General features: G+C 40.5%; 1 protein-coding gene and 1 long non-coding RNA gene across 3 annotated transcripts; one reads left to right on the top strand and one right to left on the bottom strand.

Moving 5' to 3' along the window:
• Positions 1–33953: 33953 nt before the first annotated feature.
• On the bottom strand, positions 33954–55251 carry HSPH1 (heat shock protein family H (Hsp110) member 1). 2 transcript variants are annotated; one of them, XM_079298402.1, is made up of 18 exons: positions 54955–55251; positions 54117–54174; positions 50212–50352; positions 48347–48469; positions 46992–47091; positions 46118–46251; positions 45402–45646; positions 44294–44522; positions 43322–43428; positions 41960–42093; positions 39709–39914; positions 38794–38925; positions 37918–38055; positions 37381–37506; positions 36731–36838; positions 36502–36621; positions 35275–35436; positions 33954–34816 (listed from the first exon to the last, which is right to left on the bottom strand). In XM_079298402.1, the coding sequence occupies exons 1-18, from the start codon at positions 55059–55061 to the stop codon at positions 34616–34618; spliced, it is 2571 nt and encodes an 856-aa protein (XP_079154528.1). In that variant the 5' UTR covers positions 55062–55251; the 3' UTR covers positions 33954–34615. The 2 variants fall into 2 exon arrangements, with proteins under 2 accessions (XP_079154528.1, XP_079154529.1); XM_079298403.1 differs by lacking the exon at positions 38794–38925.
• A 4120-nt stretch (positions 55252–59371) lies between these two features.
• On the top strand, positions 59372–64612 carry LOC306807231. The gene is made up of 2 exons (XR_013775669.1): positions 59372–59484; positions 64250–64612. It is a non-coding gene; the product is annotated as an uncharacterized lncRNA (long non-coding RNA).
• Positions 64613–65123: the final 511 nt, after the last annotated feature.

Here is a 65123-nt window from a genome sequence, read left to right as displayed (position 1 = left end):
AGTAGTTTAGGTCCAATAGCAAGCCATAAAATAGAATAAGAGTTTCACCCTACCCTTCATGATGGAAGAGACCTTCAAGTTCTTTGGCACAAAATTCCTTCATTTGGTTCATGTTATGGTTCTACTGTTACTGACAAATGGAGAGTATTAGCTCTTACCTGTTTTCTCCCCATTAGCACCAAGCACCTCACAGACAGGGTAAGGTGATCCTGCTTTACTCCAGACACAGAAATACAGACAACAGTTACATGGAAAATCAGTGCAAAACTGAGAGCAAGACCACATGACTTGTCATATCCACCCACCAAGACTTGCTGTCCTGTGACAAATTTTAACTGTAAATTGTCTTTTTCCTTTTCTAATAGAAATGTGCATAATTTAATGGAAGCACTGGGAACCAAAACACAGAAGCAATAAAGAGAAAGGGGTGGAGCAAAAGAAAAACTTGTAAACTACTGCACGTGTATTCAAAGCACCATTCTCTCACTTCTCATCACAGATTCCTGCTCTGGATACTTTCTTAGGCATGTTTGGGATCAGATCATGCTCAATAGAAAAACTCAATGTCTCCTTTCCCCCTTTTGTTACTTAGGGCTTGATCCCACAAATGTGCAAATGTTTGACCCCCAAAAGGAGAAGATTCAGACAAGAAGATAACAGTCCTTCTGCCATTATTAAAGCATTCATGTTCATTAACATCACAGTGGGGGAAAAGCACAAAAATGGAGGCTTCCAGCCAAGCAAAATATATTATAGAATACTGAGAATTTGTAAGTAATGAAATGTATGATCCAGCATCACTCAGCTTTCTCATTTCCAAATTGCAATGAGATCTGAAATTGCCCATTTTCCCCTCATTTACCGAGGGTTAACAAAAAGAACCATTCTTCCTCACACTGTGTTCCCTAGACAATTTCTAAATCATGTGATTTTGCCATTGTGGCCCTTTCTGCTCTCAGAAGTGTCTCTGGAAAAATGTCTATTGTCCCCAAATGCCTGTTAATTGTGCTCAGTTTACTATGAAATCATTGTTTTTTCTTCTAATGGCTTCTCCTGCAAATCAAACCGAGATCAGCTCATCAGTCTGAGCTCACGCTTCCTTGCACATTAACAACAGTGCAGAAGGAAGCTAAATTATGCCCACAGTTATTGCAGGCAGTCATGATCTTCCAGCTAATCTCAGAGTAATGTCACTGGAATCCCATTATCTTCAGCAGTAGAGATTAAGCAGTTATTTTCCATCAAGTTCCTTCTCTACCACACACTGAAGTTGCAGGGCTAATGGACAGTGTTTACAGCTTTCCAACACAGTTTGGATTCAGTGCTTCACTGCTTTGCTTTCCTGGCTACACTGACAGTGCATGTGTGTGCTCAGGAGTGGGGTGTTGACAGCAGTGCAAACAGAAAAAATTAATTTTCAATGAACTTCAGCAGTGCAGAAGCACCTGGTTAAAATGATCAATACAAGCCATCACTGAACAGGTCAAAACTGACCATGATCAAGGCCAAAAACTGGAGCTCTTACAGTTACATCAGTGAGATCTTACGTAGGTTTTTTTAAAAGAAAAATCAGGTGCTGAAGTGGGAGTAGATCAGATGTAACCCTGCTCCTTCATAAGGGCTGCAAGAATGCAGTGCTCCAGCAACAAACAACCTCCAAAAGGGACTGCAGATAGGAAAAATGCCTGTGCATGCATGGAGACAGCAGGTGCCCACCCCAGCACCACCTGCCTGCACCTCCCAGCCCTCAGCTGCAGGACTCCTAGGACAGTGCTGGAGCAGAGAAGTGTACTCTGCTCACCACTGAATACTTTCCTTTTTTTGATTAAATGCTGTCTCATCTGAGCTGGTAATTTGCACTCCTAAATTATATATCCCAATTAAATTAAAAAGAAAATTAAAGTAGCTACAAATTGATGTGAAAAATAGAAGAGTCAGTGGAACCTAAAACCTATGATATATTTTTAACATTTCAGTGTGCACACAAAAGCTAAAAATGTATCTCCAAAAAACCTCCAACTGCTGCTGTAACAGAAACGTGGTCATAAAGGAAAGATGAAGAAAGTTGTAATTGGGTATTTAGGCATTTGCAGACTAATTTTGCCCCAGAGCTCTCAATTTCCTCTCCTTCTCCCATAATTTTCTTCAAGTGTAATTTAAATTCCTACTCCCTGCAAGACCCACAAGGTGGTATGTTGTTAGCTATGGTTTGACTCAAGACACCTGCCAGTTTGCCAAACCAAAGCTGGTTAAAACATACTGCCAAGACAGATCCAATAGCTCAATCAGTCTATCAGTCACATTAAATTGTAGTACTTGAGCATGAATGGTTGCATGTTCCAAGAATGGCATTGTCACTTCTGTATCTGGGTAAATTTAGCCATAAGTCATTTTTTCTGGAGTAAAAATTCTGCATTTGCACTTGTAACAAACTGAAGTTTGCATAGGAAGTGTATTCTCAGTTTAAAACATCACCCTTGCTGCTGCTACCACAGACCAAAATTGCACTTGCTTAGATAGCACATGGGAAACCTCAGGAATCAGGGAGATTGTGTGGAAGAGAAGGAAAAATCCTGGAAGTCTGCAAGGCAGCAGAAGTTTGTAAGAGGAGAAACTCGCATCACTTTAAGATGCTTTCTGTGAAAGCTCAAAAAACTCCTTCTCAAATTAATTTTGCACACTTCCAGAGGCCACTAATGGATGTGAACACTGATGTTTTCTCTGGCAGCTGAAAATAGGGGATCATGCATGAAGTGTTACTGGAGCCAGCTGCAGGCCATGTGGTTTAGCTGAGCCATTGAAATACCTGGATAATGCACTCAGTGTACAATTACTGCATCTTCTTACCACCTCATAATCTTGAGCCTTTCCAACAACAGAACCTCTGTTCTGGCTTCTGAACACAACCAAAGAGCAGCAATTCATTAAAAGACTTATTAACTTGACTCGAATATTTTCAGTGTTGTGGAATGGCTTTCAAGCTAAGAAATCAATGAAGCCTTTCCAAATATCCATAAATCACCTTGAAATATTTCTCAGTAATTTGAACTCCTGCCCAACACTGTTGAAGCCAACAACATTAAACAGGCATGGTTGTACAACAGAGCTCAGCAAAGGACACCAGCCAAGGGGGAATTTTAGGAAGAACAACAGAACTCTGAGTAAGGCTCACAAGAAAAACAGTCCATGGTGGCCCTGGGACACTTCCAGCAGAAAACCTCCTGTAGAAATAATTTTTAAAAGATCACTTGAAATTTTACCAGTAGAGGGAAACAGAGCACCTCTGCTGCAACCTGCTCAGAGAGCCAGCTCTGTCACTGTTTCTCTGATGATGAGCTGTTCTTCTGTTCTTTCTCCTGGCTGCCCACTCACATCCCACATCTGCACACTTGCATGCAGGCAGCCCCATGCATGGGGGCAGCCAAGAGCCCTGCCCTGTCCATGCCATCTGCTCAGGTCAGGGGATGAGCAACACCTTAAATATTTTGCTGCCCAGGCTTTTCTCTTCCTGAAACTGGGATCATTTGCCCTTGGTATGTAAATGAAACCTTCAAAGTCTGTTTCATGGAGTTAGGTTGCTAAATATCCATTAAAGCATTTAAATACAAGCAGCTTAATCTTCAAAGCAGTTACATACCTCTGACTTAATGGAATTTGTGGCTTCTTAGTACTTCTGAAAATCTGGCCCCTAATGTGTGCTTCATCACTCATGCTTGGCATTAGGATCCTGCCTAGAGAGACAGAGTTGTTTGGAGCAGGGCAGGTTGATTTGTTTTCTTCCATCTGTCATAAAATATTCAAATGCTTTTATATTAAACCTATAATTGCTATTTTCACTTGCTCTTCAGACTCTGCTTTTTTCATAGATGTGATTTGTGGTGTACAAGTTTAGATAAAGAGGTATTATATCTGTATGGTTACGAGCACAGCAGCAGTTCCTCGCAATCAATGATATCATGACATCTCAAAGTGAAAAATAATTCCTTGCCTTCCTGTCTTTGGCAGCTGGATAGAAGTAGCATGGTCAGAGGGATTTTCTACTTGTGCAAATGTACGTGCAATTTGTGCTTCATCACCCATCCCAGCTTCCTCTTCTATGTTCCATGTTCTGCAGTGGCACTTTCATGTCCTGAAAAATTGCTTCTGCTAGCAGGGGTAAAGAAGGGAAGCTGGCAGGCTTTGAAATGTGCTGCAATTGCACAGAGCTACATCAGGCCAGTTGTTTTAATCCACAGCAAGCTGTAAATATTTAAATGGGTTTAATTTCCTGAAGTCACACAGTGGAGTGGAAGAGCAGGAGGTCGGGGGTTTGGGTCTCTCATCACCAAAGTCAGGTGAGGTTCTGCCTTTGGCCAGAACATGTCAGGCAGCACAACTCACTCCAGGTTGGAGCCAGGATGTGACTGTGATGGGCACTCAGCCCTTAAAAAGGCACTTCTGGATCCTGAAACTTAGGGCTCTCCTTGAAGGGACCTAAACATGCAACCACTTATCTGCACACACAGAGGCAACAGCCCAAAGCAATACTTCAATTCCTGAAAGCCACAGTCTCACAGCAAAGTGGTCAAGAGGTGTGAATCATCATTAGTGGACCTTTTACAGGTTCAATTTCACTGTTAAGTAGCTTCATGCTCATTATTATGTTCTTCTTCTTAAAGGAGTCAATATTCTACAACCATGCACCAGCAATTTAAAGAAAAAAAAAAGTGTCTCATTAAGAGGATTATCCTTCCTTAGGTGATTTTTCCAAGAATCTAGATTATTTTGGGGTTTAGTCTTGCCACTAAAATTTCCTTGCATTGAAAAATTGGTCTTACAGAAAACCATTGAGGAATTACTGGAAATGAGGGAATCTGAAAGTGTTGCACAGGAAATGTATGTTTTTTCAGTTGTGCTTTTACAGGTTTGTCAGTGAAAGGTGTAAATGTAACACAACATGAGCATTTTATGGGCAAGAATCTTTATTTTTACTCTTTCTTATAAACCATACCATTATAATAATCACTGCTTATCATGATAAGTTGTACATTGCTGGGAAAATGATGAACAAATGATACAGCACATGAAATTTGTTGCAAAGTAAGAGTAGCAGACTGTTTTAGTATAGGCATTTTTAGAGGCTTTTTTCTGCAGTTTTGTTCTGTTTGAATTTAATAAATCTGTGCAGGAGTGATGGAGAGAAATAGTTACAAACTTTTTTGCAGAGTGAACTATAAGTTACAAGTAAAATACAACAGATAGGATTACATTAAATTGCCTCATCATCAAGCCTTTTCTTCTGCCTGTTACCTTTTACATTTAAAGCATTGCTTATTTGATTCATTTTTGCATCTTGTTTGTTGTGAGGGGCAAAGGAGAAAGTTTTCTTACACTTCACCCATTTCAGCTGATCTTCTTTTTTGTAAAGAATTTTTGGATTATCTAAAAACAAATTTGATATTGACAATGACAACTGTTCTACAGCATGAGCTAAGCAACAGAAATCATAATATTGGATCAAAAATTATTTATTTCAAATCGCTTAGTCTGAAAATCTATTTCCTTTCTAAGTAATTGAGATCATGCTTTAAGTTTTTTTCCTTCTAGGTACAAGGACAAGGAACTTGCTTTCTAATGGAAGAAGTGGAGGTATTTTCCATTTTCCTTTGACATTAAAGGACAAATATCCATTAATAACAAGAACATCCTGAGAGCTGAAAACAAAAATTAACAGTATTGTCAACATTTTCAAGGGCTGGTGGATAAAGCTGGAAAACAACTTCATCAAAAGCCTTTAATTCATCTATTTAGCTCTAGTAGTGACAATTTGGAAGAATAATTTTGTAACTTTAAATGATCTTTAAGCCTCTCCATTTCTGTATGAGTTTTGTTGAGGGATGCTTTAGGTAACAGAAACTTAATTATTTTTTTTTCTTTTTCATAAAATATGTACCCCTTAAAAAAAACCCAACCAAACAAAAAAAACAACCAAACAAAAAAAACCACACTCAAACCCAGAAAATCTGTTTCTCTTTCAAAGCAATAGCTGGTAGCAGTACTGATGATGTTTTGCTTAACTGAGCTCTATTGCCTGCTTCCCATGGTATGAAGTCTACAGAGAAAATTACTTTAAGCAAGACATTAGTATTCCTTAAAAATGTCTAAATAAATAAAAAAAAGTATCCTAAACCCATATGTACTGCCTGTCTTTTTTTCTCCTTGCATTTAAAATTGTTACTATAAAACAAAAAGAAAACCAACAAAAAACCCAAACATACAAACAAAAAAACAACCAAACAACCCCAAAAAACCACAACCAACCAATTAAAAAAGAGTCCATCTAGTGCAACCTGTCCTAGTAACAGTGTGTTTTGTTGATCATTTGGGGAGCTGCAGTTTCTCCTCCTAGTTCCCCTAATTCTATTGCCATTTGCTGGAAGTTATCATGAATGCTGACTGCTTGATCTGAAGTTATTTCACATTTTGCCACCTATTTCTCCCATGTCCTGAAGATTTAAGCAAATAGCAAGGCAGATATGGAGATCCAAACAAAGCATAAAATACACTCCATATTTCACTAAACTGATCTACATTCAAAGTAGTTATTCATTGGAAGACGTACCTACCCATGCCAATAAGTTCCAAAAAAAAGTACTTTCCAATGGCCAGGTGAAAATCATCTTTGCATCTGTATCTCTGCAAATGTTGTCATACCTTTCTTAAGTGATTTTAGCTTGTAAATTATTCAGATGGAAGCATTATGCTGTGTATGATCACACTGAAGAGCTGTGAAATGAAGAGTGGTGCACAGGGACAGAAGGAAAGTATGGAGAGACTTTTCAAGTAGCTTTTTCTGTTCCTCAAAATCTCAAATCTGCAAGGATTTCTGATGTGTAAAGGACAAGAAATTGCTCTCCAGTGCTTGATAGGGAGTGTTCTCCTCACCCTGCCATGCCATTATTCTTGCTGAAGCACTGGAGCAGCAGACAAATGCAGTTCACAGCAGATGCTTTTGGGGTTTATGCTATTTGGGTAATTTCATAACACTAACAAGTTTAATACTGGATCAGCTTTCTTCTCCCTTACCTTGTCCCTGCTGTCTTGCCTTGTTTTTATTTCATAAGCTCTTTGTAACACCTCAGGCAGTGGAGCAATACAGACTGTCAAAGACAAAATAAAGCTCCTGGTACCACTCAGTTGTGCTTACAGCAGTTTCTGGCTTCTGTATGGACATGACACAAATTCCAGCCTATGTGACAACAGCTTAGGACTCCAGGATTTTTAGCCTGCTTGTAGCCTTATGCATGAATTTCATGCTAACAACTCAATGTGGCAGTCACGTACAGCCTTCCTCCTCCTCCTCCCCCACTGCTGGCATGTTAGGAGAAATAATTCTCACTCTGTGGCTGCAAAAGATAACAGAAAAATCCCTGTAATGCATGAACCCCTCACTGATTCAAGCTCAGCTGTGCTGACCAGCTGTGACATTGTGCTACAGGATGGCCCCACATGTGACCTGGTATATGACCACAGTTCCATCAAATAATTTTGTAAGGATGCTCACAGGCATGATTTACAGGAGGCAGGGATTGTAAGTGTGCTGCTAGTTGTAATCTCTGCTCAAGTGTATATCAGGGGTGTTTGGGTTTTCTTTTTCTGCATGCTGGAGCCTGGATGAGACAAGCTGTTTTTTGATTATAGGGATTGGAGCTACATGCATATTGTTCTCAGCTGCACAGCATGTTTGATTACTAACATTTTAGAAATCACCAACTCTTTTTCTGACAAAACTGATTCTTTTCTGCAGCCTCACAGCATGAGCATTGTTGTCACCTGAAAATTAATGTTTCAGGATTGTTTTTATATCACAGTTCTCTTCTTCCCCTAATTTAGTTTCCACCTGTGCTTTTCATAGATGAAGATAGCGTACATGCTGGAAAACACCAAGCAGGGCGCCATTCTTTTGCTTTCACTATGAACATGTTCCTGCTGATAGTAGCTGCTGTGACAGGTGGGAGCCCTGAATCTGGAGCAGGTTCCCACTGAGCTAGTGACTCCATAAACCTAGGAATGGTGAGCTACACCATGGGAGTTTACACCAGAAGTGTGTGAAATAGGTACATATCAAATACATGAGTACAAGAAAATTATGTAATATGGTAAAGGACGGGATAGAAATAAAACAAGCTTAGTGAACATAGAATGGCTTGGTTGGGCAGGGGCCTTAAAAATCATCAGTTTCCAACCCCCACCATGGACAGAGACACTTTATACTAGATCAGGTTGCTCAGAGCACCATCCAGCCTGGTCTTAAACACTTCCAGGAATGGGGCATCTACAGTTTCTCTAGGAAACCTGTTCTGGTGCCTCACTACCCTCGCAGTAAATATTTTTTTCCTGGTATCTAATCTGAACCTGCTCTCTTTCAGTTTGAAACCACTATCTTGTCACTACATGCTTCTTGTCTCTCATGGTAAATGCATCAGAGAGTACCAGTGCTCAGCCTCACTTCAAGCCTGCAAAGAGCTTCTGGAAAGGAAATGTGTGATGAATGCTGCACTGTGCATCCCTCAACTCCTAAATGCCTCTTCTGTGAATAGGACTTGGCACAGAGAAGCCAGACAGCCAGACACAAAGCTGTCACAGGCATTTTGGGAGAACCTAATTACCAGTAATGTGTGAAAAAAACATGGGCTTGGCGTGCTGAATTACATGGCTGGCTATTCAGATGGAAGATGGAGTACAAGCCAAAAACATATCCAAATGGCTCTGCAATTCTAACTCCATGTAGTCCTAGATATTGGCTCTGCAATGAGCAGTTCTGACCTGACAGAGGAATCAAACCTCTCATTCTCACAGTATGAACTTCCCAAAATTGGGGTTGCTGCTCAGGCAAGCTGTTCCCAGACACTTGCCTCTGTCAGTCAGGCCACAAGCCAAGAGTGAACACATTAACTGTGGAGCTGTGGTGAAGCTCTGTTTTTCCTGGCTGAGCTCAGTCTGCAAGTCTTGGAGAAGAAAGTAAAAGAATGTGTGGATGGGCAGGAGGTAACCCTTCCTCTTAAGAAAGGGAAGCTAGGATGCTGGAGCCTACAGAATTGTCTGAAGAAAAGAAAGCTACTGAAGGTGTGAATCCTTTGACAGCAGACACAGCTAGACAGGCTTAGGAGAAACTACTGAATGGAGGAAATTTCTGTCCATGAATGTGGGCTCACTTAGCCTGACTTTTTGAGAGGACACAGTGACATGAGCTGCTTCTTGGGAAATGACAGTGCTGAGGCTGTATGTAGGACCTGAGTGTGCATGACATGAATAACAGACTTGCACAAGCCAAATATCTCTGAATAAATTCCATCTCTGTCTTGAGCCAATTACTTATTCATTTTCAAGAAAGCAGGATGGGGTGGGAGAAAGAATAGCAGCAGGCATTGATATTCAAGGGTAGAATTATAATTTTAATCTGCCTGTTACTCATGAAGCAAAATTCTTAATATAAACATTAGGTATTGCTTGCTCTGATTACAATGGCTGCATGAAGAGGCATTGCTGCTGCTGGTGTGGGGCCCTGCCTTGTCAATAACTGGTTTTGATGCAGTCAGGGTGTGCAAGAAAAAGAGGTAAAGGGACCAGGAAGCAACTCTACCTCAGGGCATCAGCAAAAGAAGGAGCCAAGGTGGGATGGATACAACCTGGGTTTAAATGAAAGTCAAGTCTGGCTGGGACCTTCTGCTGCAGGGGAGATAGAGGTACCACCAACAGGAGCAGCAGCTGGGGCTGTCAGATCTGGGCTTGCAGTCACTTGGAGATGCCTATACAATCCTCCTTTGGAAGGGGAAGAGATCTGACCAAGTTTGCATCACTTTCAATATTGCCCCTCTTACCTCCTGCTCTCCTCAAATCCCTTCCCAAAGGCTTCATGTGCAGAATACAGAGATGTGTGCTGTGGCCAGCCCTTTCATCCTACTGCCTCTCCTGCAGGATCTCTGCAGTTCCTTGTTCAGCAGCTGGATCCTGGCTCCAGGCTGTTTGCACAACATTTTTAACATGACAGCGTGGCTCTGGATCAATCCCTGCTGATGCCACCTGCAGTGTGTGCACTGATAATGATGCAAAGTGCTGCTCTGCCCCATCACTTGCCATCTCAGGGTCTTGTTAACTACTACTGCTCAAGGAGCTTATTTGGGCAGTAAATTATTGATGAGAGCAGCTCTGCGAAAATTTGAAATTTTTGTTTGTCACTCTCCTGAATGGAGACAGTGCATGGAACACTTGCAGCAAACACCATGCCTCCCTCATCCAAAGAAAGGGAGGGGAAAATAGACAAAAGCACTCTCCTTGGGTGACTGCAAAGGTACAAGAAATATTTTGCTTTTCTGTAATCATATTTGATTTTACTAGGAGCTATACACATATTAAAGACTGACTGAGCACTGGAACAGATTTCCCAGAGGGGTTGTGGATTCTCCTTCACTGGAGATATTCAAGAACCATCTGGATGCAATTCTGTGCCATGTGCTCTGGGATGGCCCTGCTTGAGCAGGCAGGCTGGACCAGATGATCTACTGAGGTCCCTTCCAGCCATTCTGTGTTTCTGGGAGTGCGGTGAACTCCCAGCAGCTACCAGGAGACACTTAGAATGAGGAGACAGCAGTGGATTAAATATAGGATGCTTCCTTCAAACTGTTGTATCCTCATTGTCTTATTTTGGGAGTATGTATAAATGGGATCTCACTGGCATAAGTATAGTAAATATAGTTTAAGAAACTAATCTGAAAGGAAAAGAAATGTCTGCTGATTAATCCAGAGCTGCCTCTTCTAGAAGCACTAACTCCTGGTGCTGGGGCAAAGTACTGCACAGTGTCACTGTGAGTGTGACTAACAGCACCATGTCTTTAACACTTGCTTTCTTCTGTTATTTTACAGCCTTGGACAAAAACATTGACTCTTGAAGAATTTCAGAGGCTGAATTCTGTATTTCAGGTGTGGGTTTGCCAGCAAAATTATTATCCCTATTAGAGCATGAGAACAAATGCCTAGAGTGGGCCAAGGAGGGAAGGAGACAACACTGCCAAAAGGGAAAAAAAATCGAAGGAGGAAACCTGGTGCTTGCCTAGCAAGGCAATTGTAGGTTGGGCAGCCTACACAAAGCAGGCTGCAATGCTGCAAAAGAGGCAGTGCTATTCCTTTGCTCACCCTCCAAACTGTTTATAAGTAGGTAACTAAATACATCCCTTTTCCTGCTGCTGCTCAGGAGAGGAAAGGCTGGAGCAGTGCTGGGAGATTCCCACACGGCTGTGGATGGGGGGAGCAGGAGTTATTGGAACCTCTGCCTGTGCTCCCAGCTATGTCCAAGCTTGGGATGCTGATCCAGCATGGGAATTTTGGCAAAAATGAAAAAGTTCTAGTTTGGCAAACTGCTTGCTGTGCAGTCCTGGGGATAGTGCTGTGACCCTTTAAATAATAGGCAGCCCTCTCTGTTTTCTGGATGACCTGACATCATCACCTCTCAAAAGTGGCACATGGAGTGGTGACTCAGGCTGCCCTGATGGCCACGGGGGACAGCAAGGACAGGAGGAGACAAGGGCTGCAGGAGTGGGTGACTTGGCCTGGGCTGGGGGAAGAGGATGCAGCTCTCACCCAGTTTCTCCACTTTTTTCATGGAAATTGCTCTGTGGACTGGACTCTACAACAGGCTGAGCCTCAGGTAGGAGAAAAGAGTGGAAATGAGGACTTGAATGGGGAAAACGTGGAACAGAGAGATGAGGTAAAGGAGCAAGCCCAAGGAGCCAGGGAAGAGTCAGAAGCCAGACAGGTAAAGACAGGTAAAAAGGGAGAAAATCAGCCCAAATCAGAAAATAAGCTTCAGAGGTGGCAGAAGGTGGGAAAAAGTGTGAACAAGTTGGCCACTTTCAGATTACAGTATCCTGGCAAGGACATTTACACATTTCAAAGGGGTGTGCTCTGCATTCCCAGGTGCCTGGGGTCATGGCCAATCTGCCAACCACTTCCCAAAAGCTGCTCTTCACCTCACAAGTCCCAGGAGGAGCTTTTTGGGATATCCAGAAGGAATTGTCCCTGTGTACACAAGATCCATAACTTAACCTGATCCATGACACCTTTAAAGCACTTTACCATACTTACATAGACTTTTCACCAGATGCAAGATGTGCTTCTCTCAACAATGTATTGCTGAGGAGCCTGAAACTACCATAATTTTTTCGTGCTGCAGAAAAAGCCCTGGCTTCTTCCCTGGCTTTTGTTTACCTTCATTTTTTAAACAATAATTATACCACTGTATCCAGATGTCTAAAAAGTAGCCAAACAAGTTTTCATTTTATTCAATAGTATAGCCAGGCTAAAAGAAGAAGGGAATTAAGCTCAATTGCCATGATCTGCTGGAGTCAGGTGAGAGGATCCCTCTCAAGGTCCTAAGATGATACAAAGCTGGAATTTATCAACTACTGGAATAATGAGCTCATGATGGATTTAATAAAATCATTGTATTTCTAGACAGAATTGTTCAGAAATGGAAGCTCACATTAGCACACTCAATTATGAATGATCCTTAAGCCCAAAATAACCTTTCTGTGTCTTCCACTCCCAAGAGTTGGGGAAAAAAGGCTGTAGGTCAATGTCTGTGGAGAAGTTCAAGTGGATAATAAAGAAGTGCATGAGCCCACATAGAATTGTCCATGATCTACAATTTTTCAAAGCCTGAATAGCAGGACTGTTTTTTGCTGAAGTGTAGCTCTGTTCTGTGGACCTAATCCTGAGGACAGGAGACCCTTCAACAGCTGTATAATGTTGTAGATTCTGAATTGCCCAGAATACTCTGAAACCAGAATATTTGCAGTATAAAGACATGGAAAAGCTGAATTTAAGCATATATTTTCTCTCCATATCCAAAGTGGTTACTTGCTTATGGTTATGGAAAAAAGTCTGCATTGCAACAGGAAGAATTCAGTGTGTGTGTGTGTTTGTGCATGTGGAACAGCTTCAAGGTCTTGTAATTTGGTTTTTCTCCCTTGGAGGACTAGTCTTTTAAGCAAAAACAGGAATAAGAACTGCAGCCTCAGAAGTTCATAAACAGGATTTTAGAAAAGGTTTGCAGTATATTAAAGAGAGGAACTATTATATGAGATTCAAATTCCACATTAAGATTCTCCTGTAATATGCAATTTTGCATTCTATTTTAGATAAGAGTTTGCTTGGGTTTTGTACAAATCAAGAAATATATTTGGAATAATATCCTAATTTCATGTTCCAGCTCAAACTGGCCCAAAGGCAGGATCCACATCAGCATCCTGCTTCTTTTCCTGTGCAGCAATAATCACTTGCTGGACACTTTTCTAATAACCACAGCAGCCTTACCATGACACTCCCAAACGCAGCCATGTGTTGAGAACACCTGAGGCAAGGGTCAGCCCCACTGCCAGAAAAGGGGTTTGTGGAATAGCTGGTTTGTCTGTGCCATAAGTGACGAGCAGGATGCTGATCCCAGGTGGATTTGATGACTCTTCATGGTGTTTAACAGGATGCTGCTATGCTGCACTCAGCCAGGTGAGGGTCACATACTGTTTGCCATCCTTCTCTGCAAGGTGTTTGGAGTGTCCCCTGGGCTGCATGAGAGGACAGCCACACAGAGAGACCTGACAGCACCTTGTGTGCTCATGGAGAATGGGGGTGGCAACTCCTCGTGTGTTTTTTTAGAAGAATGTCAAGGAGAAACCAAAGTGGGTGTTGCATCCCACTGCTGCACAATACGGCAAACTCCTTCTGAGAAGAGAGCAAGTGTTTTATGTTTGCACTGTTGGATCCCTCTGGCCTTGATATCAATTCAAGTCTTATGTGATGTTCCTCCACAATATGCTGCTGGATGTAAGGAGCTGTTAAATAGGTCACTTTGTCTCTCCTCATTACAACCTTAATTTTATCACTCTACCCACATTATGTGCTTGGGTGTTTATAGACCTTGAAGTCAGACACAAATGGTGCATCCTGCCCTTGATGTGAGTGAATGTGCAACACAGCTAATGCCTTTTGAGGGCCTGCCTCCAAAACATTTGGCACTAAGGCATGTTCAGTACAATTGAGAGGTGACACCGATTGACAATACAGTTTCCTCATGCCTAGCCATTCCCTGCTTTACACTGGGGATGGAGGAAATTAAGTTACCTCTCCCAAAGAAAGGCATTTTACCTTTCAAATAGTTGGAGGCTATTTGCCTGAGGAGAGCACTGAGTAAGTGGGTTTTCTTTTAAATGACAAAAAGCAGAGTTGGACCCAATGCAAGAAAACATCACTGTTAACTACTGTGTGGTATACCAAGGAGCATGCTGCTGCAATAAAATATTTATAACTAATCATTTTGTTAAATGAAACATGCATTTATGACACCTTTTATAATTAACAAGCCATGTTCCAGCTAATTTTGCACACAGTGTTTCATAGTTCATTACCAGGTATTACAAGGAGACATAATAAGTACCTACAAATAACTGCCCATGGTAAGATGTAGTATTGCAAAGAGAAGCAATTAAGCTCTTGGGAAGCTTAGTGTTGTTTGTTTGTAAACAAGTGTAGGGGTAGGACCTGTGCCAAACCAAAGATTGGGTTAGTGGGATGACAAAGCAATAAACTTCACAATGCTTGAACACTTTATCGTGGAGCTACAGTAAAGGAGTAATGAGGAAGCTTTAGCAGAGGCTTTAATGAAGCTGGCTTTTGCTGACAAATAGAACTTAAAGATACTGGTATGGCTAAGCTGTATTTAATGATGCATTAGATGTCCTGAGTGCTGGGATTAAAACTGAAATAATGATCTCAATAATGCATTCTCAGTGGACTTTGGTCACACAAGCATATTCAACATTCACCATTAAATTCTCTAATTCACAGATTAAAGACTAAAGTAAGAGGCTTGAGGATGTGCTGAAAAGAAACTTCAAACACCTGTCATTCACATTGTCCTCAACAAGTCAGAGTTGTAGATACAAGGAACTCTGAGAGATTAATTTTAATCAAACCAGACAGCGGCAATGTTGCAGAGATCACTGACTTGACCACAACAATGTAGACAGCTAAGTCATCTCCTAAATTTTCCTTCTGTGCAAGCACAGGACAGCCACTGCCACCATTTTCCATGGCTGTCTCTCAGGACAAACCTAGTCCAGATGGGATTACTCACCGTGCTTCATCTTGTAGGCAAAAGCTAGAGTAGGGTTAAAACAATTAAAACTCAACATTTTCATATTGCAGATGTGGTCTGAGGAGACAGCTCCAAATGCTAATTGAAGCATCTTCTGAGAAAGAATTATCCCTTGATTAGAGTCAACAAAATAAGTGTCGTGCTCCTGTTATCCCTGCCTGGCAGAACAAACTGGGTGTGCAGAGCTCAGGCTGAGCACGGTGGGATGCTGCACCTGAGCAAGCCTTCCTCCATCAGTGCTTCCCCCAAAGCCCAGCACTCCCTGGGCAGGGGTGGAGTGGGGAACACCCCTCTGATACACACAGGTGCCCTTCATCCCTCCTGTGCTGCTGAGTGCTGGCCTGGCTGGCACGTGCAGCCCCCATGGCAGAGGGACAAGGGGGACAAGGCACCTCACAGAGTGGCACCACTGCCACTCAGGACAAGCCAAGGGACAGCCAAGGACTGACTCCACACACTCACTGCCAGGCACTCACCATGGTCTTGGTCTCCAGTGCTGCAGGACTGGCCTCCCTGGGAATTAACCAGGAATTTTCTGTCCTGCTCTGAATGCAAAAGGCTGGGGCTGGCTCTCTTGGTTATTTGGAAACCAGCAGTCCTCATATATTTTTACTTTTATTGGTGCTCTGGGTTCAATTTTTGCAAATTGCTGAGAAGTTTTGCCAAACCAGTGGCAAAACTTCAGCTCTCACTGGCTTAATTGTTGGTCCTTTGGTAACAAACATCTACAATATGAGTTAACCATCTGCAAGATGCTGCCCCACTCTATTTGTGACAAATCCCCCATCTTTATTTGAGATCAGGGTCTGAGAGGGTAAAACAAGTCTGCATACATTATTTTCTTGCAAAACATTTCCTGGCTGTTTCTTTTTTGTAAGACTGTGTCAATATTTGGCTCACATTCTCTGCAGGGGTAAGCATTTGTATTTAAAATACAATGCAAAGCCAGGTGAAAAGTTAAGGCCTTTAATGATGCCCAGTTTGAATGTTGACAAAGTTATTGTGAATTTTCACTGAAATTAGCTTTATTCTCTTTGTCCTGTCTTAGATTGATCTGTCTGCAGCATTACTGATGCTCCCTGGGCAGTCTTGCTCTGGTTAGGTGTACCCATCCTGACTGGGATTTTTGATGTTGTTGGATCAGTTTCTCCGAGTTTACCCCAAAACTGGAGGGAGAAGAGCTGAAGAGACATGCAACTGGGTGAAAAATTCCTGTTTTTCTCTTTCATGCTGAAACCAGCAGATGGTGCTTACTGCCTTTGCACATTTCTTGGAGAAACCCTACATTATCTGTCAGTGAATTTATGGTATTTACCAGGGAACAGCAATAAGGCTCACAGCTACTCGTCGCTTTTCAGAGAGATGAAGGATTGGGTTCTGAAAGCAAAACACATCCCACAGTGTTGAGAGCTTTAGAATTTCTACTCCCTACGATTTTGGATGTTTTCACAAACTGTTTTCTCACAATTCTCAAAATGATGCTTTGCTGCTATCACAATAATTGGTGCAGTTTGTGTTGTTGTTGGGGGTTTTTTCTCTTTAACATTGGAAAGACTGAAGAGAGCAAGTCAAGCTATCTCCTTGGATGGGTTTTAAAGTGGAGCTTACAGAAGTAGGCTACAAGGGACAGGTTATGCCTCTGGTATGGGGTAGCTGAGGCTCAGGGGAGCCAGCTCCAATTGGGAAGATTTGCAGGGAATATTGAGCAGCGTGTGCTTCCAGGAGGGGTGCTCTGAGACCTCTTCAGCCCAGAGAAAAAGCATAATAAGCTCCCAGAAGCATCTTCCCAAACCACCCCCAGCACTGGTAAAGAAGCACTATTTATCCTCACTGATGAGTGTTCCCATGTGTGCTTTGAGACATTTTACACCCCAAATATTTTCCCAGAACAGCTGTAAGTGTTGTCTCTCCCAGTGTGACTTATATCTGCTGAAAGGTGCATAGAGATTGAGTTACACAGTTTAAAAAAACCCAAAACCAGAGGTGCTCTGTCATGTGGTGATGGAGAGTGTGAGTTGCAGCATTGAGGATAAAAAGCTCAGTTACACATTTACACTTATTTCTTCTGTGCAAAGAGCTTAACTTGTACATTTTATTTACCTATGCATTTCCTTTCTATGGACACAAATCAAAACAGGACCTTATCTGGCAGACTGCACTTTTCTGTGAGCATCTTTTATTCAATATTATTCTATTTCTTGTAGCTGAATCATTATGCCTACATTAAAGCAGTAATTTCTATTTCCAGCCACAAGTCAACAGCTTCAGTAACAGGTAACAAATTTGCTTATCTGTAAAACTGGTAGGAATTTATTTCAAGATAATGTGTGTCCAAGCATTTTTTCCTGCTTCCAGCCCCAGCACAATGTCTGCCAGTGCTATCTGCATTTCTAGGAGCAGCCTCAGGTTTAAACTTTGTATTTGATGATGGAAGATGAAGAAGAATTCTATTTTTTAATTTTCTTTTTTCATTATGGATTACCTGATGTGCAAACACACCTAGGTTTTCTACATGGGAGGGCAATTTCTAAACCCATCAAAGTGTATTAGAGAAGTCAGCAACCTGGCAGCTGGGCTGGATGAATTTCCTGACCCCTTTTACCAGATTTGGCAGCTAACCCTGCAGAGTGAGAGTTTCAGAGAAGCTGTGCTGCTCAGTACTCTACTCTTTCAGTCCTCAGATTTTCTCCAAGTGACTTCTTTTCTCCCTGTCTGCATGTTTACACTGGAAACGTGGTGAAATTACAGAAATATTGATGTTTTCCTGAGGCTGGCAGCTAGTTCTTTTTACCTCACTGTCAATAATAAAGATAAAACATAAAATCTCTGATGATTAATATCTTTATGATTTGTTCAAATGTGGGTAGTGTGAATCAAGGATTTTCTAAATAATAGAGGAGAAGAGTGTGGCTGGGCTTGGGCAGAGGAACCAGGCAGGGTCTGGCCCCCTGTGAATCCTTTCTGAAGATTTAGTGTATTTCAAACACCTGGAACTGATATCCATGGCACTAACAAAAAAAAACTTTAGGGATAATTTTAGTTTTTATCTGTGACCAGGAGTGCTGAGCACCTGCCCTTTAACATTCTATCACTGTCTGAAAAAATGGATATTGGAAGCAAATGACAAGTGGTTACTGAGGTGCTATAAATCAACTGCTCAAATCTGGTTTATGTCATGTGCAGGATGACCCAGCTTGGTCCTTGAATAACCAACCTACAACAAAAAGGCTTGCATAGTCAGTTTTTTTCTGTCCTACTTCTGGGAGGAGGTGTTGTTAGCAAAGGCAAAAAGTGCTCAGCAACTCTGTGGCCCCACTTCAACAAAGCACAGGCAGCTCCTGAGCACTGAGCTCCATAGGAAATGTGAAAATGGCTTTGCTTTGATGCACTGGAGACATAGAAAAGTCTCTCAAGTCTGCTTTTCCCCCAAAGAAATCAATTGCAGAGTTCTTACTGTTTTCAATCAGGAAAAACAAGCCCCACTGTTTACAGGTAAGTAAATGAATTTATTTCACAGATGTCGAGGTCAATGAGCTTTGCAATATGAAGCACTGAGCACCTCTAGCACCACAGTGAACTCAGTGCTGCATTTCTGAGCTGTTCTTCATCACTCAGCCCAAACCATCACCCATCCAGGCTGTTTTCATCTGTCCACAGGAACAAAAATGAGAGGAATCACATTTCCTCCAGGTCACCTTGGGTTTCCATAGTGACTATTTGAATGTGATTGTCTTATCAATCAGAACCTTCTTTACACTCATAAGCAACTATAAAATCTCCTCTAGTTTCTATAGCAACCATCTTTAAATCCATATATTTATTTTCTCTAGGCTTAGCTGAATTGTTGGAAATAGTGCAAATTAACTCCTAGTTATGTTTCCTATATTTTGAACCTTAAGGTATCCTTTACTGTCATCCAGAACAACAAATCTGAAAGGGCTACTGTCCTTATCTTTCAGTTACTTAGAGATCCTCTTTGCTGACTATCCACATGTGCTATGCCTCTTAAAATCATGGGTTTCCTGAGGAGCATGGTAAACTCAAAAACTCTGGAGTTCAGTCTTTCCCTTCCCAATCCAGGCCCCTATGCCATTCTATCCACCATGCACAAAAAAAAAAAAAAAAAAAAAAAAAAAAAAAAAAAAAAAAAAAAAAGGCTGTTTTGATACCCCAAATCTCTTCTTGTAATAATATGCAAGAATAGCACCTTCCCTTCAGTAAGTTCAAAACAAACTACAGTTGTTACTAAAGAGCAGCCCTGTGAGTTACTTAAGTATTTTTGGTGCAGCACAATGAGCACAAGGTCCATTTACACTCCAAAACCAATAAATGCCAGGAAGTTTATGGGGTTTTTTCAAACTAAATGTGGTAGCTAGAGACAAGGCTGGCACATTGTCTATGGTTTCCTTTTACCAGACAGCAGTACACATAGAGTTTTCTACAGAGCTGAGACTGGCACAATCACAACTGCACTTCATGATCTGACCATGAACACTCTTTGCTTTCAGTCTCAAAGTTTGTCCTCCTGGTGCCATGGTTTAACTTGGCAGGGGGCTAAATGCCATACAGCCACTCAAACATTCTCCCCCACCATCCCTCCAGTGGGATAAGGGTGATAAAAAAAGTAAAATTCATGAGTTGAGGTAAAGACAGTTTAATAGAACAGAAAAGGAAGGGATGATAGTAACAGTAATGGCAACAGTATTAATAATAAAATAAAATAAAATAAAATATAATATAATATAATATAATATAATATAATATAATATAATATAATATAATATAATATAATATAATATAATATAATATAATATAATATAATATAATATAATATAATATAATATAATATAATATAAACAATATAATATATATATATAATATAATATAATATAATATAGTATAATATAATATACAAAACAAGTGATGCTCAATTCACATGTTCACCACCCACAAGAATGTGCCTAATTAAAGGTTATAAAGTTATTAATAGACAGTTATTCTGCTCTGTGACACTATTTTCTGGAATCCTGTTGGTAGCAGCAAGTTGCAGACATACACCACACCTGCCTCTGTGCAACTTCCAGGATACAGGGGAAGAGAAGCCCTCAGCTCCAGCTATGGTGCTGCTTTGTAGCTGTCCTGGGCTTTCCTTTATCCTCTTTCTCTGCAGTAGGAAAACAATTTTGGTTTTGGCATGAGATGAGAGACTTGTTTGCTTTTATTTTAATTTCTAACTTTTCTCTTGAAATGTTTGGCCCCTACAGTGTCTCCATCTGCTCCTCCTTGCCCAGAGGTGCTGGATTGCTGGCAGAAGGCACGTTTGTCCCTGTTCTGCATGTGCAGAGACACCAGCAGAGCTGCAGTCAGCCCACCTTGCTTCATAGGAAAACAGTCACCAACAAAATTCAAGGAAAGGTGAAAAAAGAGCCAGAGGGCTGGGGTCACATATTAGGGAAGAGCAAAAGAGTTTTGTGCCAGCTGATGGGAAATTCAGAAACTGAAATCCTGTGGGTATGAGAGGAGGAATACATCGAGATAATAAAAAGGAGAGGAGTTAACTACTTCTAAAATTAAAAAAGAGGAATGTGTGGTGACTCAGGATCACACTGCTGAATTCACAAAAGGTGGTGGGTACTGCAGGGGCTTGGTCCCTTGCAGCTGCCTGGCTGTGCTCAGGGAGGCTTCCAGGCTTTTCCAGGCTGCACCATTAGTGGTGCTCACCTGAGCTGCAGGTGAAGGAGAGGAAGGAGAAATAGGATGCCTTGATGATGGATGGGAGATGAGATGGCTGTGAGAGCTCCTCCAAGGAGAGCTGTAGGGGACCATGCTGTATTTAGAAGCCCCAAGGAAGCAAAAGTTTTTGTGTTCAGTAAGGATTATGAGCTGCTTGTGACAGGAGGAGGGCACTGGGCAGTGCCAGGCAGGGGCTGTGGTGTGCCAGCACAGAGCTGGGTCAGGGCTGGGCTGTCCTGGCTGCCAGGGCAGGGAGGAGTCACTGGTGTCTGTGCTGACTGAGAGTCAGGACCATGGCACTGCTTCAGACATGGGCAGACACCTCAGAGCACAGCACAGCAGCTCACTGCTCTCAGCACAGCAATTCCTCTGCTCACACAAGCCCCAGAGTAAAACCACTCCTATAAAGAAATGTCTTGCAGAAATGCAAATTCTTTTCAGTGGGATCTTGCCTCTTCATCCCTAAACTTTCAATCACACAGCATTTTTTTTTCTGCACATGTGTTCCTCAGGGCTTTCAGTTCTGTGCAGAGTCCTGCAGCACTGCTGCATGCTACCAAGGCACTTGCAAACCTGGTTATAAATGTGCTGGATCTCCATCCGAGTGGGGCTGCCAGGAGCCCAGGTGACTGGGTTTGCAGAGGAGATGGCTGCAGGCAAAGATGGGGCACAAGGAAGCCATGGAATAATAACCACCAGCAGGAAGAGCTGCTTCTTCAGGCAGACACTTGCAGTACCTCTGCCTTCCTTCAGCAAAGGGCTGCTTACATTGGCTAGACTTGCCTGAGGAAAGTCTCACAACTTTCCCCCTAAAACACAGCTGTTGAGAGACTTGGGACAATCACACTTGATTTGGCATGGTAAGAAACTCACAGGTTTATATAAGAACTTTCTTACATGAAGCTGCTCTTATCTAAACTTCAGCCAATGTGCAGGCATGTTCAGAAGCAATACAGCACTTATTTTTACCTTCACACATTTAAAGACACTAAAATCATATAGTCATATAATGATTATATAAAATATTGTGAACTTGTGCTGTTGAGGTCTGTAAAAGCTACAATAATGTTTCTTTCTATGCAGATTTCCTGAAATCTGAAATTATCGTATATCTGAACATGTATCTTGTATGTAATCTGTAAAAACTAAGCACATGTCCATTGCTAGCAGTAGATGAGCATTTACAGATCTGAAGTGAAAAATACTTAGGAACTGGGAGATGCTGGATCTGAAGCTATCATTGCAGTTTTTTCTTGTAAATGCTCTAAAGAACAGAGTGTTTCTTGCTCCACTTCCCACTTGCCTCCCCAGGCAGGCTGAGCTTTTCTTCCTTCTCTTTTCTCTTTTCTCTGTGGACTCCCAGAGCTGCTGGTTTTCATCTTGCACAAGGGCAAGCAGGGAGGAGCTCTGTGCTTGCTTTCATGCACCTGGCATGCCACCCCTTTGTGTTGCTGTGAACACATTGGCTCTTCACTTCCTAAAAGTGAGGAAAAGAGGCAGCAGGGGAGAAGGGGTGAGAGAGGGTGTTTTTGCATTGTGGTTTTCCCCCAAAGCCTGTGGTCAGGCAGCTGCAAGTGCTGTGAGAGCACAGCTCAAAAATGACATCAGGAGTGCCATATCAAGAGCAGAAAAGAACCACATTGCTTGCAAGGACTAAAAGCCTCATTGCCCTTATCTCAGTTTTCAGAGCCACTGGTGCCCTGTGTCTTTCTTCCTCCTGTTTGCCTAATGTATTGGGAAACTGATGCTGAGCAGCTACACATGTTCCTGTCTTCCTTGGGGCATGTACAGCATGGCCTGCAGTCCCTCCCTCCCTCCTTCTCTCCCTCCCTCCCTCCCTCTGGAGTGTGGGGGCACAGCCTGTGCTTATTTAACATCCTGCTCTCTAGCTGCACATCCCAGGAATCCTCTCAGCAGCTGCCCCCAGGAACATGACTCTGTTATTGATGCTGCTCCCACTCCCACCGTGCTGTGTGGGTCCAGAGCCTGCTGTGGGTTTTCCCTTGGGTGAATGACTCAAGTGGCAATAAGACCCAGCAGCTGTGCAGGATGCTGACTGCCACAGCAGTTTCCACTAGATTAACCCTGGAGGACTGCCAGTGAGACAGAGGGTCTGGCATGCTGCTCACTGGGCTCTCACATCCCTGCAAGGTGGCCTAAGTCCCTTCCTTGAGATGACTTCCAGCCTTCCTCTGAAGCATCAAGCAGCTCCCACAAAAATAGGAGCACTTTCTGTAGGAGGGACTGTGGAAAATCACAGGACTTGGAGTTAAAACTACCTAGCAGCACCACTGTCTCCATCCCTCACTGGAAGAGGGTGGGATGTGCTCTGAGCACAGTCACAGAGCAGGTCTTGCTAATTATGTGATGGTTGTCCTCTCCTGTAATACTCAGCAGAGTCCAGGGAGATGCAGCCTGGGTCTGGGCAGCTCTGCACCCAGCACTGCCTGCTTAAATGTAGGCTCTAGGCAAACAGATCCAAGCTCCTACTTACCCTCTGGCCAGCACTGCAGTATTGTTCAGGAACCTGAGATCTGAGCAAAGGTGACATAAGGACATGCCTTTTCCATGATGTTCAACAGAAAAGAAAAAGCCAAGGCATGAAAGTGGGGACAAGGGGTGAGAATTTCAGCAGAGCCTTTGAACTACCTTTCAAAGTCCAAACTTTCTTTAATCCTTTTAAAATTTTATTTAAAGACATCTGAAGTGTGGGATTTTGAAATAGGAAAGCAGTTATTTGAGCTCCCTGATGCTCACATAGAGAGGCAGGAATTACCTGTTTGACTTGATAGCAGTGGGTGAAGCTACATTTCCTTTTATATTGGTTACACCTCTGTAGGCACTATTGGTGGTGCCTGCAGCAGAGAAGGCTGTGTTTGAGTCCTGAGCTAGGCTGGCTGCAGGAGGCACAGAGGGAGACCTCAAGAGGGAGGGTTACAAAAACAAGGCACTGTCTGAGTGCTCTGAAGAGGGGCAAGCAGTCTGCAAACTTCTGGAAAACTCAACATCATTTAAAGGACACAAATGACAGTGGATTGGGCTTTTCTTTTTTCTTGCAGAAGGGACGTGTGATGAGTTCTGAGAAGAGGTGAACAGAAGTAAGTAAACTTTTCCCTGATGTTGTGTAAGTCTTGTCCCAGGGTCAGATGCATCTGGTGGGAATTTATACTGCAAGTCACTGTGCCTTTCTGTGGGAGGTTCCTCCCCTGAGACATTCCTGAGGGATTAGTCAGATTTGTATGCCTCAGAAAGAAATGTGTACTATGGCTTCTGGAAAGAAAAGAACAGAAATGAACACGAGCAGAGGGAGCTGCCCAGCCCAGCTGAGCAGGCTGAGGCTGTCCATGGCTGGCTCTGCCCACCCACAGAGTGTGTGCAAGTCAGACACAGCTCTGAAGAGATAAATTGTCTGTGCTGTTCCACAGAAAACAAAAGTGGGGCTTCGAGATGGATGAGGGTGGGAAGTAAATTTGCAGACAGCATCAATCTGGATGGGAGTGTTGATCTGCTGGAGGGCAGGAAGGCTCTGCAGAGGGATCTGGACAGGCTGGATCAAAGGGCTGAGGCTAATGGTGTGAAATTGAGTGAGACTAAGAGCTTGGTCCTGCACTTGGGTCACAACAACCCCATGCAGCACTACAGGCTGGGGACAGTGGATGGGAAGCTGCCTGGTGGAAAAGGACCTGGGGGTGCTGGCAAACAGCAGCTGGACATGATCCAGGGTGTGCCCAGATGGCCACAAAGGACATGGTCATCCTGGCCTGGATCAGCAGTGGTGTGGTCAGCAGGATCAGGGCAGGGATGGTCTCCCTACACCTGGCACAGTGGGTCCACACCTCAATTCTTGTGTTCAGTTCTGAGCTCTCACTACAAGGAGGACATTGAGAGCTGGAGTGTGTCCAGAGGAGGGACATGGAGCTGGGGAAAGGTCTGGAGCACAAGTGCTGTGAGGAGCAGCTGAGGGAGCTGGGGGTGTTCAGCCTGGAGAAAAGGAGGATCAGGGGGACTCCATCACTCTGCAGCTGCCTGAAAGGAGCCAGGGGGAGTCAGTCTCTCCTCCCAGGTATCAAGTGACGGATCAAGAGGAAATTGCCTCAAATTGCACATGGGGAGCTTCAGATTGGATATCAGGAAAAAATTTTTCCCTGAAAGAGTGGTCAGGCATTGGAACAGGCTGCCTAGGGAAGTGGTGGAACCACCATCCCTGGTATTGTTAAAAAAATGGGTAGATGTGGCATTTGGGGACACAGTGGTAAGCACAGTGCTGCTGGGCTAACAGTTGGACTCAATGATCTTAGAGGTCTCTCCCAACCTTAGCATTTCTTTGATTCTATAAATTTTAGTGGGAAGTTTGTGCTACTTTTCAAAATCCAAAGTTTCTTAGTTTCTTTTTTTTTTTTTTTTTTCTGTTTTTCCTTCAAAACAGCTGAACTGGTGCTATTTAATCTTGCATAGCCCACAAACAAAAACCTAAGCAGAGGACCAAGTGAATCAACAAAAGATTCTCTAGTTTCCAAGAGGAACAGTAATTCCAAAGTGGAAAATTATTACTATTCCATCCTTTCAGAGACCAGTGGGTAAATTTGCTCATGTTTGAGTACTTGAATTAACAATGTGTAAGTACCACATCCCTTTCTAATTTCAGAAAAGTATGTTGGTGAATCAGAGACATCCAGAGCCGTGCCCCGAATGTTTTTCTGGGTATATTTTGGCTGTTGGGTTGGAATAAATGGATGATTTCTAAGTAGAAAGAAAGACATGATCTATTAGCATAAAATAATGGGAAATTGTTTTAAATGAAAACCCAAACTTGGTGCTTAGAGCCTGGTAAAAAACAAAACAGACCAAAAATCACTACCACAACTAGAATTGACATTTTGGAAACCAAAACTGCATCCAAGAGACACGAACATGGAAGCAATTTTGTTGAGGTCAGCTTGACTAATCAGCCCAGAGAGCTGGGTGTGTCTGTACATCTTTGCAGAAACACCATGAGGTTTTGTTGTCCTCTGACTGCAGAATCATGGACCATTCATTAAGAAATCAAACCCGTGCAAAGTTGCATTTGCCAGTGGTGAGAGAGGCATCCAGCTGCCTTTTGCTGGGCAGCCAAACTGATAGCAACAGATTTGGGATGCAGAGAGGAAATGTTTGTTACTTGTGCTGATGTGAAGGGCTTCCTCTTTCCTAATGAGGTCCAGGATTCCTTGAGGAGCTCCCAGGGAGGCATCAGCAGCCACTGACCACAAAAGAGGTTTTGACTGTTTGGTCACTTGTTGAATAAGTTGCTGGCTTTTCAGGACACTCTTCTTGCTCACTCTCTCTTAAAAGCAAAAGTAGACTTTATTTTATCCAGAATGAGGGGTGGTGGTGGTGTGGAGGGGTGAATTCAGAAAATCATCATCTCTGAAGTGGATTTCCATTTTCTGGCCATCTGTTTTGCTGTTAGGGCCACATCGCTGGCATACAGGTGACCTTCCTGTTCCCCAATCAAGGAGTGTATAACAGAGGCTGAGGAGGATAAAACTCCTCTGGTGTAGGCCAAATCAGCCTCTTCCTTGTTGATGCCTTTGGGCCAGGATTTGGCAGATGAGGTTCATTCATGCTCAGAAATCTCAGCCCTTTGGCAGAAAAACATGGCAAGGATCCACCTTGGGTCAGTATTTCAAGTATATTGTTTAATTAGAGAATAAGTTATTGCAAAGGGTAAGGCAGCATGGCACAACAGATAAAAAACTTGGTTTTGATTTAATTCAGGCAAATGAGATTTTCATGTTAACATGTTAATTTAATCTTAGCATTGCATGATCCTCAGTCACTGTCTTTCATAAGCTCTAGGAGGAAAGGCCAGAGACAGAAATAATAAAAACTTTGGAAGAGCCAGGCAGTTAAAACTGTGTGGTTGTGAACTGAGATGGGAGGTGAAAATCAGGTGTCACTGAGCTTGGGGCAGGGTCAGGTTTGTGTGTATGGTCTGACCAAGCCCAAGAACCCATCAAAGAATGAAACAGGAGGACAAATACTGATTATTTTGTGTTTCTCTTCTTCCATCTAGCCCCAGGGCAGCAAAGGTGTGTGAGAGCCACTGTCCACTCACTCTCCCTGCTTCACTTAGTTACAGAGGTGACACTATGGTTTGGATCTTCTTCCAGCTGCAAATGCCATGGAATTCACACTCTTCTTCCCACTGATTGCACTGGTGGGAAAAAAGTGCTGCTTGGGAAAACAATAAAAATCACCCAGCTTCCAACAATCTCTGCAAAACGGACATTGAGAAAAGTATTTAAGATAGATTGAAATGGTTGGGTTTGACTTTTATGGGGTTGCTTCTACCATGTATCTGTTTTTCAAAACTATTTTGAAGTGGATTGCTAAAGGAAAACAAAACTGGCTTTGTTCTGAAAATGCTTAAACAGCCTCTCTTAGATAGAGGCTTGCTGGACTTTACAAAGGTTTTGCCCTGAAGTGAAATCTAAGTAAAATCCATCATTCAGAAGGCTGTTTTGCATTTCAGTGGACTCAGGTCTTCTGGTGTCAAATCTTTCCAGCTTTCTTTGGCCAGCCCTACTGAAAGCTGTCAGTGGTGATACCTGATGCCAGCAGTGGCCTTGTGAGGCTGTGAAGGGAGCTCTAAGAAGTGCTTATCAATGCATTACCACTGCTTCAGAAAAAGATTTACTGCTTTACCTTCAACACAGTAATGGGGACATATTGCTGAGTCAACATGATGTGTTTTGTTCATTTAACACCATTTGTTAAAGAAAAGCAATTCTGAATTCTGCAAGTCAAGTAATTCTTAAGTATTTTCACCCTTAAGCAGGCTTGCAGTGGACATACATGTTTTTTCCTTCCTATTACTTTCCAAGCTGCACTCACAAGTGGTACCCAAGCAATATTTCCATAGGCTGGGTTGGGGGCTGGAGCAGTGAGTCTCATTTCCAGTGGGCCTCAAGGCAGGAGTCAACACTGGGATGTTGCCCATGTCCCAGCACATTACAGCTCTGTGCTGTATGGGGTGTTTTTTTTTTTTTTTAAAAAAGACTCTGCTTATGTGTTTCTTGAAAACACTGAATTGCTTTTTGCTTGCAGTGATAACTATCCTTCCCTCTCCCTCTGCTTTTAATCCATGAACATGTAGATGCAAATTATTAATGTTGCAGCATCGTAAAATAAAACTCTGGAATTCATGACAGTGCAACACACGTTTCCTGTGGGGCAAAAATCTGCAGAACCTCTGGCCCTGCCATTCCACAGTGATCCTAGAGAGCCCTGATTTTTCCCTGATAACAGGACTTGTTCTAACAATTTTTAGCTATTTTAAGGTTGGGGTTTTTTCATTAAATATGGATATTTTATCAACCTCTTCCCCCTTTTTTTTATATGTATTGAAGTTTTGAATGATAAGAATAATTTCTTAGAAGACACAAAGACACACTTGAAGTGAATGGCAAAACCAATAAAGGCAGTGTGCTAGAGAGCTCTAGTAAATAAGCACCTTATAAAAGCAAGATGATCAGTGGAAGAAGGTTTGGGATCACTGCCTAACTCTAATTTCAACCCCTGTGTGTTCCCTGTTCTGCCATTACTGAGAAATGGTTGTGCCATCATCATTTTTTCCTCTGCAGGTTTCTGGTATTCCTGGAGCCTGCTTGGCTTCACACCTCTCAGTGTGTGTACACCACATAGAACCAAGCTTGGCACAGTGAATGCAACTCCAGATAAACCACATAGGAAAGGAAGGAGGAAAAACACTTCTCTCTGAAAAATTGCTGCTGACACACATCCAGCCATTCTGGGATTTGATACAGGCTCCCACATGATGCAGTGTATGTCCATTAAACAGCCTGTGTGCTATCACAGACTGTCAATTGCTGATTAATCACACCACCAGCCTGGACATCCACTCAGTCCGAGCTCAGCTTCTCCATGTGACTGATGGTGATGGATGTGTGCATACTGACAGCACCAAGTATCACATCCTTGGGAATTCAGAGCAGGAGCCACCACAATGCATGTGTTGTGACTTGCTCCAACCTAGATAAACTGTTTGAGGGGTTGTATCTAAGTGTGCACATTTGAGCAAACATGATAAGAGAAAACAAGGATTTAAATGAGCAATGTCCTGCCCTGTATCACAATAAACCAAACAAATTAAAATCCCTTCTTCTCCCCAACATTAATCTCTTTTCTCCTCTTGTTCATCTTCACAAATATGTCCTTGATGCTGCAGTGGCTTGTTTACAGCTTAGCAAAGTTTGCCCCTGTGTAACATTTCAAGTAAAGCAATTTAACGGCCCATTGGCTAAATGCTGATTAACCTACTTTGAATGCAGTGGGAGGTAAGGACTGAGCAAAAACTCAGCAAGGATTTTGGCACAGCATCCCGTGACACTCACATCCTTGCAGTTTAGTGGGAGCTATTTACCCTCGTGGGGCTGTTTCATGCTCTGCACAACTATTTTAATATTTTGTTGCATTGAAACAGCATTCTTGAGGCCCTTACTCAGTTTTCACTTGTCAGGCTTTGTGCTTGGCCCTGCACAAAGCGTGGCCTCTTTGAGACGCCATTCATTGGCACCCTCTTCTCTGCTGACCTCTATTTGTGTACGACTGAGAATTGTATGGGATGTTACAAATTCATTCCCTACTTTGCTGCAGATAGGAATCATAGGCAAGCACACATGAACAGTTACTGTGTAGGTGTGGTCTTCCACTGCTCAACTTGGGCTGGAAATACTCAAAAGCACACAGGGCTGTAGCCAGCTGCTTTTCAATGAGAACATGATTAAGTTACTTAACTACCTTCCCCCTGGCAGCACAGGAACCTCAGCCCTGACCTAACAGCAGGCAGCAGAAAGCAGTGATGCTGGCACAGGGCTCCTGGCAGGCACCTGTGCATCTCTGTGCCATTCTGCCTCTGCTTTGATAGATCAGAGTTGATGTGCAGAGCCCTGCTGTCCCTGCCTTTGGATGGCAGAGCTCATTTCTGGAGCCTGCCTGGGGAACACAGGGCTAAGTAATGCTAAGGGCTAAGCAAGTGGCACATAGCAGGTGCACAGGGAAAGAAACCTGCAGGAAGCCAGTGTGGCCTTTCCTAATCACCCTCCTGCTGGAGCCATGGGTGGGAGAGCCCATACAGCTTAGATTCATGGGCTGCACTTAGAGTTTACACCTATACTTTCCTCATGTCTCTTCTGCTTTAGTCTTCATCTGTATTTTAAATCACCAGGGCCTACAGGTGACAGGATGAGGTTTCTTCACTCCCCAGGGGGTGCCTTTGGGCTTTTTCTATTTTTTCCTATGCAACTTTCACTCTGAGGAGGAAATACATGGTGAAAAATTTTTGCTTTTTTAAGCCAGGATAACTAGAAGCTAGTTTATAAGACAGTACAAAATCTATAATGTTAAGAGGTTTTATTATGCCTGCTATGCCTTTTTAATTATAACAAAACATGGAAATTTTATGCTTAAGTTCTGTTTTGCTCTATTCAGTTTTGTCTCCTTCACTGCTTTTGAAAGTCGGTTGAAAGCTCTCCAAATGAACATTCATTGAAATCAATACCAGTCTGGGGGAAGTGGTCAAGGTTCATGGACTAAACAAACACATCTACATCTCTTTTTGGAATATTTTTCAAGGAGCTGTGCTGTGGCTTAATCACAGGGAGACACAAAACATAAATATATGCATGAAACACAAATGTTTTCTGTACCAGAGCAGTACAATCTGACAATCAGATACTCAGCTGTAACAACAAAGTTAAAAACTCCACTCAAATTTAGCAACTCACCTGCCAGTTCAGTGACCTCACCTGCAGAGTTTACCAGTACTCCTAATTCACATGACTAAAGAGCCAATCTGATAAATGAGAACTTCATGATAAGTATATTTGGTATTCCAGAGAAATTATCTTATTTGGGCTCCATCATTTGCAACATAAAAACCCTTCAGGAAAGTCAAACCTATTACAAAATGGGAGCACTAAATAGTAAAAGAATATTTCACTGAGGGGCAAGGCACCTGACCAAGAATTAAAACATATCATTTAGACTTCAGTAGCAGTCAGTCTATGCAGTGGTAGCCTGCCAAAACATGCTATATCAAACCTGTGTGAAAGAGATTATACAATAGATAAATCATAGTATTTTACCCTTTTTTATTATTTATATTTTCCATATCTTTTTTGTGGTTCTAAGCTTTTCTTAGTTCAAAATACTTTAAAATTTCCTATAAAAATAGCTTTTCTGACTGCATAATCTCACAATTCTTTTTTCTACTAAAGCTTTCACAATAAGTGGCAAAGGAAAATACAACAGTTATGACAAGTCCTATGTATTTTACATAAATTTTAGTCATCTAAGACTCAGAATTGCACAAAGTATGAATTTTAGGCAATCTGATGTGTGTTGTGAGTTTACAAACTTTAAAGACTGAGTTAGCTCACAAGTCTGTTTTGTTGGGAAGATAAAGGTGGTTAAGGAATATTTTAATATGTAATTAAGGTTAATTACATCCAAAAAGGCAATCTGGTTAGGTCCATTTTGAGTGTTTTTCCCTAATATGACCTTAAATATTTTTAGTGGAACATTTGAGTTTTTTTGTATACTTCACACATTTTCTGAATCATAAACTTTTCTATGCTATGTCAAGGGACTTTCAAGAATCTCAGAATACAGCTTGAGAAAAGCTGTGTCTCAAAAATAAAACCATATTGAACACTGATGTAAATTCCCCCCATTAGTAATGCCACTATATCAAAACAGTTGTAAAGACTTGGGTAAAATTGGGATCTTTGAGAAACATTATATGTGAATGCAACCATATACAGCATCAAAAATCCTTTATGAAAAGAATTGCAAAAGCTTGCTTTAGAGGAATCAAGTTATTTTTTTCTCCCCTTCCAAAAGGAGAGTCAAACCTTTGTGCAGCATTTAGTCAGTAAAACATTAAGGCCATTACACCCTTGTACCAATGAGATTAAACTGGGCAGTAATCTCTATTTTATTTTACTGTGTTTTTGTGGTATGTTGTAGCAGGAGGGGAGCTGCAACATCCCAAACCTCCTCACCTCCCTGTCACTGATACTGGTGAAACTGGCACACAAGATTTCCACATGTCTGGCAAAAGGTAATTTAGAAAGCAAAGCCATTAAACTAGGGCAAAGAGAGAGGAGATAAAGTTGTATCACTGATCTATCCTTGTTTTCCTTCCCACCCAGGGTAGAGCATAAGCACTGCAAAGATTCAAATAAACCACTTAATCATAAGGGATTCATTACTTGCCACACTATTAGCTGGTATGAAATAGTTAATACTGCAGAAATCTGGAAAAAAAAAAAATCCAGCCCAGATTAATCTGTTCCCAGTGCAGAACTTTCTATGAAGGTTCATTAGAGGAAAATTAGAGAGAAAACTCAGTACATTCTATAGAGGTAACTGAATACATGGCAATCCATCAGGATCCAAAAAGCTGCTTTGGTAGATTCAGGACTAGTTCTGACAGAATTCTACTTCAAATATCTCTATAAAATTTTCCACTGATTAAGTTAAGCTTTCTCCTAAGGCATCTTAACTGATTTTGCAAAAATAGTTCATTTCCATTTCAGCAATAATATAAGCAAGCAGTAGTCTGTTAAAAAAGTTAACCCTTGATGAAACCACTCTACTGGTACCAACACAGAAATATTCTCCACACCTCAGACATGGTTTTGAGGTTTGGTCTGACTTCCTATCTCTTAGCATTAGGGAAAGGAAAAAAAAAAAATCAAAATATTCCTATTGTTGTTTGATGTACATCAATGTCTAATGGATCAGCAGAAGTGAAGAACAGGAAGCTCAAAGCAGCCAGTAAAAATGATCTGCATTTTTATAACCCAGTTACCAAAGGGGTTATATATAGTCAATATAGTCAATGCAGAAAACTGGGCACTACTGTGGGAAGCTGCACACACTGCATTAGAGCTCAGGGTGTTATTTAAAAGGTGATGCTCAAAACACCAACTAGAAGAAAAAGACTTGCCTTGGATAGGATTAGGATTTAACATCTTATTCTGAACCATGGATTACAATCTCTAAATTATAGGGTTCTGTATTATGATGCCCAAAAGACAGGCTGGAAATAAATCCCCATAGACCAATGTGTGTACAGTAGGTATTTGTTTCTTACAGCACTGGTGGTGAGGGGGATTTCTCCACCTCTCACCCACCTTTGTCAAGTGCTGTGGTGTATTTATGCAGAAATTATTGCTTAGTATCACTGTGTCACTACAACATCATCACATACACACTGGAATTAATTTACACAGCATGATCTCATGGTTATTGATTATTCTTTTGCACTGCACTTGTGCCTCTCCAGCTTGGGGGTCATCAGGGGTCTTTGATGAAGGCTTCCAAGGTCTTCTTTGCATCTGAACTTTTCAACTTTGTCTTCTTACAGTGTTCCTTAGTTTAACCAGCCCAAAGCCTCTATTCTGCAGCTAATTGGCTTTACATTTGCCAATTTCTCATTAGTACTATACTTATCTCTCTCTAAAGCTATCCACCTGAGGCATTTTTTCTTTTTTCCTCTATTCAGCATTAAGCATCTACTTAACCACATACCAGCCATTACATTGTATAGAAAGCTATGATTCAGTTTATCTTGATATCAGGTTATATATATATACACATATAAAGTCACAATTTAGGTTATAAATTTAGGTTATGTGATACTGACATGCTGACTCAAGCTATATAAGCACCTTGTAACATAAGTTATGTAGGCATCAGCTACAAACACTGTCCTATGCTCTAACATCTGTGAAATTTCCAGGTTCTTTCAGGTGTGTACAACCCTTGGGCCAAAGAAAAGAAAGAGGTATAACTCATTAGGGGGCTGAATTATATTAATCACTGGTTCTGTGCAAAGTGTGAGAGTTTTAAGCATGTTTATGACTCTCCTGCACAGGAACTCAAAGCAATGGCCTAACAAACTGTGAGAAGGCAACACTTAGGGCAAAGTATTGAAAACAGTTCAACTCCAGATGTCAGGAGATACCAGCAAAATGAACTTTATTTCAAAGCTCATTAAAAAGCTTCACAATAACACTAACAGAATTAGCATTTCCTTCATTTTATGTACCCCACATGAAAAATGTATTGTTTAGCAAGAGATGAAACGTAAGCGTTTCTGCATGCTACTAACACATTTCACCATCTCATTACCTGTAAGTACTTTGGACTGCAACAATCAAAAGCCTCAGGACAGAAGGGTTTCTTCTGCAAAGTCCTTATGCAGGGGACAGACACTGGCTTTTTCTGACATACCCAATTAGATGTCCAGACAAAAGAAAACTACCTTGGCATCTACAAATGCCTACGAGTGTTTTGATTACAACCTTTTAAAGGAGCAGTACATTTCAAAGCAAGGGCTTCTTTTCATCTTTAGTGATGCAAATGGTTAAATACTGCACAGAAGCTTAGTATGAACTCACAATTCCACAGGAATCTGAAAGTTACCAAGGCAATTTTCCTTTTAGGATAGTCATGACCAACACTATTACTATTCTTCCTCCCACAACATAACATTTCCCAGACAAGTCTTGAGAAAAAAAAATATAAATAGTTTCCAAAACAAAGCATTCCCACCCCCACCACATATGACAGCCAAAACATCTTCTGTCATGGGATGAAATAATTTGCTGCAAGTGCAGTGGCTTAGTCCAGGTCCATGTTAATGGTATTTTGATCACTTGGATGACATTCACCATTCTGCTGAGGCATTTCAGAATTTTTGTCATCTTCTCCCATGTCTTCAGTTTTGTAATCACTCTGTTCAGTTAATGGGTTTTCCTCCTTAGGAGAGTCAACTTTTGGTTTTGGTTGTGTCACAACAGGCTCACAGACATTGTTTAACTCCTAAAAAAAATGGAAAAGATGTGGGCAGAATATATATTGAGGAGCCACCAGCTTCACTAGTGCCAAAAGCCTTGCATTTGGTCCCCTGAGTCCAAACTGACATGTATTTATTGTACCCTGAAATACAATAATTGTATAATTGGTATACTTTCTGATGTTCTGTGGGCCAAGTTCAACTAAGTATTTTGGACTTCACGTTGGTTTTTTTTTTCAATACTATTTTGTCTCTCAGTAAAACACAAAAACAACCTGAATTTAAGGTAACAAAGACAAAACATCAATGAGCTCCACAGAATTGTATCCAGAGCTCCTCTGCTTTTTACTGCATCTCCTCCTTTCCATACTTTCTGCCTTCCAAGAACACTAGAGCAGCAGGATGAAACTGGGGAAGACAAAAGGCACAGACACCAGTCTACTTTTAGCACCAACCTCTAAAGATAGTTTCATATGGTACTTACCTGTAGCTTTGCCTTAATTTCACTTGAATGCACAGCTGGATCCTGATCCAAGCTCTTCTTAGCCTGTGCACTCACAGCATTATTCATCCACTCTACCAATTCACTAACACACTTCTCCACTTTCATCATTTCCATCTCATCAATATGGATATATTTCTCATCCTGTCCAAACACAAACATTTTGTATTAGCTAATAATGTCAAGTGTTAATAATGCAATCAAGTTATGCCAACAAGTCTATATAAATTATTTATAACTTGTAAATCTCTTCCAACAGCCAAAATAAACAGAAGTTAGCCACAGGGGAGTTCCATAACAGGAAGAGACAACAGGAAATACAGATGTCAATATAAAGCTTCCTTTATCCAAATGAACAAGAAATTTGATTCACAGAGAACATAGAAGCTTCACAAGAGGGCCATGCAATAAAGTTTAACATTCTTAAAGGTGATTAAAAAAAAATTCTCTCCCATTCTGGAGGGGCTACCTGCACCAAAGGTAGTTTAAGACATTAGGATTCTGATGCTGAGGGAAAGGATCACAGTTTTCAACTTTAGCATTCCCCAAAATGCCACAGTTACATAATTAACTACTATCAGGAGAAGGACCTGCCAGCAACACAACCAATGAATCCATATTTGTAATTCTTAAATAAAACCAAGCCTTAAATATACTATTTACAATGATGCTAGTTATTTCACATATAACACTACTAGCAATTTCACTTAATTTTGTAAATCTATAGCTGTAAGGACATAATTGTTTCTGATGCCAAGTCTCAGATTGAATTAGTTTGAATGCTGTGAGCTGTACTATTAAAATTCTTTAAGTTGAAATACCAATTCCCAAATACCCATATAATAAAATTGTGTTTTCTACTTTACCTGCAATTATGTTTTACACTAATGCTTCTCACCATACAATAATTCTTGTTCCTGAAAAAACTGGAAGAGGAGCACATTTCTAAAAAATGGATCCGTTTTTTAAAGGACAAGAATCAGATCACAAGTCTATAAAAACATCCTCTTCAACCTGAAAACATCCAGAAGTATCAAGCAACTAAAGACATGACACTGTGTGAGAGTTTTTTTGAGTACTGGGAAACATTTGTGGTGTTAAATTTGTGACCTATATAGCAGTAGATTGCAGCTCATCTGAAAGTGCATTTGAAGCCCCTCCAGCCAATGAGCCTCACTGAAGCACTGTGGCTAAAAAAAGGTCACTTACTTTATTCCTGAATTCCCCAGCTATTGTAGCATAATACTGGAGCCTGTGTCCCAGTTCCTGTAACAGCCTTGGTCGTTCCTCTGCCTCTTGATAGCGCATTTCAATGGGAGTACCTAATTTCTAGAAAAAGCAATTTGCACATGTTTACATGATTCATTGACATTCATTAATGCTGTCTGGCACAGTGTTTTGGAAATTTTGCTTTTTGGGCATATGAATAGAGGCCTACCTTTAAATTCTCTAATTTTTCCACATACACCTGCTTCGCTTCATCCTCACCCTCTTCGTACAGCCAGCCTTCTGTCTCTGCTAGGAGGGCAGAGAATCCCTGCAGATCCTGTGTGTCAATAGAATTCAACACATCAAACATCCAAATGCACACCAGTCCACCAAGTTTGTCTTGAAGTAACACAGAGGTAAACATACACATTAATCCTTAGCCTCCTGTACAAAAATTTAATTTCTACTGCAGCTTTTGCCTAATTAAGTTACTTAAAACATGCCAGCTTCTGGACTGAGAAACACACCTACACCAAGGGTATCATTTATAGACTTCTGGCCTTGAAGGCCTTTAGGCTTTAGTGCTTGGGGTGCAACACTAATTCACAGTTTTGGTTACACATAAAGCAACACAGCTTTCCCTTCCAGTCACCAGCTTCAATTGGAAACAAAATTCTCCTCCATTTGTGACAAATCTATATTCAGGGATATGTATTTGATACACTTAAACCTAATTCTGGGCTAGTCACAGCCATCATTCCAATGAAGTTCTGGTTTTGCACCTATGCCTAGAGTGCCTTTGAGGAAGTTTAACCAAGATATACAGAACAGATACTTGATATCAGCATTTTCAGAGAAGTTCCTGAAACCATAACCTACCTTTTCACAAACAAACTTTTCATATGGTCCAGACAACTTGTCCCTGAACTCATATACATATTCCTCCACTGCATTCTTTGCATCATTTCTTTCTTTCTCCAGTTTATCTTGCATAATCATCTTTCCCTGTATACCACAGAAAAATATTTTAATTCAAAAATAACAATATTCAAGCAGCATTCCACAAAGCACAGCTCATGTATAATCTCCCAGAGGCCTTGGCTCACCCAACTGTTGAAATTTTCGTTATTATGCAGTACTCATTTGAAGAAATGGGTTGCACTTCTTACAACAGCTTAAATGAATCTGTGATGCCATTCCATGGATCAGTGCTCTGATACTAATTGCTATAAAGGACACTTCAATCTTTCTGATAAACATTTGTGAGCTATGTGTTAGAAGGCAGACAGTATGTTAGTTCATTGTTAATTGAGCCCACACTCCAGGGTGACAGTACAAGAACAGAGGCTGCCTTGAGAAGCAGGTGACTGGTTAATAACTGCACACAAGAAAGCAGTCTAAACCACACTAACTCACCTCTGTTTCAATATACATATTGAGAAGATCTTTTCCTAACTGCCAAACCAAGTTAGCTTCAATGGGTAGTTCCACATTCTTCACTTTTATCTTGGGTTTTTTAGCTTCTGGAGGCTGATCACCTTTCTTCTCATTTGTCTGAGTTAGAAAGAAGAAAAATAAGATAATTTTCCTGACTTTTTTTTTCTGACAAAATACCACTAGATGAAAGACATTCAGAGGAAGAACAGACAAAGGCTTTTCCATGTTCTTTTAAAATCTTCAAAATATACTCATGAGGCACTTTCTTTTTGAGGATTCCACCTCCTATCCTAGTCTCCTTACAGTCTGTTTCCAGACAGTAAGCACTGAGCTCAGCAAGGACATTCCTCAGATACATGGTGTGTTTGCAGATTTTCCAGAAGTGTCCATCTGTAACGTAGCAGCTCACTAAGGATGCTGACAGTGGTTAAGATTTTAACCCAAAGCATTTTTTCATCTCATACAGATGAAAAAAACAAAATCACTAGTAATAACATGCAGGCAAATGTTTCATATTGATTATTTCCTTTCAGGTTTATGAATTCCTGATCCCAGTTTCCCTCAGCAGGCCTAATAAGTTTGGCCTCCACCTGCTGTTTAAATTGAAATGTCTTCAACCCAAATAAACTAGTTTACAACACTGCAAGAAGATGGAGAAGTGGTAGAGAAAGGCTCCTTGAAGGACTCCTTTTGAAAACTCTGCACAAAAACCACCATATGATCGACATTTTTCACTATAGTAGAGATGTGAAAAAGAAAAGGTTCCAACACCAAGTTCCTTCTCCTGAAATATGTCATCATTTTAAAAGTCATTATATAGGATAACATTTTCAACAGAGTTAAAGGGTCACTCACTTTCTTGACATCTGGGATTTTGTTTTCTTCAGAGGGAGGTTCTGATGAAGGGGGAGACTGTGACGTTTGCTGACCATCAGTTTGTACCTGGGACTGTGTTCCAGCCTCACTGTTCTCTTGCTGGATATTTTTCTGAAAGGAAAGCCCAGGCACAAAGGATGTAGAAGGCATGTGCACTTGCATTTAAGTATAGGGCACTTCACTGCTGACGCACATACGGTACAAAGTGCCCTGCAAAGCATTCTGTGCACACTCCGAAACACACACGCTTCAGCTGTGGAGATTCAGACCAGCTGCAAGTTCAGGAGGACTTCATGAAAATGTTAACAGTGCCAGGCTGTGCGTGTGTGCACATGCTACCAACTTGCTCTTATAAAAAAAGGGGCTTTTAATTTATTGAGTCATAATGTTTAAGTTTTTTCCCCCTCAGAAAACTATTAAAATATCAAGTAGATTGTAACAGTGTGCGTTATTCCCCAGTGCTCCCCTCTCCTTCAATGCTGTAGAAAACAACTCAGTTTTTCCTTTCACAAAAAGTTTCAAAAAACTTTACTGATACAAAGGATTACATACAAATCCTTTCATCACAAGGGGCATGGATGACTAACAATCCAAATCTAGTTGTCCTGCTTGGAACAGCTGGATAACTACAGCAGCTGTAAGCAACCCCACCCTCAACCGACCTGCTGCTATTTGGCACTTCACACAACAACTGATTTTGAAATCCACAGACTTGCAAGATAGCACAAATTGTCTCCTGTTCTTGTAAAGACATTTCTTTACAGCTACACACATCCTAAAATTAATCTCCTTTTGCTTTCTTAGAGGAAGGTATTTTTCTTCCAGAGTATGTAACAGCAGAACACACTTTCATCAATCAGTAAGGACATTCACACACAAGAAAGGTCAACTTACATCACTGAAGTTTTCAGTAGGCCTCTGGTCCTGAGCTTCCACTTCAGTCTCAACACTGACATCTTCACACTCTTCACTTTTAACTGGTTCTACCATAGATGCAGTGGACACACTGAAAATGCCATGAGTGTTGACACGGACTTTCACTTTGACTTTAGACTTCTCTCCATCTTTCTGGGCTGCCACATTCTGGATAACATACCTACCTAAAACCAAAAGAATCAAAACTCACACAGTGGAATTGAGTAGGTAATACTCCAGAGCGAGGAAAACATCTCCCTTTTTAATAGACAAACTCTTTTCTAAATATTTGAGGAAGCCTCTGTGCTAATCTCATGGTCCCTCAAACTAAATCAGCACTGCCAGAAAAAAACCAAGACAATAAAACCAAAGTACACTGCTTTTCAGCCAACCTAATCTTATAAATCAAACAGTAAGTTCCCCTGACACCACTAATGCAGACTAAATACAAAATGCACTAATTACAAAACTGGTGCTATCTGTGTTACTAGTGGGCTGAAAGAAAACTACCAAAGGGCTTAGTCTAACACCAATATTAAGTGGTGCCCCTCTAATACAAGTTGCTGCCTACTATAGAAACATTATTTCTAGAAGCTTTCCTTACAGCTTAACATCCATGCAAGTCTGCCATTACCTTTTATTCTAGGGCAGAACCTAATTGTTCTCTAACTACTGTAATACTTGAAACAAGCATTGTGTAAGAGATAATTAGTTAAGAGTAAATGAACAAACAGATGTCCTTGACATTAACTGCAGGCATTTTTCCATGTATGGATTACCAAAAGAATGACCTGGAGACCAGAATGCTCACTTAGCTGCAAAGTTCCCCAATTTTGCAGGTCAAATATACACATCTACACACACAATTCTTCCAGCAACAGATCTAGACCACAAGTGCACAAGCTTTTACCTGCCTGTCTCACAGGCTAAGGAATGTAATCCTCTGCCTTGCAAATTCAGCATTAATATTTGACTCATGAGACTTGTTCTCCCTTTTGCCAGTTTCATTAAAACTACTACTTCACCCATTAGTCATACCAGCAATTCTGTTCTGAGCAAAGGATTAATTGGCAACTGAGTTGAAACAAATCTGATCTTCAGTTCTGTTCTTATCAGTTTCCAGAACAGCAGTTAAACAGCTTCCTGTTTGTTAAAGCCATATAAATTGAACACTGACAAACTCTACCAACAGCCTTTATGGTAAGAGTTAACCACAAAAGGAAACCTGATGTAACTCTGTACTGATGTAACTACAGAACACTGTCAGAGAAACAAAGAATGGCCTTGGTTGGAAGCCACCTTAAAGATGGAGTTCCAAACCCCTTGCCTTGCATTAGGCCATGCTGCTGAAAGCCTCATCCAACCTGCCTTGAATACCTGCAAGGATGGAACATCCACAACTTCTCTGGGGAACCTACTCCAGGTGCCTCACCACCCTCATAGCAAACAATTTCTTCCTAATATACAATCTAAACCTCCCCTCTTGCAGTTTTTAAAGCTATTCCCCCTTGTATGGTCACTACTTGTGCTTGTAGTAAGTCCCTCTCCAATGTGCTGGTTTTTCAAAATATATGGTATTCAAATATACAACATTCAATTACATATTTAGAACTCAAGAACAATTATTTAATTGGCCTGTCTTCACCATCAGTCTTTTTCTAACTAACCATGTCGTAAGCTCTTTGTAAATATCAACACTGTCAAGAGCTGCAATTCATCAAAAAAGTATGAAAGAGTTGCTTAGAAATGTTACACAGGCAAATCAATACTGTAGTCTTGTAGCTGCCACTATTTCAGACTGCTTTGATTAAAAGCTATTCAGCATTATGTCAATCCCAGAGGGTATAGGTAAAAACAACAACTAGTTATTTAAGACATGTTTTTTTTTATATACAGGAAGTATTTTAAAATTATTCCTAGCTTGCTTCAGTGATAAGCAGAAAAGATTTTAAAAGTTACAGAACTACATTCTGTAGTGATAACCACATTTTAGCTGTAGATATTCATTTTTTCCCCTCATTTCTTCATTTAGCCAAAGCAACATTATAAGCAAGAAAAATAAATAATACTCATTCAGATGCCTCAGGAATGGGAAAATTCTGAGTCCTCAGAGACAAAAACCTGAATATATACATCATAACCATATAACCATACTGCACCACAACACAGATACTGTTTGATCTCAAATCATTCTATTGGACACAACATCATTTCCAGGACAACTACTTACCAATTTTTGACTCAGGATATGGGACTCCATTAGGATCAGAATAAAAAGCTTCTAGCTCAAATGGACCTTTCCTATAGAATGTAAGTACCTTTGAGAAAGGTGCTGCATGATTTCTGCTGAAGACCTCATGAACTCTGCAATTAAGGGAAAAATACCAGTTTTAGTGGTGTATTTGAGCTGAAAGGTTTTGATAGGGCCAGAAATCTTCAAAGGAACATCATGTTTTGAGACATTTACCCTTCTGAACAATATGAAGATACTTCACACTGTACAGCAAGGGAAAAGGATTTACTGTTCCTTACTGTAATAAGAAATCATCCTATTCCAGTATTTGAGCTTGGAACGCTGTATTTTGAATCATAATTTGCACCCTTCCTTAGTCTCAAAAAGATAATTATAGCCCTGTTAATTCCTTACTCATTTATGTTCCATGGCTCAGTTGAGAACCCTGACACCAGATTATTATTCATTCTTCAACACGACAGAAAAACAACCAGCTTTACTTGGTGTTCTATGGCAGGTCCACTATTATGCCACCCTAATTCTAATTTCCTACCAAGTTTTACCTTCTAACTGTGGAAGATCTCATCTAATAGCCTAAATGTGAGAAAGTGAGAGCTTTACCTAGAACATGAACCCACAGGCTGCTCTCACAAGTGACAGAACAATTAGGCCCTGCACCTCCACAGAAAACAGACAAAGTCTTAACTACAAAGAACATGAAAAAGGTATGAACAGATCCCTCTAGAACTATTATTTTTCCAGAAGTTGAACTTGTAGTTCTTTACATCTTAGAAAGCAATTGCATTTCCCACAGGAACAGCACAGTTAGTAACAGATGTAAGTTGTAAGAGAAAGCAGCAAGAAATTATCTTACACATGTTAAATTTTTACTAGGTATGAAATTCTTGCTTCAGTTAGATAAATAGCATCCATATAAGCTCACAATATATCCGTAGTACATAATATTACTAATAAATCAAGACAGGTGTTGGGAACACCTTGAGTAAAAAATGAAAAGCCAGAAGGCAAAGTGCAATCAGGACCTAGGTATTAACCTAATTAACCTAAAGTTAATGTTATATTCCTAATCCTGACAACCAGATAAAGGCAGTGCAAGACAAGATACTAGTTGGTAGCTCTTTCACTCACATTTTAAAAATCTTTATATTTTTACAAATGATGAAACAGTTAAAATTTCCACCTATGTCTTTACAATCTTCCCTGTCAAGCATCTCTGGTACATGGGCTATGAGTTTTCTACATGAGAATACCAAGATCCTAATCTAAATGCATGCAAGAACATTACCCTTGAATTATGAAGGTCAAAAGCATCACAGAATGGTAGTCTGAGTAACCTACCCTTCAGTGTCCTCTGCTTCTGTGTTCCACAGCAGAGATATTGGAAAAGGTGTAGCATCTGTCACAGAAAATTCTCTCACTTTAAAAGCTGGAGAAAGAATGGCACACTAAAAAAATAAAAATAAAAAATTGCATTAAAGCTGGTTAACTCTTCTACTTCACTAACCAAGACAGCAAAAAAAAACTTTGAACAAGTGAGAACTGTATTGATTTGATTAGGCAGAACTAGTTCAATACACAATTTCAGTGCAGCACAAGAAGAGAAATCTTACACACAAGTGTTTAAGTGCTGTGTTAGCAAGCCTTTTGTAGCTTGTGAATAAGGGCAACACTCTAATAGCAGGACTTAAAAAGGGAAATGCTGCACTACTTAGTCCTAAAAGGAGTGTTTATCTAAAGGGTCCTGCTTCTTTCCCTGAACACAACTGATTGCTGACAATAGGAACCTGTTAGTGAGATGGAGTAAAGAAAGAAGTCAAAGAGAAGAGGGTGAAATAAGACAAGAAGTTAAAAGAGAACAGGAAGAACACAGAATGAGTGGTTTGCTTGTAAAATACAGTTTGAAACAGTAAAAATGTGAGGGAGACAAAGTTTCACATTGATGGCAGGTTGGATAGTAGAAAAGTCAAACTTGCAGTGGTTTCGGCTCTCCATAGACACTCCTCATATCTTGTTGAGTAAAAATATATTTCATCTTGACAACAACTTACATTTTTGGCATTAAAGACCCCTAGATCATGTTCTTCTGAAGAGCAGTGAGCTGCTTACAGAATATACCCTGCAACGAAGTACTGCACCCAAGAGGAGTACTCTGGACTTTTTAAACAGCATAGTCCCATAAAAAGACTTTGTGAACATGTGTGTTTAAAATGGACCACTTCTACAATTTTTCATAACTGCTTGACTAATTCTTCATGAAAGCACTACAAGAAATACATCTTTTAATTTCATCAAGAGTTGCCAGCACTATACCTGCAGAGCACAGCCCCTAGCTATGGCTTCATCTGCATTCAGTGTTGTACTGACATCCTTGCCAAAGAATTTAGCAATCCTCTCTTTGACAGCAGGAATACGGGTTGCTCCTCCCACAATCTCTACAGCATTTACATCTTCCACTTTCAGTTGTGTTTGTTCCATTAATGAAAGCAGAGGCACCTCTATCCTTTGCAGCAGGTCAGCACACAATTCTTCAAATTGTGACCTAAGGAAAAAATTGGAATTAACTTGGAATTAACTAAAGAATGCTTGTCCCACAATTCCTTGCTCGGTATTTGTTTCCAAATTGATGCTGACTAGGTTAGTTGACAACACTGCAAAGAGACTTAGAGCTAAACTCCTGTGAGCAGGCCAAAGTGGCAGCCATAGACAAGGCAGTACACAAACAACTTACCAATTTTCCTAAGCCACTATCAATGTAGTTAAATAAGATAAAGGCTTTGTTTGGGCAGCTGCTATATATTTGCCTGAGAGCAGAGGTTATAGATAAGAAGTCAGAAAACAATGACACTTCCCTTGAAATGAAAAACAGTTGCCTAAATACTGGAAGAAAAAAACCCCACCACTCTTAGCAGTAGCTATAGAACTAACAAATGAAGCCATGCCTGTGAACATGTGCAAGAGAGACTTCATTTACACTTGGACCATAACCAAGTCATCACCCATAAGCACTGTTTCTGCCCTCCATTTCTCTACCAATATCCACAGTACACTAAGCACAGAGACAAAGAAAAAGTTTAAATTATTGCTATCTTAAGAGTATGGGATTTAGGTTACCTAAAGTATGCAGAAGGTCTAAATATGCAGCCAACCCTCTGGTTTGCATGCATCAATCCATGGTTTTAAGAACATACTCCACAAAAAGAATCCAAACTTCTTATGCATGCTTTATTGCACTGAAACATTACTCAAGTAGCTGAATACCACATTTCCCAGCCTCAGCTATCCAGCATTACAAAAATGCCACAGCTATGCAGGACTTACACTTAACTTTAGCATGTTAAGTTTCTTTTAAATACAGAAAGAAACACTTGTTTAAAAAATATGGCCACCAAAGCAAATGCCTGTCTTGTACAGAACTCACCTGTTCATTTTTCCAGATACATCAATATCATTCATGAAACACTCAATATTTAGGGGAATGTCTGTGCTATTTGAACTCATTAGTTTCTTCAGTTTCTCACATTCCTGATACAGACGAAGAAGAGCCCGAACTTTGGTTTTTGGATCTAGTTTGTACTTTGATTTTATTTCTGCACAAAAGTAATCTACCAGTTTTCCATCAAAGTTTCTCCCACCAAGGAAAGGGTCAAATGCTGTGCCAAGTACCTGGTGTGAAAGAACACAATTGTTTAGTCTTACACTAATAAAATCAAAGTGAATAGCAATCTTCCAATACCAGCAAATCCTTGCTTCAAAAAAATGTTGGGACAGGTCAGCCTGTCTTCCAGTGCAGAACCACAACATCCAAAGATATTCACTTTTACAGAGGAAATAAGACTATCAAATTAACTAAGTGGCAATCCAACATATTCAAAATTTTAATTCACACACACTCTCATTTAGATAAAACAAATTATAGCACTTGTATTATATTTGTTACATTTGTATATTGCAATAAATTTACAACATGTTTGAAAAAATTCTAATGAAATGAAGGACACTGGTGAAAACCTTCACCTTGACGTGTTGCCACTTTCCGTGCATTAAAGTATTTCAGAATTTAAAAAGCAGGCAGACTGCCAGGCTATTTGATTCTAATTGCTTATAAAACCTTTTATTGCCATTTAATCTTACTACCTTCAATTTACTCTTGTTGAAGGCACAGGCTGATACTTGAAATGCAGAATGTCCCATATCAACAAACACAACTATCCGTGGCTTCTCTTCAGGAGCTGGAAGGTCTTGTTTATAAATTCCATAATTCAGAGCCACTGCAAAAGAAATGTCAGATATTATCCACACAACCTCTAGTTTCCAGTGGCATACCATCAAATCCCTGTAATATGAAGCTGTAAGATCAAAAGCATCAAGAAAAATCCAGACATACACCTGTGCAAGATATACTATCTTCATGGAAGCTTTATTCCATTTATCTAAGCTGTAAGACCTAAAAAGCAGAACATACTCCCTTAGTCATGTAATATGCTCCCTAAGCATTTGTTTGGGTTTTCTGTGTTTGCTTTTTTTGCCTTGTAAAGTAATCAAAAACATAGAATGCCTTAACAACCCAAACCCAGTTTAGTATTTACAGTTAGTATCTTCCAAGCTGGGAATGTCTGAGAGTTGTATAAATGGTGAACAGAGCCATGAGTCTGTTTAAAACCCCAACTATACTGAAAAAGCCTTGGAACTTATGAAGTGTTGATGTTTAATCAAGGAACTTCCTTAAAGAGTCTTTAAATCCTGCAACTGTGCATCTGGGCAGTACACTAAATGAACAAGTAGTCCAAGCCCATGTAGTGACTCCTAAGTGCTCAGGGAGATAATTTCACTGGAGCTTGATAACATCTACCTCTTCACACAAAAGACATTAAACCAAGAAAAGAATAGCAAAGTTTTTCAAATATTTGTCTCATATTTGCCTTTTCAAGTTTGTCCTATTTCTTAGAGTAATTAAATGCACCCCCTACCCCACCTGTCACTTGCAGAATTGCTATTTTATCCCACTTACCTGCTGTCATGTCATTCATTAATCTAAGACAATTTAGGCCAACAATCTGAGCTGCATCTAAAAGAGACCTCCTTTCAGCATCTGTGAAAAATGATGGAACCTGAAGAAAGCAGGCGAGAATACAAAGTTATTTTCAGAAAGTGAGATGAGACACTGCACTATTTATTTAAAAGTATTAATTAAAAAATGTATCTATTCCTCCTCTTGGAGGAGGACACTTACTGCAAGCCTGTAAAATGCAGCTACCCTATTGAATTGACACTTGAAATATTCTATTCAGAGATGGAATTTAACCAGTACCAGTTAATTTACATGAGCACACACCAGCAAGAAATATGTGAGTTATTTTAATACAAATGCTAATAACATTAAGTGCTGGCCCAAAATGTGAAACTGGGTATTATTAAAACAGTGACATGGAATATCTTAATTAGAACTAGCAGGTATACTCCTGTCCATAAAAAAGGGAAAGAAGGAACTAAAAATGTACAGCAATACTACAGATGTGAGAGATGCAAAGAAATAAAGTGATAAAAAATGAAGAGACTATTTTGGAAGAAATTACTTTGGGCAAGAAGTGCTCAAAAATTCTGAAGGAATTTGCTGTTGAAAATTTTCTACAGACTTCTAGCATTGGCATTGGACAGTGCCATCTGATGTCCCCTCCTAGGGACACATGAAGAGCTAGCTTTCCAGGTATCAACTGGAGAATCAACATTTCTAATAATAACAGAGCTAAATATTCCTAGATGCAACATGAGACAGACTTGTTCAGAGTCATTGAGAACAGAGAGGCAGGTGTTATTTTATACTTGGGGCTTTGCAATGGAAAGACTGTTCTTGATCTGAGGTCATTTTCTGTGCAGTCATAACATTGAAAAAAAAAAAAATAAACAAAACTTGCTGAAAAGATGAAGATAAACAGGACAGAAACTAAAATTTTCAGCTGCCAGAGGGGAAATTTTGACAAACAAAGGGAATTGTTTATTAAAGATGTTACTAAATTGTTTTAAATTCAAGAAAAACCACAAATATATGTATTTACTTTAATGAGTAATTAGTATGCTTAGTCATGAAAACAAGTTGTTCCAAAAGGGTATATACCTGGATCCAGAGACATTTTGGGTCCAAAGGTTCAGACATTTCCAAGAGAATGAGTTCATGAAGTTAGTCAGGGTCTGGAATATGGCAGCAGCCCTGGGATTTCTTTAAGTCAAAAGCTCTAAAGCTAGTTAAGATTAATCCCTTTGTAAGTGCTTAGCAGAGTTCTTTTTCACTCTGCATGAATAGAAACAAAATGCCCTCAGTAACTGAAGTTAAAAGACATGATGTTCCTGTGCACTACAATTACTTACAGAAATAACACAGTCTGTCACTGGCTTTTTCAGGTTACTCTCTGCAGTCTCCTTTAATTTAGTCAATAGCATAGCTGAAATCTGTTCCACACTGAAGATGTGCTCCTCATCCATGTACATGACCTGGATAGAATAGGTAAAATAATTCCATTAGTTCAACTGGAGGAAAATTACATATATTTAATGCTCTTTGATACACTGCTGGCTAATACTCTATGAACCATGACATGCTTCATTACTTCATTACAGAACTTCAGTTTACAATTTGATTTCCCAGTTGAGTGTTTATACAAGCAGTAATTCCATTCTCACCATCTTAAAACATCAAGAACTACATCAACTACATAGATCAAGGAAATGGCAAGGAAATGGCCAAAAGTGACAAGTTTAAGATGTGGCACACCATTAAGCAAAAAAAGCCATCATTTCTCAAATTGATGCCAAATGCAAAAAATGTACAGAACTACTTGCTGTCTATTTTCCCTTGGCATTTTTATCCTTCTGCTCAAATATGTTAGGAGTCTCTGAAAGGAATAACTGTATGACAACAATTCACCTAGACACATCAAACAACTAAAAATTTAAGATAAAGCTTAGCAAAAAGTTTATTTCTTGCTCTCCTTGCAAAAAATACTCTTGAATTGCCATTTTTATCATGCAATAGAATATATGACAATGATGAAGTGAAGTAGCACATTACAACTGATCCTTGAAAGTAGCACTTCTATTCACTCAGTACAATTTGGGGAAAAATCAGGCATTTTGGTTTTAATAAAAAAAATTTTCCCTGAACCTCCCAGTTTTACTGAATGTTACTGAATCAATTATTAAAACTTTTTAACCACAGTTAAATAGAAATTAATACTAATTTGTTCACCAAGTAGCCAAGAAAAATAGGAAAAATACCAACTAGTAGCGTTCTCCCAACACTAGACTCTCACATAATACAAGACTCCTACACACTGGATAAAAAGAAACCAATAATTTCTGTCTGAATTTATCTGTGAACCTCACAAGTCACAAAGAGCAAAAGAAAAGGCATCTTTGCTTTTGTAAAGCTTGGCTATTTTTCCAGTCAGGATTCTTTCATGCATATAATTCTGTGATCTATTCACTACTTAGGACTGATCTATACGGAAGTTTTGAGGGACCAGCTCAAGCTAAGGTCTTCATTAGTGAAACAATGACTTAACAAGCAAAAACTGCCTGTTATGCCCGAAAAGCTTCATTATCAGCAATGGTACATATTTCTGTAAATGGGCACAATGTAATTAACTCAACCTATTCTAGGAAAGATGACATTGTATCAGTGAAGTCCTTGGAGAGTAAGCAAGAACCAAACCTGCAGTGTGGTAGGAGCTGGTTTTGGTAGGAGCTGGTTTTGAACAGCCTTTTGCAAGTAACTGACTCCAGGCAGTCCACTAAAGACACACTTGACACTTATTTATGGTAATTATTCTGAAGAAGAGTTCAGACTACTTTCTAAAGCATTTGTAAACCACGTAATAATATCTGCTGCAGTGCATTCCACACAAAAGTGACAAAGCCATACTTTGAAGTAAAGCCATACAACCTTGTAATTAACTTAGCAGTTTTTCTGCCAGTGTGTTTGATCTAGATGTGCAATTTGCCAACAGGGAAACCTGCATTTCAGCAATTATTCGTAAATGAACCTTAATTTGAAGGTTAACATCCACTATTTAAAGATCAAGCTGTCTATTCATAGAAGAGCTTTTCTTTAACAGAAAGATTAAAACAACCTACCTACCCTTTAGGATAGTTAAAAGAAACCCATATTTTCATGACTAAAAATATAAGACTTGAGATTTATCTATATAACCCAGGAAGAAACAGTGCAGATTTACCTTCACTCCAACACCACCATTTTTCATGGGAACCAAATCATAGCTCAACTTTTCTTTTTCCTTCTGAACAAAAGGATCATTAAATGCACGGCCATGGAATCTCTTGAAGTTAGATACAGTGTTGTGGGCATGAGTAATTTGCTGTAAAGAAATACAGGACAGTTAGAAATCTGCTCTTAATCAGCAATGTTCAGTGCTGTTCTGTATGCCCCCAAGCACAAGTTTTCAGACAACCACTCACTCACTCCCTTGTCACACTGTTTTATTTAACACTGGTAATTATTGTCTGGTACTTTTTATCAACTCATTAATAAGTTAGACACAGACTTTCAGACCATTACTTACTAAGGTTTATAAAACTATCTGAAATGATCAACAGAGTCTTACTACTATAGTCAATTAATTTAGAATCACAGAATAATTTAAGTTGGAAAACATCTTTCCAATCAAGTCCTACCTAACACAGCCAAGACCACCAATGTCCCCAAAAGCCACATCCACACATCTTTTAAATACCTCCCATGACAGGGACTCCACCATTTCCCTGGACAGCCTGTTCAAACATTTACAAACCTTTTGGTGTAAAAAAAAATCCTAATAGCCAATTTAAATATGTGCAACTCATGCTCCTTTTAGGTCACTGCAGACAGTGATAAGGGCACACCTGAGCTTCTCCTCCTCTCCAGGCTAAACACCCCCAGCTGCTCCTCTCAGGACTTGCACTCCAGACCCTTCCCCAACTCCACTGCCCTTCTCTGGACTCACTCTAGCACCTCAGTGAGTTTCTCCCTAAAGGCTTATTTTATATCTGGGGGAAAACTGCTGTTGCTGCTCCTGGCCCCACCCAGGTCCCATCAGCCAGTGCCACTGGCAGCTCTTGTCTCCCTGTGACATTCCCCCAGTTCAGGGAACCCCCCTGTGCACTGCACTGGAGCATTCTGCTGCTGCCTGTGTGGGCAACCAGAGCCACTCACCTTGGGTGACAGAGCTTAGACCAAATCCAGATGTTTAAAGATTGCAACTACATTTGAAGCTAGTTTATCTGTTTGTAAGCTGGCCCTCCAACCCAAACTCCACTACCTCCACTTTAAACATCATTACATTAAGTGCAAAAAAGGGCTTTCCTAGTTACTAAGTGTCAAGCTTAAGTGTCCCCAAACATTGCAACACTTACTTTTTCCTCCCTGAGCTACTTTGAAATCACATCATTTTCTTGTTCACATTCACCTGGCAGCTACTTAAATTCTTGGACTAGACCAAAAAATACAGTGCATAGACAACTTGGAACCTTCTTTTCTAACATTAGCTTGAAGTATATGCTAAACTACAATGCAAGCTCACCAGTGCAAGCAAGTGATAGAGAAGCATTCCTTATCAGAAATGCAAAGCACAACAGCAACCAGACAACTAGAGCAGCCTAAGAGATACTGCAACTATCTCTGAGTAGAATTAATACTACTATTTTATTAGGGAAAAATTATAAAAATGTGTTATCTACAGAATAGATTTAGGCAGGCACCAACAGACAGCATGATAGCAGCTCAAATGCTGAGCATACCAAGGAATGTGTATAGCATTCATTACCCTCAGAGAAAAGCAAAAACAATTCCTTGTTGCATATAAAATTTTCCACCACGAAATGGAAGAAGAAAGTTACATCTTGTATTAGAAAACTACTCAACTAGGACAGCTCTCCTACAGAAAAGCTCCCTGACAAAAAAGGAGGCCACACTCCCACTAACAAACACTAACTTTCAGACAGTTGTGTCTGTGGAAAGATGTCACACTCAAGACTCCCTGCAGAGAATCATCCTTGGTTTATCTAATCACTGAACAGTGCTCAGCAATTAATAGCACGAGCACAAGTTAGCACAGGCCAAAAATCACGCCAGGAACTATTCCAGGACTTTAATGAGATTGAGGAGTTAGGTTCTTGTGTTGAAGATTGTTTGCCAGCATGGTTTCATTTATTTGTATAGCCACAACTTCAGAGTACTTGAATGCTACATATTTCACAGCTGTATGGCTGAAGAACGTAGCAGCAGGAATTATTACCATGTAGTGGGCAGAGAAGTGCAAACACTCTGGCAGCTTTTATAGCCTAATTTAGAATTAACCTCAAAGCCTTTTCTAAGAGAACAATCTTAAGATATTTTTAGAGTAATTGTATGCCATTAGGTCTGTAGCATGTTTTAATATCTTCCTGCTTAGTCACAATTAAGAAAGCTGAGAATTATGGTCTGTTAACTAACGTACTGTTCTCATCTCCAGTGCTACCACACTTATTTAAAGGCAACAGAAATTCTCTGAAAATTTGCTCCAGCAGCAATTTCTCAAATGTTAAAGAGAGCACCTCTGAGTATTTTGAGCACTCTCACAAAATCACACTGTAGAAGTCACCAGTCAAAACTCTTTTTTTATTTTGTGGGATTTTGTTGTTTGCCGTTTTTTTTAAATGAAAAGAATCATTTTACTCCTATATTTAAGCACAACCCTACTACAACCCTACACCTTAGGACACCAAAAATGTAACAATGAGTAGTCCATGTGAGGAAACTTCCACATTTACAAAAGAAAGATAATTCAAATCTCAGGTCATCAGCCAAACTGGACCACTTACAACTAGAGAAATAAATAATCTATCATCTTTTATCACTTTAAGTATCACATTCTTTTTTTCCTGGCAAAAATATTTAGCTTCAACTACCAGAAGAGGCAAGCATGAAACACTCAATATAGTAACATCATACAGGTTAGTCTGAAGGCAACTAAAGTCACAGGTGTTCATCAGTGCAAATAGTTCATCAGTGTAAATGCAATCTAAGGGAGAATCTGCCCCACTTTCAGCTTACTTCATGGTTTCCACAGCATCTACTGGAACAATTAACAATACTGAAACACGCTTGAGAGTACATAGGATTCAGATCATTTCCCTTTTTGAGTAACAAGTCATTTTTGCATACTAATGACTCATACTGGTTTCTAACTTGTAACATTGTCAGCAGTCAACTCAGCAATGCCAAAATGAAATTTAAGGAAAAAACAAAAATGTGTATTTACTTCACTACTCCAAATGTTAACCTGAAACTGTAACTGAAAGTGTGTGTGCTTGTTAATATGTAAAGTACTTGTATTGCCTCAGCTATTCAAAATTAAGAGGAGCGCTATTACAGTGGAATAAAGTCTCCTTTAGTGCTCTCTCCATGGAAACCCACTGCAGTCCTTTTACTACATGAGAGATGCACAGGCCAGTGGAGGCTGCATGCTTGATCTCTCAGCAGCAGTTATGTAACAATATACAGTGCCTGAGGATTTATTTAATCATGACATTTTGTTATTCTGAGACTTGTTGGAATTAAATTTTCCTTCTAAACTAAAAACAATATTTTAACAAGGAAAACATTCAATCTTTCAGAGCACCTCAATTAAAAAAAAAAAAACAACAAAACAAAAAACCCCAAAATAAGGACTTGCACCTTCTAAACCAGAGGCATTTAATTTACAGCAAATCCAAAGGTAGTAAGGTACCCTAAATAGCTTTAAGAATCAAAGCCAAACCTCTCCCCTTACATCTAATTTTAAGAAGCTATATACAGCATTTTGAAATGTTTTCCTTCAAGTACAAGGAAAATCCTGTAAACAATCATTAGGAAAAGAAACCCAGTGACCCTAACAGAATAGGAACATATTCAACTGGAAAGTATTACATTAATAAAAAAGAGAGCAGAAGCATTCTAGCAAAAACATCCTACATTTCTCTGAAGAAAGCATGGCAGCACAGTGCAGCATTTCTAAAATAAAAGGCTCAACAAGAAACTGAAGCTTTTCGGCTTCAACTGCACCCAGCCAACTCTCTTTACACCCACTGGTACTTCAACAGTTTGCAGCAGGAAATAATAACCTACCTGGTTTTTAGCTGCAACACCAATAGCTCTGTTTTTTGATCCAAATGAAACCACCGACCTGGAAGGAACAACAGGCTAATTAACTCGGTCCTGACAACAAACACAACTGAGAACTGTCACAGATTAATTTTCTGCTACTGCAGATAAAACACCCAAGTCTTTCCACCAAAGTATCATTCCTCCAGTTCGCAGTAAAAAACTACAGGAATACTTTTATCCATCTTAAAGCCGTGGCTCAAACCCAGGACTTTTCACAATGGCTTATCCAAACGGAAAAACCCGAGTGATCGCATTCAGAGCTCACAGCCAGACTACACCCTACCCGCCTGTGCACGGCTGCTTCTAACTTGCCAATAACTCCAGCTCGGAGCCAGAGGCTTTCTATACCTGACCTCTGACTAAAGCGGAGCAGCTGGCAGAGCCCATCCCACGCAGCACGAGTGGCAGCGCCTTCCCCCCGCGTCCCACTTAACCCGGGCTGCCCCCGCGGGGATCCTGCCGCACCGCACCGCCCCTCCATCCCCGGCACTGCCCGGGGACCAGCCCCGGCGAACGGGACACGGGGGGACACAGCGTGGGGAGCGGGGAGGGGGCAGAGAGCGGGTCAGGACCCGGGGGGACAGGGGGACACAGCGGGTGAAGGGATAGGGACACACAGCGGAACGCCACTGGCCCCGCCACTCCGTACCTGCCCCCCCCGGGAGCCCGCAAGGAGCCCGCAGGGAGGCGGCGGGTGCCGGGGAACGCGCCGGCCCCGCACAGCGGGAACCCCCCCGCGCCCCGCCGCGAAACTTCCAGCACCTTCCCCCCGCGGGCACAGAGCGGCCCCCGCACTCACGGAGTGCACCGGTCGCTGAACTCGTTGGCCACGGTCTCGATGCCGCCGGCCCGCGCCACGGCGATGTAGCAGCTCTGGAAGCCCAAATCAAAGCCCACCACGGCCATGGCGCCGGCGCCAGAAGGAGGCCCCCGCTGTGCCCGGCTAGCTCCCGGTGCTGCCTCGGCCGCCGGTCCCCGTAGCGTGCGCGGGCGGGCGGACGGGGAGGGGACCCAGCACCAGCGCCGCCGCCGCTTTAAATATGACAATGAGGCGAAGTTTCCAGAAACTGCGGCAGCCACTCACCGGCTCCACGTGCGGCTTCCGCTTCCGCCCTCGGGCGCCTTCTCGAACAATTCCCGCCAATCGGCGGCGCCGGGCGCGGTGACGCAAGCCGTTCCCATGGCGACGGCGGACGCCGCCGGCCCCGCGCGGGGCGGCGCCAGGCGGGCGGGGCCGGGAGAGGCGGGGGCTTTCCCACCCGGAATGTGCGGGAACGGGGGGAGCAGCCGCTCTCCGTGCCGATGGCCCTGCTTTAGTGCGCTGGGAACCCTCTCTGGAGTGCCTTGGCACGCTCCTGTAGGTGTCTCCCCCCTGGGCTGGCAGGCTAAATATGCTAATTCTACACACCAGCTCTCTGCAGAGGGCTTTTGTCTCGGTCTGTCACAATCCACTATAACATAAATGTCCTATTGCCTTCTAGCTCTAGCTTTTTGTGCAGAACCCCATCCCTGCTGGAAGAAGCCTTACCCTTCTGCATTCCGTACGGAGGTATGATGGGTACACAGGTTCTGGTTTCGGTTGTCAGCAGTACAACCATCACAGAATCAGTTAGGTTGGAAAAGATCTCTGCCATCGAGCCTGTGACTGAACCATGTCCACCAAACCATGACACTGAGTGCCACATTCTGTCTTTCCTTAAACACCTCCAGGGGCAGTGACTCCCCCTGGAGTACCTCGCTGGGCAACCCATTCCAATGTCTAATCTCACTTTCTCATGTCCAGCCTCACACTCCCCTGGCACAACTTAAGACTATGTCCTCTCTGCATGTTAGGTGCTGCCTTTCAGGTCCTGGAAGTTACAAAGGGCAGGGAGAGGTGATAGCATTCAGTGTCCTGAGTGTTCCTGCATGGAAGAGGCAAGATGTTTCCACCCCCATCCCTCTCTTTCTAGGTACTGTAGTTCGGCAATTTCTGATAAAGCGTTCCTTCATACTTGAGTAACATTCAGCTCTGCTGGATTTTGACCCCTCCTGAGTGTGCATGGGGAGGATTTGGTCTTTTGAAATACTGCTTGCCCGTTTAAGAGGAGACACAGGGCTGAAAAATTCATGAGACCAGTGTGACTAGCTAAGGATGCAGCTTCTAACTTCAGAATGAGCTGATAGGTTGACCTGATAGATGTATTTGTGTCAGCTGATGAGGTTTTGTGTCCTTACTTGACATGGTAAATATTCATGATAATGTATTTCCAGTTTTGAATAAGGAGACTGACTTCATTAAAGTATTTTGCTGCTAAATATCCTGACACAAAAATGCTTAAAGTACTTAAGCAGCCTTTTTGAGCATCCAAAATCCTTGCATCCTGGATAATACTTCTGTAGAACTTGAAGGTGAAAAACCAATATTTTCATTTATCAGTTCACCTGTATGTCAGTTGTCATCCTATCTGAAAAGAACTGAGGTACCTGGCATTTTCAGTGGTTGTTTAGAAAGTCCTATTGTGGCAAATTATGGACATGCAGGATACTTGGTGATTTAAGTGTTGCCATATATGATAAAAGTAAATACCAAACATTCTTTCTGCTTTTTCTCTTTTGTTATAAAGTATTTATCCTTGAATAGAAAAAAAAAAAAAGAACACTTGACTGTTTGCCCAGATTTGCAGCTGCTCTCTAAAGGGAGGAAAAGATCAGCAGTGAATTTGGAAGTTACTCTGCTGGCACCACCTCTGATGGTGCAGTGCAGTGGTTGAGTTATGGCTTCAATGAACTGGAATCCCAGTACAGGAATAAAGTTAATTTTTACTCAGCCTAGAGCAGAAGCACATATTGCTAGTGACTTGCTATGCGTTCCCACTATGGAACTGCAAATGGTGTTGAGGAGGAGTAGAGGGGAGATAAGAACTGCTGAGGGAGGTAATATTGGTAAGGTGCTTGCTAGAGAGGGTTCCTACATCTCATTCTGGGGCAGCTGATGCCGTGGTGAGGACTGTTCTGAAAGGATAGGCACAGTTCCAGGAAATCTGTAGGCTGGAAACCCTGTGGCTGTGGGCACAGCCTGCTGCCACCAGGAAGTGCTTTGTGAAGGGACAAGTTTGAATGTTAGGATGTGAATAAGAACCCCCTGTTTTCCATCACCGATGAGAGCCAAGAAATGCAAGATCAAAGAGACATCAAGAAATGGTGGGACATTGGCTGGCTGAGGTTAACACCCTGCGAGGCCTGGCAGTGGGAACACTTGCATCTGTCTGTCTGGAGTGATGTTCTGGATAAAGCCAGCAGGATCAGAATCCTTAAAACCATGATTTACCTAGGGCTGTAGGAATGAGATGATAAACTTTATTTTAAAAGTCAAGGGATTTTGAAAAGTCTTGGTTCTTTCTTCCAGCAATGTAGAGATTTTGTGTCTCCTCCTTCTAAACCAGAGACAGGAAGAGATATGAACAGAGACAGAGACATATGAACAGTCAATTTCCTTGTAGGTGTGGGTGGGGAAATGCTGTGACCTCTGCTGGTGTTTGTTAGTGTTGGAGGGCTTGTGAGTTCTGGAACTGAAGCTAACCAGTGTGCTGCCCTTCTTTATGGGTGTCAAACTAGCCTTCACTGGATGTCCATGTGGACAGAAATGCTGGCTTGATGTGAAAATTCTGTTAATGTTCTGTTTGGTCATATAGTCTGTGATCTTAATGCTCCTGGGAAGGGGAGAGGAGAGTTCTGCTATTCTTGCTTTCTCATTGTTGAATGGGGTGCTTGGTTCTTACACATGGGTGCCCTATTTTAACCTTTGTGGTTTTGCAATGCACCAACTATCATAGCTTGTTACCAAAATATAATAAATATATGAGCCATACTTTTCTAATTTTTAAGGTTGACTTGCACATTTAGGATGAGTGTTGTTGCCCAGTTTACCCAAATATTCTCTCTTCTTTGGTGTTTAACTAATTATAAATGGAGAGTTTGGTGACAAAAAGGTATCTCTGGTGGATTTTTTTTTTTTACCCCTCAGTACCTGCAGGGAGTTTAGTTCTGTAAGTGCTCTTACTGTGACAGTAAGAGCTTCTGTAAACATGCTCACATTCTGACCTGGAGAAGAGAGCAATCTGACCCTCTTCAGTCCAAGCAATGCTTAAAATGGTTGCTGATCAGGCCTTTAAAAATTGTTTTCATAATTGATACTGTGGCCTCTACCAGAGCATTAATAAGAGTGTTCAGAAACTGAATTTAACATGGGAACAGGAGTTATCTCATCAGTCCTGATGTTGGTAAACTGCCATGGGGAGCAGAGATAGAATGACATTAGTGTCTATACAGGGAATGTTACCGTTATAAAACATGACCTCAGTCAACTAGAGGATGGGCTAATGTTCCTGTGGAAGGCCAAGCGTCCCAGAAAATAACATAGGAATCAACTGAGCACTTGAAATTGCTGCTGTGTTGCCAGAGGCCCAAACAGAGATCTACAGGAGCTCTGCTGGGACAATAGAGGCAGCACTCTTCATACATAATCTTCATATTTTAATTAGAACAGAAAACAGGAAAACCCATCCCAGTATAGGCAGGCAGCATCTAAACATTGCACTCCAATTAAGTAGGTCTCTGTCATTTATCTGGGGACTTTATATATGTTCTCACTTTCCATTTGGGGGTTGAGATGCATTCCAGCCCATGCTATTGTATTAATCTGTTTGGAAGTTGCCTGTGCCAGCTTTGCTGCAGCTGCTGTTCTGTAAATGTGAGCAGTTGGCTCTTAGGATAGCAATGCTGGTCAGTCTAAGCTTCTCCACTGTTTCTCTCTCATCATTTGAGAAGGTCTTTAGTGCAACCTAATGAGATTAGGGTTCATTTGTTCTTAGGTTCCCAGCTAAGTTTTAAAATGGTAAAGAGCATTTCAGGTCATTGCTTATTCCAAAGAAGGACTGACATTCCTATCAAGCCATGGTTCTCTGGAAATATGAATTAGTTCACTAGACAGCTCCAGTAGTCTCACCCTTGCAGTACAATCCTGTACTTCAGCTCTTGCTTTACACTGATTTTCATACCACTATGTTACCACTGTATCATATATATTTTCATGTAAATAAACATTTCATAAATCAAGTGAAAAAGAGGATTGTGACAAGGAGCATAATATGAGTTGCCAAAAGTCTATCCAACTATGTGAGACTAACACACCACGCTTGTATTTTCACTCAAATTCTTTTTGGTCTCTTCTGTATAGGAACTGTTAATGACAATTTCTACAGTATCATCTTTGCTAATACGTCCATTCATGTTCTTATCCTGGAGAAAGAGGGGAAAATTGAAGAGGATATGTCACCAATGTGGCAGTGTAAGTAGCCTGAAGCATAGCAGTCAATGGGCACTGCCTTTTGAATGCTTGAAATCTGAGCTGAGCTGCTCAGAGCATCCCTACTGTGGGGAATATCCACTTTGTACAAAGTGCACAGGCTCTTGGGTAAGGCAGATGAACTTAACTTGATACATTTTTGCATGTTTCCTGATAAAAGCCTCAGCACTTGGTAAAGTCTGATGAGGCTCTTTGCAGCTCTGGCCATGTATCAGCACTTGTACACACAGCATAGCACGGATCCAAATCCCAGAGTAACCCACAGGGTGATGGCTTTATCTTCCTCACACTCTGAATAAGACTCTTAACCCCAAAAAATCCTTCTTAATCTGAATACAAGGATGTCCTTTTCCTGTGTCATTTTTAATTTTCATGCCTATTAATAGACCTGTGTTCTTATAAAACATGAGTTAAAATGGAGCAGACTTTATTTTTGAGTTTAACATGAATTCCTCAAAACCTGTAGTTGTGAAAGTTTGCTTTGATGGCTGGGAAACTACTGTTGCCATCTGATGTTGATTAAGCATTATTTGTGTTTGGAAAAGCACAGATTAAGACTGAAACTGATGAAAAGGAGGAGAAGGTAAGTTAAAAGTTACTGTGCCAAAGTTATTGTGAAATTCTTAGTTTTATTCCCTTGGATGTACAGATATTTTCATCCTTTCACCTAAACAACTGGATTGTCCCACTGGATAATGTTAAGACTTAAAGGAAAAGAACATTTGCACTTTATTTACTTTGTATTTAATAAACAACACAGCAAGGCAAGTATACCATAAATGCTTTAAGATCAAAAATTATGGAGATTGGGCATATTCAGATAGTACTAAACCTGGTGTCCTCATGAAACTCAAATACTCAGATTTGAGTGATTATATGTTTATAATTCCCTCATAAACTTTTCTCCTGTTGCTTAGACACAAGATGTGTTTTAAATAAGAAAATGAGACAGTATGATTATGGTTGAAAACAAAATTAATATAGGTGACCAGCTGAACAGCACTAATTGCAAGAAAGGGAGAGTTGGATGTTTTTTAAGTAAATATGGAACTAGATTGTATAAACTCTCCTATGCCTAAGTGCAATTAATAAAATAAATGTACTGCAGAAAGATTGCAAAGCCTCTTTAGATAGTCTGGATTTAAAAAGAAAAAATCAGTGGAGTTTTGACTAGTTTTTGTTTATAAAATGAAAGGAATTGAATATTATTTTAAAGTAGGGAAATGAAAAGGGATGAAAATGAAAATAAGGGATGAGGGGAATGGAGGAAAATAAGCTAAGTTATTACTACTTGATCTGATAGCAAACCATCTGGCAATATGCTGCCAAATCATTATGTATCATTTATATGACTCAGTGGTAATTAGATGTGCACGGATTATGCAGACTTCTTGTGCTTTCAGCATTGCTAGAATGTTTTAAAAATATCACTTACATTATTAGTATGACATGTGTTTGTTATGAATTTCTGACAGTAATCCAAGCCATTTTTTCACTAGAAAGTATCCAAAGCACTTCAACGACTGTTCAAATTTTGACTTATAAAAAAAAAAAAAAACAAAATAAAAAACCCAATACAATATCAAGATCTTCTCTCCAGAAACTAAGAAATTAATTTCTTTTACTTTTCCAAGTAACTTTCAGAAAATCTACTGACTGACTGATTAGGCCTGGGCAGTAGGAAAAGTTAACTAAGCACATAAATATATATATACACTATATGTTACAGTAAATGTGCTTAGAAAAATCAAGTAATAAAGCATCTTTTAAAAGTGTGTGAGCATTGCACTGTGTCTATACATACACAAATCAAACACTTTTTTTTTTCCTAAGAAGAAATGAAGGTAGGGCATTTCCCCACTTTCATTCTCATAAAGTCAACTATTGCCACAAATTGAGGACTATAAAATTTTCCTTTGAGTGTGTATAGCACCTCTATAGCTATACTTAGAACATATTAACTATTATAAATGTATGTCTATCTTAAATATGCTGCAACATAAACCTGTTAATAAAATGCATTCTGAGAGTTGAAAACTTTACACTGTTTTCATATGAAAGCTAATAAAATCTATTGGATGGAAGATTAAATACTGAGAGTTAAAAATCAACAGGCTGAGTGACTGATTAATAGATGAAATTGCTTCCTTTTCAAGGAATGTCTCAAAGGTGGTGCATCTACCACTACAGAAATATTTTTTAAGAAAAAGAAATCAATATGCTTGACAAAGAAATATTACATGCATTCTGAAAAGCAAAGGCCTCTGAAGGGAACTTATTTGTCATGTGAACATAAGACTTGGTTATGAATATGGTGAAAATAAGGCAGCACAAACCCATACTTGCATAATGAACTAGCAAGTGCAAAGAAAGAAGTAATATTTGAAAAAATATCAGAACACTCTAATACAGGGAAAAAGATCTTAACATGATAATACTTTTTGTGATGTTAGAGCTTCAGTAAATATGCATGACTTGCCATGTGTAGTTTTGTATTTACATTTATGGAGGATTTGGAAGAGTTTAAGATAGCCCAAAGAGCTGGCAGAATGCTTTATAGTGCAGAACACATGATCTGCAAAGTGGTATAAATAAACATTTATAGACTTAGAATTACACAAGAAAGAGATAATGCTCATTAGAGCTTTTTTTTATTTATTTCAGAAGCAGTCACATAATGTTCCTCTAGTAGAGGGGATGAGAGCTTAATTCCAAACAAAAGTGAGATGTGAACTTTTAACAGTAATTGTCATTAATGATTTCCTACTGAAGTTTTCCAATATTATAAATTTTTTATTTATAGTTACAGGTGCCTTTCTAAAAAGTTACTGTCCTTTGAACACAGGCTAGATTCATCCATTTATCAAAACTGGATTATTGTGCAAGAATTTTCATTTTAGTAGTGTAACAGTGAAGTTTGTGCACTAATTGAAACATGCTTGTTTCTGTGAGAGGCCCCAGATCAGCGGGCTCAAAAGTGAGAAACTAAAATAATGAGGACCTTAGGAAAATGTAGAAGTGTTTTGACAGCTTGAATGGATTTACCTGGGCTATGCTAACATTCATTTTACAGAGAATTCAAGCTGAAATTAAAAAAATATTTGCCTGTTTGGAAATTTACCACATTTGTTAATCTTATGCCTGAGCCAAGCCTTTGCATACAGTTATGATTACTAATAACATTACACACCATTTGTTGAGTTTGGGGTTTTTTTGTTCTTGGATCAATGAAGAAAAATGAATTTGTGTATAACTTCTGGACATTGGGTGGCACCATTGCCTCACAGAAGCCTTCACAGTGTTGGCTCTTCTCCTTTTTTCCTTTAGCATAACTATATAAGGCAAGTCAGAATGCAGAACTAGTTGCCCTCTTTCTTCCCTCTCTCTTTCTTTTTTTTTTTTTTTCCCTTTTTTTAGTTTGCTTTTAAGTAATCATCTTGCTTTAAATAGTAATGGATTTTTAACCAAGAACTGATGTTGCTCTGTTTAGGGAAGTGGTGTTTTGATTTCAAGTGTAGAAATGGAAAGATATTCTGTGTAGTCAAACTCTCATGTGCATGTGCACCAGCTAGCCTGTGATGAAGCTGTACACTAATGCACAAAGCTGGAATACCACCTGTTTGTTTCATTTTCTTTAATAAAATTCAGTTAAAAACAATTTTTAAATTCAGAACTGATTTATGTCTGTAGCAGGGCTGATATATCAGATACCATTGTGTGCTTCTTAAGGTCAAGATTCCTCTAGGTTTACTTTTAAGTTGTGTTTAGGTCTTTTTAATTGGACCTTGATCTCCTTCCTGGCAAGTACAAAAACTTTGTTCCAAATAAAACTTTTCCTTACATCAGTATGACTTTTTTTTTCCAGGGCTCATCAAATTTATTGTACAAAGTAGTCAGTAGATAACTAATAGTATTTTGTTTTCAGACTAATTAAACCACCAGAGACTGCATTTTGAAAATTTTCTGACCAGTTACACAGCAGTGACTACTGTGGAAGTGAATGAGCCAGCAAAAAGAAATGCAGTTTTCCCATTAGTTTTTGCTTTGTGGCTTTATTTTTATTTGAGGGAAAAGTGTAGAATTAAACTTTGACATTATTTCAGAGAGTCTCATGGAAGAGCAGTCAGAGCTATGTAGATCAGTGTCAGTACTAACTTACTTGGGAGAAGGCATTCTGATGAAAGCCAGAAGAATAATAGTGATTTTTTTTTAAAAAAAAATTGGATTTTAAAAACCAAAATCCTGCTTCCATATATGTTGGTGTTCAACATGAATATAGAAGTTCAGCATAAATATAAATCTGCATTGAAGTGTTTCTTATTCTTTGTAAGTGTTGCCACCAGTTGCATTTTCAGAAACAATATCAAATAATGTATCAGTAGTACCTGCTTAAGAACCTGCTATTTTTCGAAGTTTTCACTGTTAAGCCTTGTAAGGAGTGTGTTCACTAAAATCTGAGCCAACTGCAGAATTCAAGAGCAGATCACTAAAACACATTTCTTGGATTATCTATGGTGCATAATCTGACCAGCTCTCTATGTTTATATTCCCCTAGAACTCATCACAGTGCAGTTCTTCAAGTTCAAAGCCTTTCATTTTTCTTTCAGAGCCTTACAAATAAACTTGGAGTAACAGATAACTGAGTTTCAGAGCTGAAAAGAGAGACAGAGACTTTAAATATATACTATGAGAATGGGTGAGGACCAGTAATCCAGCATTGGAAGCATTCTACTTTTTTTATTTTTAGTGGGAACAGAAGTTGAAAAGAAACATGCAACTATTTCTCAAGTATTGAAAATAAATATGTAAGGACTTTCTCTAGGCCCATTAAGGATATGATGTGAAATAACATCCTAAAATTAAAACAAGCAAGTACCCTTTGGCTCCAACAAGGTTTGAAGCTCAGTGTCAGCCAGGAACTGGGAGCCAATGCCTTGCACAACTGAAGGATACTTTTGATTCCTGATGTCTCCATGATTTGAGAAGTAGCTTGAGTCATGCTGTGAGCAGATATGAAAGAACCTCTTCAGTTTCTTTCTAAATCCTGTTCTATCCCACCCCATGGTTTTAACATTGTACACTCTGTAGTAGATAAATCTGCTGGAAACAATGATTTGTCTTTCAAACTTACTATTCAGACCACAATGTGTTACAGCAAATTCACTGGCAAATAAAGGTGATGAAAAGAGCAGAATGTCATAGATTTAGAAGAGATTGTTACCAAGGTTTGTGGGTTGACCCTGGCCAACAGCTGAGCATCCCCACAGCTGTTTTCTCACACTTCCTCCTCCCCCAGCATGACAGTGGGTAAAAGGAGAGCAAAAGCTGTGGGCTGAGATAAAGACACTTTACCAAATGAAGGAGAAAAGGGGAAAGACTCAAGTGATGCCAAAGCAATTGTTCACCACCCCTTAATGTCATGTCTAGCCAAGCTCCAGACATCAGCCACCTTGGAGACCACACACACACACACACACACACTTCTTCTAACCCAGCTTCTATTGGATAGAATAACTTTATATAATATGGAATGTGCCCTTGGAAAGTTTGGGTCCTCTCCCAGAATCCTGCTCAACTTGGGGCAGGGAGGGTAGCACCATATGGGCTCTGATGAAGGAAGT

This window comes from Erithacus rubecula (assembly GCF_903797595.1).
Source record: "Erithacus rubecula genome assembly, chromosome: 1".
NCBI classification, from domain to species: domain Eukaryota; kingdom Metazoa; phylum Chordata; class Aves; order Passeriformes; family Muscicapidae; genus Erithacus; species Erithacus rubecula.
The sequence above is the reverse complement of the archived record's forward strand: the minus strand, read 5'-3'. Positions and strand labels throughout refer to the sequence as shown.

Bases quoted from the DNA above. Each gene is read 5' to 3' on its own strand.
- HSPH1 (XM_079298402.1), bottom strand. From the start codon at position 55,061: ATGGCCGTGGTGGGCTTTGATTTGGGCTTCCAGAGCTGCTACATCGCC. The intron at 50,353-54,116 runs GTAGGTTATTAT...ATTTCTTTACAG, and splicing joins GTGTTGCAGCTAAAAACCAG to CAAATTACTCATGCCCACAA. The intron at 48,470-50,211 runs GTAAATCTGCAC...TATTCTATCCAG, and splicing joins ATGGTGGTGTTGGAGTGAAG to GTCATGTACATGGATGAGGA.